General features: G+C 40.3%; 3 protein-coding genes across 20 annotated transcripts; 2 read left to right on the top strand and 1 right to left on the bottom strand.

Annotated features, from left to right (window-relative positions):
* The first annotated feature begins 22671 nt into the window (after positions 1-22671).
* On the top strand, positions 22672-39910 carry NFE2L3 (NFE2 like bZIP transcription factor 3). 4 transcript variants are annotated; one of them, XM_079302342.1, is made up of 4 exons: positions 22672-22791; positions 33837-33938; positions 34797-34880; positions 37156-39910. In XM_079302342.1, exons 1-4 carry the CDS (start codon positions 22783-22785, stop codon positions 38359-38361), a joined length of 1401 nt encoding a protein of 466 aa, XP_079158468.1. In that variant the 5' UTR covers positions 22672-22782; the 3' UTR covers positions 38362-39910. The 4 variants fall into 4 exon arrangements, with proteins under 4 accessions (XP_079158468.1, XP_079158470.1, XP_079158469.1 ...); XM_079302341.1 differs by lacking the exon at positions 22672-22791 and adding an exon at positions 25418-25504; XM_079302344.1 differs by lacking the exon at positions 34797-34880.
* A 4412-nt stretch (positions 39911-44322) lies between these two features.
* On the bottom strand, positions 44323-57600 carry HNRNPA2B1 (heterogeneous nuclear ribonucleoprotein A2/B1). 9 transcript variants are annotated; one of them, XR_013773664.1, is made up of 12 exons: positions 57364-57600; positions 52543-52653; positions 51631-51777; positions 50178-50388; positions 49784-49885; positions 49613-49693; positions 49031-49093; positions 48414-48533; positions 48044-48166; positions 46938-47020; positions 45490-45620; positions 44323-44668 (listed from the first exon to the last, which is right to left on the bottom strand). XR_013773664.1 is itself a non-coding variant. In XM_079301048.1 (11 exons), exons 1-10 carry the CDS (start codon positions 57391-57393, stop codon positions 46959-46961), a joined length of 1050 nt encoding a protein of 349 aa, XP_079157174.1. In that variant the 5' UTR covers positions 57394-57600; the 3' UTR covers positions 44323-44668; positions 46938-46958. The 9 variants fall into 9 exon arrangements, 7 of the variants coding, with proteins under 7 accessions (XP_079157174.1, XP_079157172.1, XP_079157171.1 ...); XR_013773665.1 differs by lacking the exon at positions 57364-57600 and adding an exon at positions 55947-56288; XM_079301048.1 differs by lacking the exon at positions 45490-45620.
* Positions 56339-67937, top strand: CBX3 (chromobox 3). 7 transcript variants are annotated; one of them, XM_079301051.1, is made up of 7 exons: positions 57668-57767; positions 59300-59350; positions 61113-61262; positions 63107-63249; positions 64170-64335; positions 65661-65755; positions 67295-67937. In XM_079301051.1, exons 3-7 carry the CDS (start codon positions 61221-61223, stop codon positions 67419-67421), a joined length of 573 nt encoding a protein of 190 aa, XP_079157177.1. In that variant the 5' UTR covers positions 57668-57767; positions 59300-59350; positions 61113-61220; the 3' UTR covers positions 67422-67937. The 7 variants fall into 7 exon arrangements, with proteins under 7 accessions (XP_079157183.1, XP_079157181.1, XP_079157180.1 ...); XM_079301053.1 differs by having other exon boundaries at positions 59852-61262; XM_079301055.1 differs by lacking the exons at positions 57668-57767; positions 61113-61262 and adding an exon at positions 56684-56889.
* Positions 67938-71182: the final 3245 nt, after the last annotated feature.

Below are 71182 nucleotides of genomic sequence, written 5' to 3'. Positions count from 1 at the left end.
TTTCAGTGGAAACAGGAGGTGAAACAACACATTTAAGGTTGGGTCCTGCCCCTGCTCATCTTGATGGATAACTAAATCCATCAATTAAACAGTGACTAGCCTTTTTACATAGATGGCCACACTGAGTGAGGAAGGTCCCTCACATGCCCATCCTGAACAGCTCTGTCCAAAAGCAAGAATGGGCATGGATAAAGTTGAACATTAAATGGGAGCTGGTTTCTGCCAAGGTGGATTTTAGACTTAAAAGAGTGATGCAGACACTGCCATAAAGATTCTCCTCTCCACCAACACAGTAATTGGCATTACAAAGCTGATGCCCTGGTCTGATCACTCTTACACAAAAAAGAAAAGCAAGCCAGAATCTCTATGAATGTCAGGTGCTACTAAAGTTGACCTGCTGTACCCAGCTCTGCCAAACATAGAAATCTGCCTAAAAGGCAACAGGAAACCCCACTGTAATAAAACACCTGCAGTGAGCAAGCACTGCCCGCTGCCTGCTGCCCCAACTCAGGGCTGTGCCAGCTGCTTCCCTCATCCCACCTCCCACATCCCCTTCTTCCAAGGGACCCTCTTAGCCTTAGCAACCCCATGCCAGTGATGGCCATGCTGAGGGAGTGCTTTCCAAGAGTTGGGTTGTGCCTCGCCCCACGGTGCTGCAGGGCTCCCCTGAATCCACAGGGAACAGCGTGGTGAGAAGGGAAGTGTCAATGATTGTGAAAATGGAGCGTGGATGTCACACTCTGATTTCATTGTTCCAAAGACACCATCTGCAGGTGTGTCCCCACTAGAGAGCCCATACCCACCTCATTTCCTGCTCCTGTGCCCCAACTGAAGAGTAAGAGAACTCATTTTCCTAATGAAAACCCTAAATCCTCCAAAATCCTCCAGACTCCTTTGGAAGTCCCATCATTTTAAGCAAGTCTGCTATGCTCACCACCAGGTCAAGGTGCTGGCCTAGAGGACAATGACTGCTGTGAGGTGACACACGTTTGCACAGCAGCAAAATCTCAGAGGTGACTCTGCACTGCAGGGACACAGTGGAGATGTAAATACTTTGTCTGGTGTCTTTCTGCCACACACAGGAGGCATCCTGGCAGATGTAGGCAGAGCTTTCCCACTGGCAGCCTTTCACAGGGCAGTTTTGCTACTCAGGCAGCTGGCTTACCTACACTCCTGCTGCCAGGTAAACACCTGGTTTTGTGAGGGCAAACTCCAGGAAAGCCAGGGGAATTACCTCATGATACAAGAGGGTAAAACAACACAACTGGTGTTTGGCTATTTTACCTGGTAGAACTTTGGTCACTGTAAGGTACATTAAATCAGAACCACAAAAATAGATGCACCTGGGTACTGGGTATTAACTTGCACCTCTCATTTCTTATCAGGAAAAAATAGCTTGAGGCTCTGCCAAGAAACAAACCAGTGCCCTTTAGGCAGTTCTCACCTCCCTCAGAAAAGTAGACAAACCTGCTTTGGGTGAAGCTAGGTATGCAACATAGCCCACAGCCACTGAAGCTAGAAGTAAGAAATTTCAATGTTTTTGGTGCCTCTGCCATACAGGAAGCAAAGCTTTGCATAACTATACTTAACCCAAGTGTTTCAGGGTTATTTTTGTTTCCAGAGTCAGACCCTGAGATAAGAAGCCGACGTGCTCTGAAGCATGTAAGTGCATTTTAATGGTTGATTAAAACCTACCAGCATTCTAGTGACACCAGCAACTAAATAATGCAACAATTCACAAAACATTAAAATGGCCCTGATTGTCAGGATGGGGGCAGGGGAGTGGGGAAGAGTACATTAAAAGATAGATTTTAATGTGTTCAAGGCACATACCTGGAAGAGAGGTAGCAGAAGTCACAAATTAAGTGGTTGCTAATAAAGAAAACAGAGAACCATCTTTTTAAGAATTGTTTCATTTTTCAAGAAGGATTGCAATAAGGGAACATAAAATGGAACAAATACATATTCCTTGCAACTCATTTGTCCTAGGGTTTCCCCACCTGGTATACAGCAATAAAGCTGTCAGAATTTAACTTCTTTTTGGAGCAACAGATTTTTCAGGGGTTATCCAAGGATACAGCCTACCTGAGGATCTTCTGAGTCTATTGGCACCAAGTGATGAGAATCATTATATCCAAATTCAATAATTTGGATATAATTATATATCCAAATATAATGGCATTGCCATCGGACTTGGAATTTCTGTCAACAAGTGAAAGATCCCCCATGAATAGGGGTATCACCCTCTGAATATGTCTCAGAAAGGTGGAATAGGGTGGGAAACTATAAAATGTTCAACCATCAGAATGCCAGAGCTCAGTAATATACAGACTACCATTTCTGCATCTGAAAGAAATACAAATGAGCTACTACTATTGCTGAGCTATCACTACTCTTCCTTCTGAGGCCTTAGAGAAATGGTAGTTTTACTAAAAACAAAGGAAAAATTAGGGAACTGGGAAAAAAGATTGATATGACAAGACAAGAAAAAATACTAAGCAAAATGTAGCAACTTTAGCAAAATCATTACAGTACCTTAGTAGCTAAGTGTGAAAGAATAAGATGAAACACAATGGACTGAGGGCGTTTTTTATTTCCTCACATCTACACATGTACTTATGACAAAAGAAGCAGAAAAAACTCCCTTTCTGAGCTGGCACCATTTTATATCCATTTTGCCAGGATCTGGATGACTCCACAGTTTTAGGAGAAGAAATAACTAGAGCAGAGTCTGAATGCAATGCAGTGATAGGTAGGATGCATAAAGGTAGCTAGTGACACATATAGATCACGTGTGGTAACAGTCCAGAGAGAAAAAGACAAAAGAAAAATTGTATACAAAATAAGGTAGAAACTGGTAAAAAGTGGGAATAAATGAGGCCCAAGGAGTAATTTCCAGTAAAAAATTCAAGAAATCTGTGATCTTGTTGTTGACAATTTACAAACAAAGAAGGTGAAAGACCTCAGATAAATTATTCATTATCCACCAAGCTTTAATTAGAACACACCCACATATGTGTGCAAGGGTTGAGAGAAGCTTTTTAGCTAATATAAGCAGTTTTAATCTGCATCCTGAAATGCTGTAGTGGATTGCCTCAAGACTTGTCTTGAACTGGAACTTTCTTAGGATGTTTATCTCAACAAACACTTTGAGGGTATCCCCATGTGTCAAAAACCGTGCAAAAATGAGAAGTGTTTCCCTAACAAAGGAATATGACATCCCATAGATTGCATTGCTAATTGCAGCTATGCATTTCTTGATGACTGATTGCAACATTAAAATAATTTACTACATCCACACCTTCAAAAAAGAAAAATAATTTAAAATCACACTTAAAGACTGCAATTCTTCAGAGCCTGACAGAAGAAATTGATGCTTTGGGATGCATTCAGATAGCACTGATTCAGTATCAGTGCATAAAATCCATCTGTCCATAGACTCTATAATACAGATTTATCATTCAAGTCCATCATTTTGAAGATCATAGTCAAAAGAAACACTACTAAATTAATTGATAGTCCTATCTGGCAGAAGAGTTACAACAGAGTTAAAACAGACATGGAGTCAAACAATTACTATGAGATTTGGTCCTCTGTTGTGTTAATGTTTGGTCTTTTTTTCTTCTTTTTTTTTTCACAGAGTGAGGACGTCTTTGAGACCAGCAATCTGATATTTCTCAGTATTATATCTGCATATGGACAACCACACGCACAAATATTAAAAAAAAAGGTGTTCAGCAGTGTTATTTACTTGATTAATTTAGGCAAGCAGAGTAGTTCCAATCAGACTCTTATTTGCTCTCAAAAAACATGGTCTAAATTCTTGTAGAAAAAAACACCAATAATTTTTTTTTTCTGGATAAACAATGGGATTATAAGACTTAAGCATCTGTCACACTTCTGTCACGATCAGGAGTGTGGATATGATGGATACTCATCAACAATCATAGATTAACCAGGACACAGTGTGTGTCACAGCCCAACTTCTGCCAGGGTGGGAGGTGCAGTGGCTCTGACCCAGGCAGGAGCAGGACAGAGAAGTCACAAGGAGGTATTTGGTGGTGGAGCTACACAGCCAAAGGTGGTTGTGGCAATGTTGTTCTTGTGCTTTCACTGTCTTAGTAAGCTCAGAAGTGCATTTGGGCTTGACCAGTTTCATACTCAAGTCATAAGGCTGCAGGTGAAAAGAAAGGATTTATGGCATTATTAAAGGAAATATCAATGAAAAGCCTCCTGCAGGAGTGACATGACACTTTGAGTAGCTTTGGAAAGGGACTTGTGTTTCCAAAATTTAAAAAATTTAAAAGCAAAATTAAATACGATTTTACCAAAGATTACCAAGGACAAATATTTCAGGCATGACAATCTCTGCACCTACAGGGCTGATTCAGTGAGGGGAGGCTGTGTCATGGTACAAGGAGAGTTAAAGAAAGATAAATTCTCCATGTAAGCAGGGCAGAGCAGGTCCACAACTCCATTTTCCCTCTGATCCAATTGTGTGCCTGCAGACCTTGCATTAAGAATAATCTATATACTTTTTTTTCCTTAAGAATGAGAATGATCCTCAAAATCTGTAGCCTAAGGCTCTGCTGCCTTTGTTATGTAAGTGAGCTTCCCCCACCTTTTACTGTATAAGCCACCAAAAAATGAAGATATATACATTTTTTTTCTTTCATTGCATACCCATATGTTTGTATAGTGATTACCTTTGCAGATAACAGATGCTCTTATTTTAGGGTTCTTAAACAGAAACCCAAAATTATCTTGTATCTACATTTTCCTGATACAGACAGATGTGAAAGGGGTTTTTTTTTTTAAAGTTACTGATGGAGAAAGTTTTTCTCTGCTTGCCTTCTACATTAACATTTTTTGAATAATTTATTCCCTTCTGGGTAACAGAAGCAGAGCATTTTCCTCTACCTGCTGATCACTTCTGAGCAAGATGGAAGATCTGATAGACCAAAACTCCTTTTAGGTCGGTATGACAAGGCATGATCCCTTAAATAATTCAATTCCTAATAACAAATAACAGCCCTTCAGGCACAACATTTATTGAAATAAACCATTGTTTCGTTTTGCCTTGTGGAGGAAGTGCAGAAACCACCTAAGAAGAAAAACCTAAGACTTTGATAGAAGATTTTGAAACATATGCATAATTTAAGGATTACAGTAATTGACATGCCTCCTATTCTTAGATTTCTTTTAAGTCAGGGGTGTATTTAGTAGATTTGGCTCTCAAATGATAATATGTGTGAATTAGCTATTCATTCCAGTATCTAGATCTTTGCAAATCATAACATATCTATGGAAAGTAATCTTCTTTCATTTTCTAATTGCTGAGCTCTAGGGGCTGGATGTTTTGTTTTGTTTTTGGGGGTTTTTTTGCTTCTGGATATTACACTGGCAGATATTAAATGGTGGTTTCAGTCTGTCTACCCAATACCAAATTACAGCTGAAATTTCAGAACTGAATTTGAAAATATTTTCTTCTTGGCTTGTATTCTGCTAGTTCTGCATTCCAGGACATGAAAATATCCCTTCAAAAGGGCATGGAAAGCAAGATCTCTGCCCTGAGAAGAAGATAATTTAATCCAAATATGGAGAATAAGAACAAAAAGATCAAGTGAAGACACGGTGGCAGATAGTGCTGGGGGGCACACTGAGTGAAATCCAAGGGAAAGGAAGACATCTGGAGTGAGATTTGAAAGCAAAGAAGGAATTATCTTAATGAAGGAGTGGCTGCTCCAAGTGCAAAGTGTGGCTTGAGAGTATGTGGGACCCAAGGAAAGCTTGAGAGCATTGAGTGAGGGCTGTTCCTCATGCCTATTAAACAGAGATTTGCTTTTTTGTAATTTACACCCATGTAATGTGATGGAAATATAATTATTTCTTCACGAATACATCTGTTCATCAAGTGATGAACAAGCAGTTTCATACATATGTACATATAAACACTCATGCCTACAGAACCTTTATGTCAAAGAAAGAAGATGACAAAGACAACATGCAAACCTACTACAGAGTTAAAGATACTTTCTGCACAGACCTGGCCAAAATTATGCCAGAGGGCAGCAGAGAGGAGCAGAGACAGCAGGGAGACTGCTAGACCTTGAACTACCTGAAAGACCTTTCCTTCCATGCAGAAATGTAGGCAATGAATAAGGCTGCCTTGGAAAGACAGAGAATTTATTTGAATCCAACATATAAAATAAAGAGAATCAAGGACAGGGTGAAGTACATGGTCCTCAGAGGGGCAAGAAAGAAAAGGAAGTAAGGTATGAAGCCTGTCATCCAGACCCTCATGTATATCAAGTTCAAACTGTCATGAGATTAATATGGGCTCTGACTATTTAATTTATGATGATTTAATTTATGCTGAAAAAATATTTTGATTCTGAATAGCACACAGTTTCAGGTTAAAAAAAAAAAAAAAAAAAAGATGTATACCTTGAAAGAAGGTCATCAGCTCTTCCATTTAAGAATGTATGATGATTTCAGCCCACTGGTGTTTACAAAACAAACGTGCTAACTTTCATACTAAGTCTGGTGCTTTGCTCAATTTTTTTGTATGCTCTAATTACACACACTTATCCCTGTCCTTAAAAATTCATGTTTTTCAGGTCACGTCCTCCATCACCTTCTTACCAGTAAAAATAACTTACTTCACTTAGCTTCTGTTAATAATCATTTCTCTATAAAAGTGCTATTTATTTGAACAAAGAAAACCTCACCATTTACTAACTAATAGTCCTGGCTAATATTGCAGCCAACAATTTTGTTAGACAATGGTATGCATTGCACTTTTATTTACCAGTACTGATCAAGAACTGCAGCAGTCAGAACAGCTCAGGAATTAAGAATATTGTAGAATTAGAAATCAGACCTAATGTTTTGGACTAGGCACTGTAGTGACCTAAATTCAGGAGCTAATCCCTGTCTCAAGTAGTTTGTACTATAGATTATACCAGGACAGAGACTGTGAAATGGGAGATTAAGACTCACCTTTGTGAAGTCACTTCTCTTCACAAATTACTCTTTTTGGAACACTGTCATCAAATAAGAGCTTTATTTATTTACAAACCTCCCAAAAGTATGTTAAACATTTGAGGGCAGAAACAGGCAGGATGCAGAAGAGAGACATTTTTTATTCTGACAGAATCAAGAGTTTGTACATGAACTGTCAATTTTTCTTTTGTGTGTGTGTGTTTCTTACAGGGTTTTTCGTGCACTTCTTAAAGCACAGAACACCGTGTCTTATCTCTTTGCAATGAAGATTGGCAGGTACTGCATGATACTGTCTTATAGGCACAGAGCATGATACCTCATGCCTATTCAAACATATTAACAACTTCTTCCAGAGTGCTTTATTTGAGAGACATTCAACTCCACAGCATTCTCTTTAATGCAAGAAAAAAGCTAAAAAATTACATTCATAGATCTTGTTCTGTAAACCTGTCTACCAAAGCCTTTTTTTTTACTGTCAGACCATTTAGGCATGAATTTATTTGCCTATTTGTAAATAAAAACAGAGCAACAGATATATTTCATTTGAAATTGTATCACATGGTTCTATAATTAATTTGGCTCAACTGCTCTATGATTCCATTTGTTCCTATTAATGTAGAAGCATGTCAGAGCTTACAGAAAGTTAATCACTGACACTAAGACATAGATGTTACACTGTGCAGTGCAGTGCATCATTTGCCTGCTTGTGCTGAATGTGATTTACTGTGCTAGGAGAAATTTGAATAATGCCCCAGATCCCTCATACCTTCAAGCACAGGTGTACATCAGTTTGAGATGAACTATAATGCATGAAATAATTTGTATGTGTTATCATTTGTATGAATTTGACCCATTCACCTTTTACAAGCTCCAAAGACAGAAAAGCCAGATGGGCAGGGATGCTGGATGGGATTTCCAGAGTGTGGACATGGACAGCAGAGGTTAAAATTCTGTTCCAAAAAGCCACACAGCTGCTGCTGAACTGTGGGGATGCCTGACTTGCCATCCATCCTGGATGTGCCTTCTGATCCTACTTCCAGAGGTGCCCAGGCAGCACAAGCTGGAGCTCCAGCTCTGCATCTGCAGCCAAAATCACCTAAGCCTGACCTACCTTGTCCATATACACATGTACATAACTACAAGGCTGAGCTAGAGCTGTTTGCTCCTTTTGCCTGCAGCCTAAATAACCTGGAGATTTCCCTTATTGGCCCATAGGGGTTCAAATTCTCATCTTTTATAGTATCAGACTCCTGGCTGGGCTGAGGGGTTTGTTCAGGCTTTCTTTGAGTGAAGCTGTGACACCAGGTAGAACAACAAACATTGGTAATGGATTTTCCATTGAATTAAAGTATGAACATGACCAATACCTACAAAACACAAAAATCCTCCTGTCCTGTTGATCACCTTTCCACCAGGTGACAGCACCTGAGTTCTCTGTATACTTGCAGTTCCTCTCTGCTCTTGTGGTGGTCATGAAGTTGCTCTCTGAGAGAAAGGAGATTAAACCTCTTTCTTATGGGGAAAAAGACCCTAAATTCATGGCTGTTCAGAGGGAATGTTTTAACTAAGCAGACTATTAAACAAAAGATAAACACCTTCACTGTGCTTTTATTGAAAGAAAAGGGGTGGGGGGGAGAAGGAAAAGGAGAAGGGAGACAAAAAGGCAATCTTTATGGTTTCCTTAAAAAGTATTAATTATGAGGATATACTGTATGGAGAAGATATCAGGCTCAGAGTGCTGAGTGGGTGGCAGTGGATGACATAGCTCTGAGACAGGCAGTCAAGAAGTGACATCCCTGTGTTCAGCAGGATTCCTTGGAGGAGGGGAGGATAAGCAACACCTCTAACCTGGAGAGGACCTTAGATTATGGTTTAAGTGAGCGAAAAAAGGGGGTTTCATCCCTGGGGCATGGGGACAAGAGCAGCTCTGGGGTTTAGACCCTGCTTGAGAAGAAGAGAGGAGACTCCTCAGCATTTTGGGACAGGGGTTTGCATTTTGGATTTCCTCCCATGTGCAGAGAAGGTTCTGTATAAACACTGTGCTCTGTCTAGCAGGGACTTTTGCCAGATTCCCGTGCTAAAGGCTGGCATAATCTAGGACTGCAACTCCCAGCAGTCTCTGAGTTACTTTTCCCCTCTGGCCGCTGGAGGAAAAGGAGAGGTTAAAGCACTCTGCTCTAGGTGCTGCCACCACCGATCCTCGCCAGCATATCTGGATGCAAAAACAGGAATTTCCTCCCCCCACTGCAACTTCCCCCATGCCTGACCACCAAAACCACAATTTTTCCTCTCACTCTATCAGTAAAAAGAAGTTATTACTGAAATTAAGAACATTTGTCCACAAAAGTTCCCTCCATTCTATCATGGTTTAGCCCCAGCCCCATACTAGGTACTATGGAGAAAATTAACTCCATCCCAGCCAAACCCAGTACATTTCCTTAAAGGGCAAGACCAGCACGGGCAATGTGATGGATTTTTTAAAAAATCTTGTCTGCAGAAAAAAACAACATCTGACATCCCCAGAGTAGCATCTTTGGATGTGTAAATATTGAATATACTGAAACAATGTGCAAGTGACGTGAGGGAATCATGAAGACTTTTGCTAGTTAATCACTTGGAGATCTCTGGCAGTGAAAAGCAGCAACACAAACATGCCCTATTTATTCTTGACAGCTGTTAGCAATTGCAAAGTCACAGAAAATGTTAAAGTCACAGAAGAGGTAATGAATACACAGAGATCTAATATGATTTCCTTTGAGGTTGCTTATGAAGCCAGCACTGTCCCATTTGACAGAGAGCAGCAGATGTTTAGAATACTTGTTGGTATACACAGATGTGGTTCTGCTTATCAGGTACACTAAAAATCTAGAAGGACCTGGTGCTCTCCACAGGGACTTAGTATGAAATATTTGCAAGTCCTTCATTGCTAATTTGAAGACATGAATTCAAAATGTCTGAGAATACAGTTATAATGATATGGCTAAAAAGAACAAAATCATGGCAACTTTAAAGCTGAATTATAGTAGAGGCTTAGCAAATATCTTTATTTCCCTAACAGAAAAGTTGCTCTTTTCTGCCTACTGGAAGATGTCATGTCTTTGTTAAATAGCAGATCTCATCAATCTATTCTCCAATAATCATAACTTCAATCACTGTCTCTGGAAGATGGGATGTGACTTGTCCCCTTGTAAAAATATGAATTAAAAATATTGGTTAATAGTGTAAGGGCTCATATTGCTATGAATTAATTCTTTTTCAAGGTACCAGATCCCACAGTGGTCAGCACAGAAGTGTCCTCTTGGTTTGAACTTACTTGGAGTTCTGCCACATTTCAGGATTCCCCACATTGTTGGGCCACTGATGAACTCTGCCATGGCCCTGGGGTCCCAGAGCTGTCCTCAGGGGGGTGCCTATGCCAAGAGCTGGGGGTGCCCAGGGCTTTCCTGCTCCCAAGCCAGGAAGGTCCTACCTGTAAGGTCCTGTCCTGCTGCCCCTGGGATGCTCCCATGCTGCTGGACCCCAGGAAGCATCCAGACCCCACAGACCCCACAGAGGCAATTACTGCATATCAGCTGTAAAATTTTATTGTTTTATTTGGTTTTATAAACAATAAAAATAATTACAGCTGGCAAAATAAATTGTGTTTTCCAGTGCATTACCCTGACCTTATGTGTGTGCGTGTCTGTGTGTGTGTGTGTCTGTGTTTGCTTGCTGATTTTTCTGAATTATAGTGATTAAAAAAATTTGCAGTAATTTCTGGCTACTTGTGCCAATTATTCTGTTTCTAGAAAATCCATGAAAATAAAAAAATAAGGATGCAGAAAGGAATCTGGCTTTATCCTAACAAAGTGCACAAAATTGAAGGAATCGAAGCAATGGGTGCCTCAGGATGCTCAGGCTCAGCAGTGATGATGTGGCTGGTGCCAGGAGAGGCTGGGGAGCTAGGGATTTGCTTCTTCTCTCCTTGTCCCAGAGCCTGCTAAGCCCAGGGATCTCCTAACCACTGTTTCTCATAAGACAGATCATGTGATATAAGGCACAATTAATAAAAGGACCAGACAACAGGCTACCCCAAGCAGCATATGAGGATATTGTGGAGACCTCCATGTGAAGATGTGGAAACCTAAGTGCAAAAAAATTTAAAAGGGAATTGGATGAATTGATATTCCTTCCAAATGCAGCCTCTGGTGAAGGAAGAACCTGTGCTGAACATTGCCAGCAGTGGAAGAGCTCAGCACAGGAAGGATCCTACCCTGATCCTCACACTCTGTCCATCAGTGCTGGGAACAAGTAGATGTAATGAGTGATCTTTAAAGGCTGCAGCAATCCCAACACTAAATATCAATTCCACACAAATAACAAGTCCACTAACAGCAGTGAGAATGTGGAAAGTGTCTTTCTTCTCTCCAGGCTCTGGAGTGAAACCTCCTTGCAGAAGTTGCTGCAGGAAGCTTCATGTAAAGGCAAGCACTGTGACACCCTGGTGACAGCCATGAGCAAAGGCTCTGAAATCCATCAGCCTTGGGAGTAATGCTGAAGATTTTCTCCTCTGTGACATATGTTTCCTCTACTACCAAAGAACTCTTTCTTTTCCTTTTGTGTGTGAATTTTCATAGGAATTGTAAGTTGTTTCTTAGACAGATGGAATGCTTGAGTCAGTCCTGTCATTTTCTTTTACAGGAAAACGGGATTTGTTGAGTTTTTCAGGAAGAGGGAGGAAGAATTTTGATAGCTCCTCCATAAGATCTGTATTGATGATTTAAAGGTTCAGAATGATACAATAATAAAATACAAGAATAACTACCCTTTGTAAGCCAAGAAGTGAATCCTGGCTCTAGTTGTGAGGACAGTTGCTTCGAATTTTTTTTATTGCATTACAGAAATCTGCATAATACCATATACAAAGGCAGTTTATAAATAGACATGTTTGGGTGAGTGTCTTTACTCCTCATTTGTCCAGGGCATATGGACTAGTGTGATGATAAACGCAGTACATGCACATTCAGGATCTCTGGTTAGGCTAAATGTTTGCCTGATTCAGCATAGCATGCTTTAATAATATAATTCAATTTTTCCTCATTTTTAATGTTATTTCAGCCCGTTAACATAATTTGGGGAGCTATTATAGTTGTTACAGCTGCTAGTTTTGCCCTTAATACTGATTTCACTTATGACCTCAGTCAGAACTAGATTTAAAGTTTGAGATGATGTAAGTGAATAAGGATTATTAGATTTATTCATACGGCAATTTAAATAAGAAACTGCCTGGCTTAGAATAAACGGTAAATGAAAAATGCATGTGATTTATAGACCTGTCCACTTTAAAGATTTATACACGGAGTGGGATGATTAAGTAAGAGACAGACCTGATTACATGAAATATGTAATTTTTGTAATGCAATATTGGAAGCAAGCTGCTAAACAGCGGCAGCATAACAATGATTGCCCCAACAGCTTTTATTACAATATTACTGTACAGCTGGTATGCAGTCATGTAAACACAAGCAGCAGGCTTATGACCATTTCTTTTCCTTGACAACTGGTGGATGTTGTTATGTTCCCATGAACAGCATCTTCCCCTCCCAGAGGCTGCAGTACCATCTCCTGGAAGCAGCCTGTGGGGCTGGAGCTGCCTCCAGGCTTTGCCTACCCCTCCCACCTAAGAGCACCATCTTCCTGTGTGACTCTGCTTTCCCAAAAACGTGTGCATGAGCTCTCCCAAGGCTGCAGGCCAAGATCACGATTCAACTCTTGATTAAACTCTTCTGTATCTGAAATAGGCAGAGATTTCTGAGGCTTGGCAGAAGCAATTGTGCCGGTCTGTCAGAACCTGAGGAGGTCCAGATGCATCACCACAGAAACAACAGGATTGGAAAAAATCCTCTCACTTTTCTACTACTTAACAGAAAGAAAAAGCTCTTTCTTTCTCTCCATCAAGCTTAAAAAGCAAAAAACTAAATGTATTTTCTTTCATGGTTTTAAGGGTGACAGAAGGTGCTGTAATTACTTAACCTACCACAATATAATGCAAACCGTGGACCTCCATTCAGCAATTCCAGCTGTTTTCCCCTTCAGCTGAGATCTTGGTGAATCCCTCAATCTCACCACTGCTGCAGTAAAAAGGCTTTCATGAATAACACCAGTGAGGTCTGAGCATTGCTACTGACTGTTGTGCCTCCTAAGGCATTGTCTCTGCACACAAGAATAAAAAAGCAATATTATCTGTGGTTATTGTGGCTTTTTTGTGTGTTTGCATATTTTCTCCACATGGAGAATTAAAGACTACATGGGAAAAATGGATACATTGTGTACAGAGCTATTAGGCTATGTCATTTTATATGAATTAAGACACTTTTTAGGAGAAAGCTTAATAAGTGTGTTTCAAACCAGGGGGTCTTCCATAACATAATTTGCAGAGAGCGAATTGACCCAGAAAATTTTAATCTAAATCCCAATCTGATTTGTATAAAGTAATTTAATTTCCTCTCTAGTAGTTATATGGATTTTATCAATTATACCAATTAAATTGTCAAGCAGATTTATTGACCAGTCATCTACAAGACACTTTCTTTGATGTACTATTCTGGTGTCATCAACTGGTCATGAATGTCTAGCCTTAGCATTTTGGTGTTATTATGTGCAGCTCAAAAGTGAAGATACTATTAAATGAGTGTTGTGAACCAAATATTGAAACGAGGATAGAAAGTTCTTTGTTTTGAATTGCAGAACAAAATTAAAGGTAATGGCAGATGCAATCCATTTAGATGCTTAGCCATCGTACATGGAAGTCACACATTTTATTTCTGACCTCTTAGCTGCACTTCAGTTAGAGATCTCATTGCTAATAGCTATTATCTAAATGTAATAATTCTTGGAAAAAAATGTATATCCAGTAAATTTCAAATATAAAAACTGAGGCATAAAATCAAAGCTTGGTTTTGAACTTGCCAACTCATGTTTTTCAGTATGTTGCATTTTTTCTATTGCCTGAGTTCTAGACAAAGGGCAAAACTTTGTTCCTATCCATCCTGAAATATTTTCTTCTTAAAATAATTTTTACTTTGTCAGAACAGATTACTAGAACCAGACATCTTGCTTCCATTGAGTGAGTTCAGTGCAACTTCTCTGTGACCTTTTCTAACTTACTTCTACAAGTTTACCAAATGAGAATACTACCAAAAAAGAGTCAAGAAGTTACAGATTTTTGTAGTCAAGGCAAAAACAGAATTTGTAGTTGCTGTGGAGCATATTCAAAAGTCTAAAGGCAAAAGTAAATACAAGCAATGAACTTGACACCCTCTGGAGTGCTTTGGTGCCTATTTGGTGACAAAACCAAGAAGTTTGCAAAAATCAATAGTATGAGATGGCAAACAGAACTGATATGTGAAAGATGCATATTTTTTGGAAAGAAAATAACTTGCTGAAGCATTGAAGAGCTACTAGGGCTATTCCAGAAACACTTGGCCACATGCCTAATCTCATTTTTTTTTGTTAAGCCTGACTGTGAATGGATACTTTAGCCAACAGCTCTGTATCACTCTAGTGAATGATGTCATGAAAGATATTTCATTATGGATATGAATGAAAAATAACAGCTATGTCAGTGCCAAGCTCAGCCTTGAGAAGTAACCTTCAGGGCAGCACTCCAGGGAAGGATCTCCACACACCTTAGGGAGGTATGCTAGATGTCCTCACCGTGAAAATGTGGGACTGGCCCCTTACAGACTACTGGCTGTCAGTCATATGCATTACTAGATTATGTGTTGTCAGGTTTAGTCAGCAAAATATGCTTGGTTGCTGGAAAGGTGCTATGAGCCCTTTGGTTTCTTCTGCTCGACACTTGTGACTCTCACTTCCTTAGAGGGCCTGCACAGCCTTGCTGATGCCAGCCTCAGTCAGGAAGCACCTGGCTTTCGTATCCTCTAAAAACAGCAGACCCTGTGCTCAACCTTATCAGAGATCAGCAGACCCTCCTTGCCCAATCCATCACTGATAAGCTGAAAATGGGACAAAGTTCAAGCTGCTGTATCCCTGCTCAGGCAGAGCACCTTGGCAACTATTTTCTGCTACAGAAATTTAATAGTTTGGGCTTGGTTTCTGGTCTTCAGTGCTTAATCTAGCTGTAATTATGCAGGACTGTGATTCAAGGAGACAGTGTGTCATTCCTTATTAGTATTTTAAATAATACATAAAAAGGCTTAATTTTAAATGTACATACTGGTATCATCTGAGCAACTCAAGGGGCAGGTGTGGTACAGAAGAAAGAATCATTAAATGAACTTGTTCATCAGGCAGGTCAGCATCTGACACCACGGGGAGAGGAAAACAAGGTCAGCAGCAAGGTCCTTGTAAGACCCTACTCCAGAAAAAGACTGATGGATCTCATTTGGTTCTGAACAAAGTGATGGGAAGGATATGAGTTGGCAGCAATTCCCATCTCCTTCTCTGCCAGCCCCTTTTGGCCACTCCCACTGGTGATGCTGCTTTGTGAGCTGTGCAGCCAGCAGCACCTCGGTGGCTTACCCAGCAGGTGGCTGTACTCCCTGCACCAACTCAGCAATCCGTGAGGGATGGATTCCTTTTACATTGCCTTCTGGGAAGAGCTGTGCCATTAGTGAATTTAAAAACATGTTTTACCAGGTGACCAAATAAAAGCTCTGTGTTTGAAATTATGTCAAGTTTTTATTAATGTTCCCTTTCTTTAAAGTATTTTAAAGAAGGCAAATTATTTTTATAATGCTTGAGGACATGGTGGTTCTAATTTGATTATGGGATTTAAAGTCAATTTCATAATTAAGATATTAATTCTATTTACTGCATTAATTTTATTTATTCTGTTCTATTAATTCTGTGAGTTCAATACAGACCATGATAGAAGAGTGTGGTTCAGCCAACATGGAATTTGCACATAAATGCAGGTAGCAGAATTTGTCACTAGCAAAACTTATCACTAAACCTATGTTCTCTGTTGGTTCTTCAAATACTATTGTTATTGTTACTGTTATCATCCCTGTTGGCATTTTAGCAACAGCAACAATATTAAAGGATTTAAATAAGATGCAGGACCCCAGCAGATAGAAGAGATTTCATTTTTTATTTAGGCATGCATAACTGGTGCCTTCCAACATGCTCCTCGCTTGGAGAATTGGTGCAAAAGATGTTTTGCAAAAGATTTTCAATCTGGCAATAATGAACTGTTTTGTGTAGGATGCCACAGGAGAACACAAGCAGGTGCCCAAAAGAGATCTATACTGATGCTGAAAATGTAATTTAAAAAATAAAATAATAAAAAAATATACGGGGTGGGGGAGAAACAACAGAAAAAAGAGATGCTCCTCAAATGGTGCCCAAGAAAACACAGTGTTAGCAATACCTTTGCTTGCAATCACCTTCCAAGAGAAAAGGCATTATGAGACACATCCAGCTTCAACATGCATTTGGTCTAACCAAGGTGAAAATGCACCCTTTACAAAGGTAGAAGCTGTTGTATAACATAGATAATATGACACTTTCTACCTTTTTCACTCTTTCTCTGAAAGCATCTCCAAGCCAAACAGGCTGTATACACTGCATTGTTGACACAAAGCAATCCAGTTGGAGAGAACTATAGAATCATACATATTTAAGATATCAAAAAGGAAAAGACAGCAGAAAGAGATTTAGGAATATTTAAATATTTTGAAGATAGAGTTGTAAGACATCTAAGCACTAATAGGCACTGAAGTGAGATTCAAAAATTGCTCAGGCAATTATCAATAGCATAAAGGCAGCTTGACTAAAAATACTCAGAGCTGAAATATTTTCTTCCAGGCACAACAAAACATTTTCTGACAAAACACTTTCTGAGGTGTGGATCCCTAAATCTTCGAAATCCTAAGAAAAAAATCTTTTGACCTCCTGTAGCCAAAGAGAAACTTCCATGTTCCTGTTGAGATCTCCAGTCTTACATAAACTCCTAAAATTGCTAAGCCTTTTAAGACTGAGGTAAACTGCATTTTTTACTTCTCTGAACTCTTTATGTTCCAGCAAATCCTCATGAGCCAAACATGTTTGGCATTTAGCCATGAACTCCGTTGCTAGCTGGATGCTATCTTTCCAAATGCTGTGGTTGCAAAATGCAATGCAATCTCCCCTTTCACCTTGCACTATCTTTCCTTTCCACCCTAAGTTACCACAGTCCCAGTGACAAATTGCTCCTGGCATGCAACTGCATCAATTAGGAAGAAGAAACCAAATATAAAAACATCTTGAAAGCACCAAGTGTTCTGTCTATACTGTTTTTCTCTACTTTGGTAGTTAGTGGCCAAAAGTAGAACAGTGCTTCAGGCTCTCAAGAGTTAAGGCATTGACTGCCTCCAAAAAGTCAGGTCCTCTTATCACACCATATATCCTTGGATTCCACAGATGCCACTACTATGGAAGTGACAGCTTCAGCTGAAAATGAAAAGGAAATGCAGTTTTTTCTACTGACAAGTGCTAACCAAGCTTAGTACATGATGACTTCTGTCCTCTTCCCAAACAAAGCCAGCATATTCCTGCCACATACATCAAATTATGTTATTTTCTGCATTTCAGTATATTTTGTTCTGTTCAAGATTTTTTAAAGAATGTCCTTCTTGTTTTCTTTTCACTCCACCTTCTTTTCCTTAGTTTTCAGGTAGTATCCCTAGTGGGTTTTTTTGTTGTTGGCTTTTGGCTTTCAGTGTTTGGTCCTTTTTTAAAATGTGAATCTATCATTTCTCACTTATCACTCTCTCCAGGAAGAAGGCAAGTGTTCCACCGGTTACAACTGTTATTTTCACTAGCCTTGTACTCCAAACGTGTTTCTGTACATGAGTGCTGTCTTCTCCTCTGGCACATGCCATTGAGACTGTGTTGGTAGGAGGAATTCCTGCTGAGCTGCAGCCTCAGCTGGTCCCCAGCTACTGTCTGAAGAAGGAATTAAGCATTAAGGCACAGATTCACAGAAAGCCCATCCATACAGGGCTGCCACCACCTCTTCAGGTATTGAGATCAATTGATGCAACAAAAAGGTGCCACAGAGGAACAAAGAGTGAATTTTCCAGAGCTAAGGCTACTGGGACAGGACAAATGGCCTGCCTTGTGGAAGACTGAAAGGGAGCTGGATCACATCCAGGCACACCTTAAAAAAGGCAATGTTGAATGTTGGATGTCTGCTATGTTTTGAACTGTATGTCAGCAAGGGAAAATGATACCTCCCATGGTTTTGAAAGGAATTGGCATTTATTTTATGTTCTCCAGATGGTATAGAGATAAAACACTAAGTAGGTGGATGGTATGGGTCAAAAGAGAAAACCAGGACCCATCCCTTCCTCTGGGAGACTGCTGTGCATAGGCAGAGTGCCAGCATGGGGGTCAGCCTGGGTAAGTGTTTGGAGAAGGAGAGTTGGCAGCTTGAATCTAGGGGATGGGTTGTGAAAAGAAAGTGAATTTCAGCTTCATACCACTTTTTAAAGTCACACACTTAACCAGCTAAATCTGTGAATGAGTGGCTCATTGCCCAAGGGACAAAGCTGTTTACTTTTTACTCTTTCAACACCTAGAAGTAAGGTCTTTCTGTGTCGAGGCATAAGAGATCTTCCACCTCTGAGGAGATAGACAGATAGATAGATAGACAGACAGATTTAGATTTTTATCTGCTTATATCCCTTGCAAGGAGGTATGGTGAGAAACAAGACATGAAAACGTGTATTAGACCTGCTTAGAAGGACTTCATGAGCCACCCTGCCACGATCTGTGTCCAGCTCTGTAAGTCATGGCCTCAGCAGCACTAATGCAGCTGTTTCAGAGCCCTTCCAAAGGATTTGTAGTAAGAGCACAGCAGGATACATGATCCAGCCTGGTATTTATACAGTGATTTCACTGGCATTGTATCTGTGCATATGCCATAAAGAAGAGCTGGTTTGAGTGTGTGAAAGTGATAAAAATGGGATGTGTAGAAAATGGGTTCCAGGTCCATGCTTTGTGCCATTTGGTTCAGAAAATGCCAGATCTGGCCACTGCAGATTCATTCACTTTTTTTCATTACTGCCCATACAAACACTGTAATAAATTTGTTTTTTGCAAAGCACACAGCAAAAATTTAACCAAAATTAACAAAGGGGGTTTTTTTTCTATTTGTTTTACAGCTGACAGTGTTAGGATTGGTAACTGAAGCCACTTATGCATAGATTTGTGAGAGAATAGTTAAATCCAGTACCAGTTAGAATCTCCTACAACACAAAAAGTATGAAAGTGAAACTAGAACAGGGGCATCTGTTAGGGAAGTAATAAAACTGTCGCTACTTGGTCACAGCCAGGGTGATAAACTTCATGTCATGGTGAGAAATCAGCTAGATAATAAAGTAGGAAAATTATTACAGTCTAAAGCTAGGCAACAAATTCTTGACATTTGTATGTTTGTGATTGACAGTACCTGCCTGCTGTTAACACTTGCATTAGCTGCCACAAGGAATTCTACTCCATCACTTGTATTCTGCTGCAAATGCTCTGATGGTAAAGAGCCTGTCCCTCCTTTTCAACACTGGTATGAAGCACACAGGAATGATGGGGACCAATGCACCAGTCTAGCAGAGCAGAATCAACATCAAGTAGTTGAGCAACATACTTATTAAAGCTAATGCTAATGCTTCCCTGGGAGAAGGTTATCTAAATAGGTTACTGTGATTAAAAGCATGTTTCACGAGAAGTAGGTTCATAAATTGAAAGAATCCAGAATTATGTATGAAATGTCATATAAACAAAATTAGCTATCAGAATTTAGCATAAGGAAAAAAAAAGCTATTATTTACTTGATTCACTGAATGTTAGACTGAATATATGAAACTACTGAAAGATTTCTCTGGAATTAATGGCTACAGATGCACTTAGGAGGCTGTAAACAGCTGGGATGTAATCACCTGCAGCTCCATACATGAACACAGGTACACTCTTTGTTCTCTAGGAATTCATAGCAGGAGACTTGTAAAACCATTGTGGCACTTACCTGGGCTATGTGTCCAGCTTTCCTGTATACAGAGACAAGTGTAGGGGACCACATGCCATAGGGATCAACTTCCATTTCCATTTGAGTAACTCAGGAGAAACACTGAAAAGTTATTGCATTGCAAACTGAGGTAAAGAAGGAGAAGGTAGGTTTCATTTTTATGTGCCCAGGCAGCCAGGAGGGCCAACCCTGTCCTGGGGGCATCAGGCACAGCATCACAGCCAGGCAAGGGAGGGGATTGTCCTGCTCTGCTCTCAGCTGGGGCAGCCTCACCTCCAGTGCTGGGGGCAGCTTTGGGTGACACTATTAAAGAGTGTCCAAAGGAGGGCCATGATGGTGAAGTGTCTGACCTTATGAGGAGGTCACTTGGCCTGTTCAGCCTGGACAAGAGGAGACTGAGGGGAGACCTCACTGTGGTCTTCAACATCCTCAGAAGGGGAAGCAGAGGAACAGACACCCATCTCTTCACTGTCGTGACCAGTGACAGGACTCAAGGAAATTATGTGAAGCTGAGTCAGGGGAGGTTTAGATTGGATACCCAGTAAAAGTTTTTCGCCCAGTGGGTGACTGGACACTGGAACAGGCTCCCCAGGGAAATGGTAACAGCACCAAGCCCGTCTGAGTTCAAGAAGTTTTTGGACAATGCTCTCAGGCACACGATGTGACTGTTGCAGTGACCTGTGCAGGGCCAGGAGCTGGACTCCTGATGGTCTCTTCCAACTCATCATTTTTTTTGATTCTATGATTTTTCACAAGCTCAGATCAAGCTTTTAGTCAGACATAGGGAAGCCTAATGTCTCTTTCCCCTGAGCTGCCAGAGCAGGCCAAACTTGTATAAATTGTCATATTTGCTGTGGTGCTGAATTTGACTAAGAGGTTAGGGGAGGTCTCTTGTTTAACAGGTCCATTCTAAAAGAGTGTTCATGCTATAACATTATCTATGTAATGGTCTTTGCATTGATTTCTCAGTAAACATGCACAGGAAGAATACTGACTTTGCAGATCAGGAGGAAGGGCTGTCTATCTAGACAGTGTCTGATGTGCAAAATAGTCACAGCATTGTTTGGGAGAAGGCACACGAGGGCTCTGTGACACCAATGTTTTCTCTGAGAGACAGTGTTAACTGAGCACACACTTATTCATCACTATTTCAGGGCAGGATTTTAAAGTTCTGAATACTGGGAGCCAGAGACCTGAACAGAATCCCTAAATCTGCCACCATGGAATCTCTTCTGAGTGAAGGTTATCTCCAGTTTAAGGCACCTGGGCCAGCCTGAGGTTTCAGTCCCTCTCTAGTAGCTTGTATGTGTTGCTGAGGGTCTTGAGCACCACGACTTAAAATTCAGTCCAGACAAAAACCTAGCAGCCAAAAGTAGTTCAGAACTTCTGTTAAACATTTTGAACACAGTTTGTTAAAAACCAAACGACTGAACAGGCCTGTTTCATGTATATCCTTGCAGTGGCCTACAGTGGCCACACAGAGGCTCTTGTCTCCCTTGGGGAGTGGGATGTGCAAAGTTCCTTCTCAGTCACTTGCAAGAAATTCTACAGGCTATATTCAATTTTTCTTATTATCAGAAGACTTGATCTACAAACATAAAAATTATGTGCAAAGTTTCTGACCATGCTGAACCCCCTCCCTCCCAAATAAAAGGTGTAACACCAATGCATAATGTGGAATGTAAGGACTTGTGGTGGCTGTCTTGGCTTTTATGCAGTGAATCATGATTGTAAATGTATTTGCCTTAACACATGTATCATTTATTTTTCCCACAGCAAAATCAATTTACTTCAAATTTACTTCTACTTTATAAGCCAGAGATCTCACTGTGGCATTACAAAAAAAAAAAAAAAAAAAAAAAAAAAGGCAATGGAAAACTGTATTTAGATTTTTTAAAAGAAAACTGTTACTTCGTCAGAATTCAAGAAAAAAATTTTGCAATAAAACGTTAGGAGTAATGTAATACACTCATAGTGTGGTATCACACACAAAAAAAAGGGAAATGTCATCTGTGATAACAGCGAAATTGAGAAACTGCACCCGTTACACACAGTTATCGCTGGAGAAGTGACACTTTCAGGGTCTGCCCGAACAGCCTAACGCTCTGCAAATGCCAAAACAAGTCTGAAACACTCAGATAAGTAGAAGTGATGAGAAGTGATATGAGCCCTTTTCAGGGGACAGAGAGAACACAACTGGAAAATACATCGCTAGCATGTGCGAGAGTAAGTTCGTAAGCGCTGAGCAGATGCGCCGAAGAAAACGCAGGTCGATAGGTGGGAAAGGCACTGAAGAGATGCATAAGCAGCAGGTTGATTGCTGTTAAAACTTGTATCTGCATCCTGTAGTTTTAGAGATTCTACTGACCGGGGGTTGTAGAGAATCTCTTAGCTTTTTTTTTTTTTTTTTTTTTTTTTTTTTTTTTAATTATTTCCTTCTGGCTGCTCCCCTGGTAACTCGTCTCCTGTATTTCCAGCTCGCTGCAGCGCCCGCACGCTGTTCCTGCCCCAGCACACAGGTGGGATCCGGGCCCGCGGTGCCGGGTGTCCCGTCCCGTCCCGTCCGCGGGCAGGGCCGGTGCGGCGGCGCTGAGAGGAGCGGGGCCGGCTCTGCGCTCCGCGTCCCCTGAGGGCCAGCGCCGGGCAGCCACGGGCACCGAGCCCCGGGCCCGCTCGGCCGGCCCCGCCCGGCCCGCCCGGGTGGAGCCGCGCCCCGCCCCGCCGCGGCTGCAGGATGAGGCGGCGGCGGCCGCGGCTGAGGCGGCTGACCCATGGCGGAGGTAAGGGCGGCGCGGGGAGAGCGGTCTGTGGTGTCCGTGGGGGACGAGCTCTGGGGACGCGAAGGGGGACACTTTTCTGAGAAAAGCACCGTCCCACATAGGGGAAAAAAAATAAGGGTCATGAGGGACACACACCTCGGCGGTGTGCCGGGCTGTCCCGCAGCCTCTGCCCGCGGAGCGAGCCGCACCGGAGCGGGGCCAGCTTCCAGAGCTGCCGGGCCCCAGCGCCGCCGTCACCTGCCGGGCAGGGCTGTAAGGCCGGGACGGACAGTTCTGCCTGGCATTTCCTCCGGCATCGCCTCTGTTTCTCCGTGTGGGCGCGCGGGCTGCTCAGGAGCATCAGGAGTGCAGCTTCTCCAGAGCGTTTCACACGGTGCACGCCGCACCGCAGGCGCGCCTCGTAGTGCGGTCCCTGCACTTGTCAGGAACATTTCGGGGTCTCAGTGCCAGGGCGGACCTTTATCCGCGCTCCGTGATCAGCGCGGTATTTTCGGAGCTCTCTCTGGCCATTTCTGTCCCTGTGTGCTCGCTCCTCATGCGGCCCGCGCTGCGCTTCTGTCGCCTTGAGCCGGCTCGGTGTGTCCTGCACTAATGTAGCTCCAGGATCAGCCAAGCCGCTCAGCCGCCGGCTCTTCCCGGTTCAATTCCTGTTGGGAATAGCGTTTCATTGTTTCCCGCGTAGTTTATGGTCTGGGACTTTTGTGGTGCGCTTCGTGGGTACAAAAAGTACGGGATTGCCAAGAGGTGGGCTTGTGACTGTGATGTTCAGTACATTTTGAAATACCGAGTTGGACTACCAACATTTTTCAAGTTGCTTTTGAACAATTGTGAATAGCTGGTTCTTACTGTGAATTAATGGACCGGCATCATCTGGTAATTGTTTAATTTGTCATGCATGGTAGATTTTATTTTTCTTTTAAAATTTTCTTTTAATTTATTTTTCTTTTTCCCTATTTCCCCATGCGTTAACTTGGTTATTTTTGTAAAGTAGTTGCAAAACTAGTTTCAACACCCTGACTGTAAGGGATAGTGGCGAGAAGTTGATTCATTTCTTTGCTAAATGTAGGTCTGGGCCTCTCTCTTTTGCACAATGCATTTAAGTGAAATAATGATTGGAGCAAGATAAGGCATTGTTCACTTTTTGAAATATAGTGTAAAGGGACATCTGTCTGGAAACCCCCTGTATCTTTCACTGGATGTCTTTTGAAACACACGGCAGGTCCAAAACATGAAACACAGATCAAAAAGTAGGTCTTTGTTTTTAAGGTGACCTTTGGTAGCTTTGACTGAGTCTACTAATGCTGTCAAAATGTTATTGTAATAGCATAATGGATTCCAGAGTAGTTCAGTTGATTTATAACCTTCAATTTGTAAAAATAGATTTGAGCTATTCTTAGCATTTCTCTTATCCACACTAGATCAGGGTGAGAAGTCTATGTAAACAGATGGAAGTATTTGTTTTTTTCTGTTTGGTATTGTGTGGCATCATGAAAAGTTTGAAGCTTAGCCATCCCTGGATTGATTTTATTCATTGGACTCCAGTCCCTGCTGAGAACATTGCTGGCAGCACAAGGCAAGCTGTTGATCCTCATCCTTTGAGATGTGGTACTTAGAACTACTCTTGAAGAGCACTGCACATGAAAATTAATTAAGTGGCCAAAGCATGTTGTTGGAGCAGGCTAAACTGCAGGGGTTTGCCTGTTTTTCTATCCTGTGCTGAGATGAGGTGCAGTGTTAGAACAACCTGAGCACTTTGGTTTTGACACCACATAAGGTAAAAAGCAATAAACATTTGCTTTGGATAACTGGAAAAACATGCATCGGTTCATGCAAGGAAATGGATTAATTTCTGTGGTGATTCAAGCTCTACCTCTTTGCAGAGCACCAAGACCAAGAGTTCAGGTTCCAGTGTGTATGTTTGCTAAGGAAACAGATAAAAAACATAAAAGTGAGCCAGGTCTTTTCTTTGGGGGGTTATTTCTCATGCTACTTTTTTTTTTTTTCCCAGATCCAACAGTGTTTGTGCTGCACCTAGTTTTTCTCTTCACAGTTTGCTGGAAAAAGATATTGCAGTCGTGCTTGGTTTGGTTTGTGGTTTTTTAAAGAAAGGGTTTATAATGGAAGCACCACATGTTCCTTAATATTCAGCTCCTGTTTGAATCTTGACATCCCCTATTGAAAACAGGGTGCCTAACATTTTTGTCCTACTGAAACTTAGTCACACAAGTAAGTCACATTGAGTAGGCCACATTGAATTACTCACACAGGTAAAGTTGGGCATATCTGCTTATTTTTCCCCAGGGTGCTTGTAAAGTGTTGTTGGATTGCTCAAAGAAGTAGTGTATTTTAAGGAAACTAAAACTGAAATTTAGAGGCACTATGTGGCTGTGTACATTTTAAATTTTTAAGCTCAGAAGGAGCAAAAAATAAAAAGGAGAGGCAGGGGAAAAACATGTATCTGACATTGGGTATAAGTCTTATATTGGTGGGGAAAAGTGACAAGCCATTCTACAGACACATAATTTGGGTTACATTCCATGCCCCACTCTGCCAACTGCATTTTCCTTAGGCTTCTCAATATAATACTGCCTCAACAAGACTTCTGAAAGTTCTTACACTAAGCCATAAGTCTGTAGGAAAGATGAATGAGATGCATTTTCCAAAGCACCCTAAAAACTGTGTGTGGGGAAACGGGAAGCCTCAGTGCTGCAAGGTGTGGCATCAGTCCTGTGTGTATGGTAATAGTACTTCCAAACAGAGAGTTTCAAGAAGCTTGTCACACAGCTGAAGGTCTTGCAAGGGTTCAGAACTGCTCTACTTGATTCAGTGATTTTCTTTTTGTTTTCTTTTTTGTATATCAGTATTTCTATGCATGTGTTTATGTATGTATGTAGACATTTGAAGAAAGAGTATTTAAAAACTTTAAAATTTAAAAATATTTTTACAGAATATGCATGGGAAAATATTTAGATTAGCATTTAGATTATGTGTAGCTCTTCAGCTTTTTCTCTGTGTTAGTCTTACAGTAAAAATGTTCATTCCAAATCACATGAACCCCAGGCACTGATGCTGCCCATGCCAGCAGAAGAGGCAGTGCCTGAATGAGAGCAGGAGTTGCTGTGCTGGATCATTGCATTCCATGTGAAACAAGCTCCAGCTCAGGTGGGACAGAGAAGGAAGGTTCTGCTCCCACACAAGCCAAGTAGGTTTGTTATATCTAAATGTATTGCATTCTTTCAGCAGATCTTTGAGGCCCTTCCCAAGAGCTGAATTCCTGCACTCGATTAAAGAACACCTGCTCTAATTAATAATTAACAGCACAACATTGCTGTTGTTTATGAATTACAAAATTTAAGGAAGAAGATACAGTGGATAATTTGTGTTGTTTGTACTGTTGTCTCTATGTTACTTTTTGGGAAGGGAAGTTTGTCAGGTTATGTAACACCTCATATAAGCACAGGTCTTTGAATGCTGTCAGAGGCAGAGTTTTGTGGTATTAAAGCACTGGAAGGGTGTAATCCATCCCAGACTTTGAGCCCATTTGAAGTATTTATATTGAGTGAGAATAATTTGAATTATGGCTTTTTTTTTTCTTGGTGAGTGTTAGATTTTGGTAAAGGGAAAGTTAAGTAGGAACCAGGTAGGCTTTTCTCCTAAGGCTTTCCTGTAGTCCGTTTGAGAGCTTCCCACTGAAGCTGCATGCCTAACTTATAGAACATATTTCAAATTACTTTCTTTTTTTCTTTTGAGTTCATTGAGAAATAGGACACAGCAGAATTGCTGTGGAGTTTCTGTCTGGAAATAGATCAATGGGCTGGGTCCCTGCTTGTGAACAGCCCTTACCTGTTAGCTAGAACTCACCTTAATGAGGTGGGGGAAAGGTTTCATGGTGTTTCAGAAAGAGGTGGCATAAGAGAAGAGCCTCAAATTTAGTCTTGAAGGATTTGAAAAAGCCTGGTCAAAGGAGTGTTCAGGAGGGTGTTAGAGGAAGTTGGAGTTGTGGTGTTGGGCTGACTTACACCAGCATTTTCCTGCTCTCTGGAGAGTGGCCAAAGTATTCCCAGTGCAGGGGGTGCATGAGAAGTGCATGTGAGATAGATGAGGGGAATATCAGGCATAAAGAAGGAAGAATTAGAGTGTGGTAAATATGGAAAATAGAAGAGGAATTACAGATGAGGGTCAAAGGGAAAGTAAAGACACTCAAATCCTGTGACTTATACAGTGCTCCCTGTTCAGAGCTGTGAGTTGTCAGGCATTTGGTGTTGCAAAGAGGCTGGTAGCTTGGAAAGCTGGAGTTGAACAAGTTGGATACCTGAGAAAGTATGTTTGCCCAGGAGGACTCAAAAGGAAGACATCTGGAAGTGAATTATGGAAAAAGTTTTATCTGAAAGGGTAATTTTGTCTTTATTCAGTAGAGACTACGTCGTAACAATGAGGATATACAACCAGTCTACGCTAAAGGTAGAACAGGAAGGGAGGGAGGTGTCTTACTGATGTCAAGTAGTTCACTGACCACAGAGGAAAGTATCTTGGAGCACCAGAGGCATAGAAAGAGGGTTTGTGTTTGTTTTGGTTTGTTTTTTGTTTTTTTTTTTTGTTTTTTTGGTGGGGGGGGGGGGTTGGTTTTTGTTTTTTTTGTTTTGTTTTGTTTTGCTTTGTTTTTTGGTTTTGGTTTTGGTTTTTTCTTTGTGGGGCATGTTTGGTTGGTTTTTTCTTTTTTTACTGTGCTTCATCTGGAAGAGTGACTGAATAAATTCAATTACCCTCATCACATTTACTCTCAGGGATATTGCATACTTTACTGATACCAAAATTGGCTAGAAAACAAACTTTCAAACACAATTTGAAGTATTAGAAAGCAGACATTCTTTATTCTTAGTATGCTGAACACACCCAGAGGATATCTCCTGTAATCGGGTGTATTGTGAAACTTTAAGGTTTTTATTCCATCAAGACCATGCATATTCATTACAGTGTACTTCCTAGCTAATACATAAACATCACTTTCCCTGGAACTAATTTGCATGCCTGTGCCTCTTACGACAAGCCCTTTTATGGTCCCGGGGGTTGTCTGAAGGGTCTCTGGTGGTCATACTCACAGAGTGCCCCCAGTGTGACAGATGACCTTGCCTTGAACTTGCCTTAGGGCATGCACTGTTGCTTCTTGTTACATGGCTTTGCCACAAAACCCACTATTCCTCATTATCTGTTTATCCACTGGTTCCAGCTGTATTAGCATCCTGTGTGTCTACTTCTGCATTCTTTTATCTATTTTGCTAGTTAGTCTTTAAGCTCTATTTAGCAACTTCGAGGGGAACTGAAGATTTCTATTCTCAATGTTGTCTGTCATTATAAGGAAATCAGTTTCTGGTGAAAAACATCTGCATATGACCAAATGGCTGGAATGTGCACCTGCTTGGTGTGTATGTTAGAACTGGTTTTAAAAGTTCATTTTGAAGAGGATATTGAGCTATTTTCAGTGTTTTAATTGAAATAAATGACAACACTATCAGTGTCTTCAACATGTACCTGTCTCTGCCTCCATCTGGGGAGTAGGTTGATGTTAATTTTGTGTTGGAACAGAGTACATACAGTGTGTGTGTTTTGTAATAGCTGTCCCCTGCTATCTGTGCATGTGGTTGGAGAGGTGCTGTCATCTCACTGCAGCACACAGGAGGGTTCTCACAGGGAGTGTTTGGTTGCAGCCCAGATGGCATTATTAGGATTTAGAGTATATATGTCATAAGTGTTTGACAGGAGCCACATTTGGGGTGACATCTATGAACCATGGTTTATTGTCATTTTTAAGCCCAGCCATATATAACATGGAAGTTATTTTGATGTTTGATGTTTCCATCCACCATTGCACCCTCCACACATCTTAAACCCTGACTGCATTCCAAAAAATAAAGTACTGTTCTGCTCTGGTGTTTTCAGGATATTTTAGGGTTTATTATGAATATATAAAAACAGCAGGAAATTTTTTTTTTTTCTATTAAATATATCAGTTTGTAAGATTACTGTCACATATTTAAAGTACCCAGGCAAAGAGCAAGATGACTAAAATTAGAGCTGAATTTTATCAGATACACATCATTGTATTTAATTATTGTTTTTAATCCTACCAAGTAGTAAAATGAAACTGCTGATTATGTTACTAGAAGCTGTTTTGCTTAACTTCTACTGATATTGTGCAAACTTACAGGATTGTTCCAATACAAACTGTTCTGTGGTTCTATTCTGGAAATGCTATTTAATTATTCAAAATGTGGCTGTGCCACATCATCTTTCCAGCTAATAACAAGGAAAGGGGCTAATTCTACAGATAAATGCAGTTAGTAATGGAGAAGGGACCAAAGTTTTGTAGAAAACCATTTCAAAGGTTAATGACATCAATGGAGCAGTTTAAAACTTAGCAACTAAAATAAAGAGAGCATAATGTAGAGTGATTAGAAGATAGCACATGAACAGGATACATGAGTAATCAGAAGAAGAAAAAAAAAAGTTATTTTGCAGATAATTGTGGTCATGTACTTTTGCTCCAGCACTGGGATATTTGTAGTGATGACTCTGAGTCTGACTGCACTGAAACAGCTTTCCAGGGGCACATACCCCCTGCCTCTCAGTGCTGTCTGTACATCCAGACAATCCACCCTGTCTGCTCTGCTCTCTTCCAGCAAGACCTTTCTGTTTCTCTAGAGCTTGTTCAACTCTTTCTGTGCACTTATAGCCCTGGGTTGTGTAGCTTTAGTCCTGTGTGCCAACTCCACACAGATCAATAGCTGAAAACAGATTGATGATGCTTCCTGCTGCTCCTTCAGAGAAATCTTTTTCACCCATCCAATACACTGCAGTAGACCTTTTGGTATTTTGGTGTCATTATAGGTTCTGCTTCCTGTACATTCTTTTAAGGACAGCAGATAAGACATGGGTGTAGGAAGCAAGGGGAGGAGATATGTGGAGGGATAGTTTGATGAATAGTACACTTAGTTCATGCTAAGATCAATACTGTGAGTTACTTAATTGAAAACTGAAGACTCTATTTTTAACATAGAGTAAGAAACTCTGGAAACCTGCCAGAGCAGGCAGCATGCTTCCAATTAAGTGTAGGTCAGGCCACCCACAAAATCATACTTTCTCTTGCTTCCACATTGATTCTTGGCCCTCCTTTAGTAGCAGATTTGACATAAACTTCTATTTTTCATATTCCAAAGACTGCCAAACTGAAGCCTGTAGCTGATCTGTGGTAAGCTGTACCATAGGGAAAGGGCAGGTGCATGGTTAGAGCCCAGCCCTCCACATACCAGGCTAGTGGATAATTTGGTAAATCATACTCAGTATCAGACTGTGTTCTTTAATGCCACTGGAACTGTTAAGTGGCAGAAGCAAGATGAAAATTTCAGATACTTGGGATTTTATTTTTTTATTATTATTTAATGATGAGAATTTTGGTGTAACTCTCTGGCTCTCTGTGCTTGCACAGAAGTCCTTCCAGATGCAAATTGAAGGTTGCCCTCAGGTAGGGTTGCAGTTTACCATTTGCAAACAGCCTAATGTTGGAGGCATGAACTTCCACACCCTCCAGTGGTAGAAATGGAAAGGCTGCTGCAGTAGATGGGTTTGGTGGTATTTTTAAGTTTTCCACAATCAGCAAAAATTTAAGTCTTTTTCTCTGTACAGAGACAATCACGTGCTGTCCCGATTTCTTGGTATTGCTGTAACTCAGTTACTGTTTCTTCTCTTCTCCTTGTTGTAAAATAAGGATGGGAAGGACAGAAACACTGAATGTGGCAGCACAGTGCTGAGTAAATAGTGCCTACCTATCCATCTTGTCATTAGATTAATATCCAGACTCTGTAATAAAGCTTTTGCTATTAGATGTACATCCAGTATGTAGAATTAAGGTATCTTTAATGAAATGCCTTATTCAAAAACATAGTGTAGCTGTTTCTGGGAAGACACCCCTCCTATTGTCCCCATAGCAGTAGTTCAGCAGTACTGTTCAGTCATTCTTTATCACTGAGGAAAACTAACAAGCTGGTGTGAAGTGTAATAAAGAGCATAAACCTTTATCAGCATTATCCAGGGAAGTTTTGTGAAAAGCCAAAGCACAAAAATGAAGGCGAAAAGGCTCTGGTTGATTGCTGTATAGAGGATTTTGCTGAAATGATCTCATAGGTGAAAATTTGTGATGTGAATAGATACATGTGCTGTATCTATACCACCACTCCTGTGAAACCCTGGCTACAGGGCCAGGATCCTTCAGCAAGTGCTCTGGTAGTGGTGAAAGCAGTTTTTTCAAAGGATGGGAAACTTACTGAAGTAATAATCACTGTGAGCAGCCATGAGTATATTTTAATATAATCTGCCAGAGGAAGAAGTGGTGTTAGTAAGACTAATCTTCAGTGCAGCATTATTAACTCACTCAGATGACACATTCCCTTTGGTTACAGGGAATGGGCATGACTGCAAATGTGAGAGCCTGCTTCCCTCCCTTCCCCACTGGCACCTCTGCTAGTTCACATCAGCAGGAGCTCTGTCCAAAGATCAGAGGGAGATTCTGACCTCCATTCTGTGCTTAATGCCTATATTTAAGAGTCCTTTAGATAAAATGGTTTGTGATCCTGTAGTGCAGCTGGTGGCTCCCAGCCTGGAAGCTGTGGATACCATGACACCATCTATGGCTGAGTAGAGAAAATAGTTTGCTGTGGTTTTCTTTTTTTCTTAAAAGATGTATTAAAATGATTGCAGACTGCAGATAAATTCCAAAATTTGTAGTTGGAAATATTCTCTATTTTCTTGGGGAAAATAATACAAGACTGTTTTCACAAATTTCTGTGAGCTTCAGGAACATTTAGCTTCCCTTCAGAAAGGAGATGTCCCATCAGGTACATCAGGAATTTAGTTGTCCTCACAGTGGTTTGGGGAAAGACCATCTCCATTTTAGGCTTTAGCAGACCAGCATCATCTGCAGTCAGATTTCCACTTGAAGGAAGTTGAACTGTGAGAATTTTGGGCTCTTCCCAAAGCTACCCCAAGCTTTTCTTTTCCCTGTCAGGGGAATAGGTTTATACCCCTGGAAATTTTAAAAGGAACAGTCAAGCTGTGACTCACATATCTTCTGCATACAAACCCAGTGCTTGCAGTTGGTTTTCTGAGGCATCACGTTATAGATAACCACATTTCTAACTATTTCCTGCATTTGCCTCTTCTGCAGCCAGTAGAGTAATGAATTTGCTGTGTTATCCATGAGCTGAATGCTCTGCCACAGCAGCAGCTTTCCAGGCCACTTGGCTCCAGAGGAGCTGCTTGAGGTCTTTAATAGAACACTTTTGATGATCATGAATTTCATTAATTAGAATATTAACGGGTCACATTAATTCAACAAGTATTAGCTTGGTTTCTCTGTAGTATCAAAGCATAGCCCTGATCTTGCAAGCACATAAGTATGGGACTAACTTCATGCCTGTGATCTGCTCCATTTGACTTATTTAAGTGTTTGCAAGTAGCTACTTACCATGTTCTCAGTGTCTTGTATAGTAAATGCCCTCTCCTGTTTAACTACATAGAGAAGACTGTTGGTTAGGAGGTTTGTTTTGTTGTTATTGCTGTTTTGTGTGTGTGTATGTCTGGTTTTAGGCAAGTATATTTGTTTTCTCATATTTGGCAGTAAAAATCATGTGGTCATTTCCACATGCAGCTGACAAATACATAATGTATTGGAATGTAATTTCTAATGAGTAGAAACTCTGTGAAGCATCATTGAAGGAAACTCTTCACTCTTACATCAGAGTGAGAGATGAATGCCCTGTATATCTACTTATTTTTACAAATGGCTGTTTATAAACCTAAAGTTATCTTCCAATCTTGAAAAGAAAGTACAGAAAAAATGAAAGCCAACAAACAAAATTAGTTTAAAATAAAATCAGTTTTCATATTTAAATAGAATATACAAAATGGAAAATAATACTCATTTATTTTAAGGTTATATTTAATTTTACTTCAGAGTCCTATTTTAAAACTTTTTATATTTACTTTTTAATGTGTTTTACATGAAGAAACAATTTTAAATCTTTTATATGCTTTGATGACTATTACAGCTGTAAGTTTTATGTAGTTTATGTTTTCATAACAAACCTGTAAAGTAAATTGTTTGCTGAGATTTTTGGAACTTAGCATAAAGGCTACATTTAGCTCATTATGTTTGCTGCTTTTGAAAACTTGTCTTCTCTGCTCCTGCCACAGCATTTTGCTGGGAATACCTGGAACTAGTGCAGTGTGGCCACTTGGTTTCCTGGCTGCCATTCCACTGCATTTCACATTTTAATAACACAGACTTGCCCTGTAAAAGCTGAAATACCAAAGTATTTTAAAATATAAATAGGAATTAAGACTGATTACTTTCTACTCTAGCAATGCTCCAACCCTATATAATAAACAGTGAAGAAGTCTAATTATACGAATATAAATAAAATAAAATTTGAAAATTGCTTCTGAGGCCCTTAAATTTGAACAATCTCATCACTAGAGATTGAAAAACTCCATCATTTGGATAATTAAAAATGGGTTATGTCTACATGAAAGTGATGGGAAACAGAGTTGCTATTACAATATAGATAAGCAAGGGATTTTGCTAACTGGCCATGTATAATTGCTTTTTTTAAGATTCCATCATTGAGTATCTGTCTGGCTTGGGTATGTTGTTGTGAAATGACCTCCAAAAGACACTGATAGTCCAAACTTTTAGTGAAATCACAGCATAGTTCTTTGTCTGGCTTAGAAGAATTTGTTTCCAGTGTCCATTTCTACTGGTTGAGTAGATGGGTTCAGTGCCTGGGCACCAAAACAGGAGGTGGTGGCTGCCCCCTGAACTGACACTGATCTTATTCTGCACTCACTTCATCCACACAACCTGTTCAGTGCATATTTTTATTTGGAAATTGGAAGTTTTATTGGAATGCTATCACTGGAGGGAAAAAAATGCATTTTAAAGATTATTTTTGACAGCATGCTGTGTAATAGAACCGTTTTATTTGTGTCTTCAGGATGTTGACCTGAAAACATGTCAGGGTGCTTTGGATGACTGCTGTCCACCTCAAGGAGAGGACCAGCTGCAACTGCAAGAAGAGCAGAAAGACATAAATCAAGTAAGTGATGAAAAAAAGGGGAGAAGGAAAAACTGATTAGGAAAGCAGGAAAGGATATGGATCTTATCACCAAGATAAAGAGTAGTGAAAGGTTTTGAAAGAAATAATTTATTTCCTCTTTTTATTTGAAGTATTCCTTGCCAGGGCAAGAAAGGAATACTCACTTCACACAATACTTTATGAATGATGCCCTTTTACACTGTTTTGAAAATTGCATCCTTCCCTCAATCCCCCACTATTTTTTCAGTAGTCAGAATATTCACAAGTTTACAGAAAACACTTGCAACTAATCATTTTTAATTTGGGTTTATTTTCTCTCTTGTGAAGGTGTTGTGCTTGTGGGCAAGGGTGTTTTTGCCTACAAACACCAGAGGCATGGATCCTCAATTATACTGCTCTCACCATTTATGTAAAGCTTGATGCTCAGGTGTAGAATTACATTTGGGACAGTGGACTCTTCAGTTTTGTTCTCTCTAAGAGCAACAATGAAAGGGACACTCAGTTTTCTCGAGACCTTGTGAGAGCTGAGAACGTCTAATCCAGTGTCTCGCCAGCCTCTCTGTTTGCCACTCCCCCGAGGGCTTGGCTTTGAGAAAATACCTGATTTTTCCACACTGTTGGGGAGGTGCAGCTTCAGAGGAAAGCCCAGTTCTGCTGTTGTGGGCAGAGTAGGGATGCTCAGGCCGTGGAGCTATTCTGCTCATTCCAGCAACGTTTCATCTCCCATCAGGATGAAGACTTGGTGATGGGGTCAGCAGCAGTATTGCTCTGTGCTCTGTTTCCTCTCAGACTTTGATTTTTACTTCCTTTTGTGTAAAATAACTGCTTTACACCGTGTTTCTCTTTCTTTTGTTACAGAGCAACAGCAACCATGTAGATTCCCTTCTTTCCTTGGAGGGCTATTTACAGCTTCTGCCATCACAGGTGGAAAACATGCTAGAGGTAATTGAGAAAATACAGGCATTGCCAATAGATTGGAGTACAGTTAGCAATTACTCTGTTTTATCAAATAACCACAGCTTACCCCACCCACTCTGGGAATATATTAGCAAATCAATGTAGTAAAACTTACCTGAGACTTCTAAAGATGCTACTATCCACCTCTCACAGCACGTCTCATTGGCTGTACTTGAAAAATTTTGCCCAGCAATTTGTGTGGTGTAAGAGCTGTGTCTTTACTGTGATCTGGTGTTCAAAGTTGGATGGAGCCATTGGACAACTCAATTAGTTCAACTAATAGTTGTCTTTGTGAAACCTAATACCAGTTTGTATTTATGCAGCAGCTCGCAGTGTGTTTCTCTAGAGCAACACTGATTTATTACACAGTAGCAGCTATTGGGCATTTGTGGTGAAAGATTACATTTGTCACAAACATTGGGTCAAGTGCTTACAGAGTTACTACTTTCACTGCAAATCGGGTCAGTCAGCATTAGCAGTGAACCCATTTAGAGTTTTGGGGTTTTGTTTGTTTTTTTTAAATATTGTGGCCCTCTGATACTGTATTTCACTTTCTGTGTGCCCATCTTCACAAAACAGTTGCTTTCTTAATTAAGTCTCCCTCTTCTCCCACAGCTCATGGCTGCAGCCATTGACCATGAAGCTACTCTCTACATTCCTTTTTTGCAATACTTCAAGGGTTTCTTACGCACACTTCCCATCATTGGATCCTCTTCTGGGCTCATGAGTGTTTTCCATGTAACTTCATGCTTATCTGGTTTTGGGAATCTCTAGCTTCTAGCCCATAAACTAGCCTCCTTTTCAGGTCTGGAAATGGATTGCATACTAAGTAGAAGTTCATCAGTTTAGTTTTCTCCATTCTCAGAATTTGAAAATAATTTGGCTGTAGCCTTTATGCAGCTGTTACAATACACAGTAACATACTGCATATTTTATTTAATATTATTAATGCACTGCCATCTTGTGACAATCCAACTGCTGAATATGGATTGATTGTTTCTGCCAATTATCAAGTCTTTACAGTGAATGGGATTTTTTGACAGCTGACTTAGTAAGAATCGTTCTTTTCAAGGGATTAGTTGAAAATAGCATCTCTATCTCCCAGACTGCAAATGTCTAGTACAAGGTAACTCCCTAGGAGAAATAAGGCAAGACCTTTCTCTGTTACCTGAGCTTCCAGTGAGAATAATAGAGAACTTCAGATGTTGTTGCCCTTATGGTACATCATTGCTGCCCTGTAGAAAGTGTTTTTTACGTAGTCTGTTCACTAAATGGCAATGAGAAAGTCCTGTCCTGAAACACAGTAAGGACACTCAACTATGGAGGAGTCCTGTACACCTCCTACTTGATGTATGTACATAATCTTGGACAGTGGCTCTGTTTCTAAGACCCAGCAACTATAACTCAGCTCCACAAAAAGTGGGCTTTAGTGCTACTACAGCATTGCCAGTCCAGTTGTTTGAACATCAGGGCCGAGGCATCATATGTCAGCTTTGGTTTTGCAAAAAAACTCCCGAGTAGTAGTTTAAAGTCCAGACATCCACAAAAGAAGTGATTTGGTGGGGAGGATGTTACCTCTAAACTGATCAGTAAAACTGCTCAGCTGAGTTTTGGATGCAGTAGACCTCAGTTAAATGGAACTAAACCAAATGTGGCACCTCACAGCCCTGTAAACTTCTTAAACTCGGAAGGAAGCAGTGAGACTGCAATAGTGCAGCCTTAATGCTCCTGTCTTCCACTCCTCTTTTCTTCACTGCTGTCCTTACTGGTTAACTTCTGCAGAGGAGCTATCTATCTTCTTGAAAAGGTTTGTTTTCTAAGTTTAGCACCTTGAACCAGCTCACCCTTGAATCATCAATACCACTACCAGGGAAGGGTCATGACCACTCCTCCTGGAAGGACTTTTTTCTTAGACCAGATCAGACAGATAAGCCATAGTTTGTACACTTGGCAATAGTCCCACTTTTATTTCTCAACCCTCATCAGTCCCACACTGTCCTTTGCAGTCCTCCCATTCCTTCAGTCACTTCTGCACCCTTCTTGTTTCCTTCTGCCATATGCCAATAAAGATTATGCTTTGTACAGATGGGAAACAGCATTCCAAATAGCTAGAAGAGTTTAACATAAAAACATTGGCTTTAATAGAATCAAGTAGTTGAATATTGAAAACCAAATTGATTGTGACTGTAGGCGAGGGATGTAGAAGCATTCAGTTTATGAAAGATCCCATTTCCCCCCCCCCCCCCACTTCATCTTTTAGGTGAACTTACTGGAAGATTCACAAGTTGCTGCTTCTAGTAGAGGCCAAGACCCACCATCCTCACTCCACAATATAAATTTGACCCAGACACTTCAGAACAGTTTCAGTCCTCCTGATGCCATCCTACTAAGAACAGACTACCCCACTCAATTAAATTCAAAACCAAGACACTTACAAAGGCAAGAGATTTTCCCTCAAACAAGCTCCGAAATCACAAATCCAGAATCACTATTTAATGGGTCAAATTTGATAGGGCTGTTTTCAGCTGCTGACCTTAAAAATCTACCAGCCCATGAAGATAATTTTGATGAAATTAAGCTCATGTCTTTGGCTTTGGAGGAAGGCTTTAGTCCTACAGAAGTTTCTCAGCTCTTTGAAGAGCCCAGTTCAAATTCGGGACTATCTTTGAATTTAAATCACAGCACCACCTCTTACTCAGTCTGCTGTCAAGATTCTGTTGGGTACAGCAGTGATGTTAAATCTGCTCCTTCACATGGCTTAGGAGTTGTTGGTGGCCACTGCCAAGAAAACATTAAGCACAGCCATGTGGAATATCCAGGTGATGCAGAGTGTTCTACAGAGGCCACGCTTCAGCAGTTTCTTCATAATCACCCTTACAATCAACTGCCAAGTCAAGCAGCATTCACTCCAGAGCATTATCAACAGATGTGGATGAAGAAATCAAACGAAGTAAGGGACAGGTGCCACAATTCCACTGCTACACACCAGAGCAGAGATGAGCGTTGTGCAAAAGCTCTGAGAATACCATTTTCAGTCGATGAAATTGTGAGCATGTCCGTCGACTCTTTCAACACCATGCTGGCAAGGAACCAGCTGACAGCAGCTCAGGTATCGCTTCTGCGTGACATCAGACGAAGAGGAAAAAACAAGGTAGCTGCCCAGAAATGCCGTAAACGCAAACTGAATGCAATTCTCAACTTGGAAGAAGATGTGTGTAATCTCCAAACGCAAAAGGAGAGCCTTAAAAAGGAGCATTCCCAGTGTAGCAAATCAATCAATCAGATAAAGCAAAAATTAAACAACTTATACCATGACATTTTTAGTAGACTGAGGGATGACCAGGGTAGACCCGTTAACCCATGCCAGTATGTCATTAATTGCAGTAGCAATGGTAGTGTTTTCATAATACCCAAGCATTTGGCCACATCTGAACAAGAGAACAGAAAAGAGCAGAAACAAAAGTAAGACGACTAAAGATCACCTAATCACATTTATTTTGCCTGAAAGGATGATAAGAATACTTGTGTGAGGACTAGAGGTCAGTGATTACAGCAGTTCAAAAGAAACAACTACACTTAAGGAGAAACACTCTTGTGTTCAAGGGTCTGGCAAACCCAGCCAACTGTGATCTGTTAGAAGGTCCATGAGCTGAGGCCTGAATGAGGAAATCTGTTTAGTTATAGTTAAAGGAGCTAGACCATCAATGTAGTATAGTTTCATAGCCCTACACTAAAACTGGGAATTTAGTTACTGGTAATGGGACAGAGGGGAGAGCATCAGTGAGGGATAAAGGTCAACTTTAGATCAATGTTACATATGCAAGAAAATGTTTTAGTTTTGAATACTTGATTCTTTATACAGAGAATGACCTTATTTATTCTCTAGCACTGAAAGAAAAATAATAGTTCTAGTGCATCTTCAACTTCACTGTAGATTTACATAGGCTCAAGAGATAACTATGTGCTTTGCATTTATTCAGAATGACTCTGCTTTTCCTAGTTTTCCTTTGAGAAGAGAAGCCCAGGAAGCTACTGCATTTTTCCTCACTACTTTCACCATCCTAAGTCCAAGCAAAGATAATCTGCCACTTAAGTTTACAACTCATACACTCAGTGTGCAAGCAGATACTGAAAGAGTGTCTGATTCAGTACTGTTTCACCTTCATCTTCTGCAACTGAATCATTCTCAGCTTTCTTCCACAAAAATGACCAGTGGTGAAGGAGTTCCTGTTCTGTTTCCTAGTGACTGATATTTACTTATGTACCTTCTCTTTTCCTACCATCTTGAAACCTTCCTCAAGAACTACTTGAGTTTTTCACTGTGGCTTTTTAGCCAGTATTTTTAAGTGTCTTTAATGTTCGAGATTTAATTTTTTAAAATATACATTTTATCTTTAAATTGAACCAAATTACTATTTATCTATGTTTATGAGGTTACACTTTGATAGTGCTCCAAATGAAGAGCTTTTCAGCTTAACATTTATTTGTGCTGTTAAAAAAGAGAAGTTTTATTCACTCACATACTTGAAGCATCCTATCCTTTACTGTTATACTGAAAAAAGTCTGCAAAAGAGATGGTCTAAAAGGCCTGTAATGAATAAGGAAGGAACGTTGAGGTATATTGTGAAAATAACTACTAATATTAATGTCTAGATAACAAAAAGTACTTCATTTTATAACTAAAATACATAAAGCTGGTATTTTAAAAGTTCTCATTGGTCATGGCATGGTGACAATGTAGCAAATTTACATTCATGTTAAAAAATCACTAGTACCAAACATTTAACAACTACAAACTACACATACAAGCTTAACTGCCCAATTATACCTACTGCCACTAGCACAGAAGTCACAGTGGCTGCTTGCACTTTGTGTAACAAACCTGATACTATCAAGTGGTGTTTTCTAAAAAGGGAGCCCTAAGATGGTGCCAAATGCACAGAATTATAGAGGTCAGCCTGTTTGAACAATTTTCTCAGTATTTTCTATTAAAAGATTTCTTTGAATATATGTGTGTATGTGTTATTTGTTTCACTACAGCCTCAAATTGGTATGTGTAAATTTGTAGCAGAAAAGTCATTACTGAGGCCATGCAATTTCTTGCTGCTGCTTAAATAGTGTGAGACACATCTATCCAAACTGGTATTCACATGGGATTTGTCTACTGGCTAGATCACAAACTTGAACCAAAACATGTAAGAGGTATCAGATACATAATGACAAACTGTGAACTTTATATAGGGCAAAAAAAGGATATATTCACGTCAGCATGATCATAATTGATTAAAGTTCATGCTTTTACCCTTTGCAGGATGAGGTCTCTAAACCTACTTCACACTGCCCACGTGCATAAATTCTGATAGCTACTAGATTAGACTCACAACAGAGAAACCCAGAAAGCCCAGTATTTCTGTTTTAGAGCCTCATGTGGGAAAGAAAAAGAAAGGCAAAACTTCTTAGTGCCCACTCCTTCAGCAGCAGTGGCAGGTAAGCTTTGTGGGGTTTTTTTCAGGCCAACTGCTAATGGAGTATTGCATATACCCAGCTGGGAAACAGCTACAGTTACACTTTGGCACATGTGAAAAATAAAGCGCAGTGTAACCCTTTCAGAACACAATCCCAATGGAAAGCAGCTTACTCCAACTGCTCCATGTAAGACATCAGCCCCAATCCTGTTCCATTACCTGTAAATTTTGCAGATTGCAAAGGATTATGAACTGCCCTCAGCTAATTCAGTTATTATTGCCCAGTATCTATTTCTTTATTAAGTTGATGTATGAACCTCAGTTTCCTCAGAACCCAACAAGCAACTCTACGCCTACAAAACCTGAGCTGAAATACTAGTCCTGGGGAGACTGTAACAGTACTGCTAAGCGTGTTACATCTGGATGTAGGTTTATTTCAAACCATGAGCTACCTGCCCACAGGACAAAATCCTAAGAATTCAGACCAATGTCCTGTTTTGAATTGGAGCAGACACTCATATTTCACCTAAAAGCTGCTCAAGTGTCTTCCCTTTCAACTAGCCTGTTGCTGATCTCTTTTAAACGTGCCTGTTTAAAGACAAATGCCACACACACAAATCCACACCAAACAAAAATCCCCAAACATCGCCTGGTCATGGCCATGCTTTATAGTTTAACATCCTCAAATGATGAGTGCTTAGGCTAGACAGCCATAAGCTTTAAAGTAAGTTGTATTTGCAACCTCTATACTAAAATAGACACTGGAGTTGACCTTCTCAGGTGTTCCCATTTTTGATGGCAGCAACGTACTGTGGAGCATTACCTGCTGGCTGCTCCAAGATTCACATGCTCTGGAGGAACACCCACCAGCAGCAAATGCAAGGCGAATACTCCATCCAACTGCAACTCCCATTGCAGGTTCTTTGACCTGTAAGGCTGAATACACTCCTGTAGAGGGATCCTGTGAACAAGCACTCCCAGAACAGACAATATTCTGCTGAAACACAATACACACTTTGAACAACCACTAAGTACTGCACTGAAGTGCAGCTCTTAAATTCATGGTTCAGGTTTTATTCAATAGATCTGGCTTTTTACAATGCCAAATTTTACAAGCTTAAGATGTTCCTGCTCAAGAGCTTACAATCTAGTTTTAGATGGGGAAACCAGAAGGACAAACTTCAAGGAAAGAAAGGACAAAGCACTTCCTTGAGTATCAATTTGCCAATCTTTGTCCCAAAACACACATTAGTTCATCCTCTGTGAGTCAGTACAGTTCTAAGAATCTTGAGGACAGAGGTGGCAGAGACCTATAAATGAGACAAGACACTCAACACCAGGGTGTAGTAAAAAACTTTATTAAGTAAACCAGATAGAAGATGTAACGAGGTAAAGTCTGTTTACTGTAGTGTACCTCATAAAGTACTGCAACTTGAAACCTGCTGCACAGCTACTATTCCATGTAGTCCATCAGCCACCCCTTTTCACCAAAATGAACCAAACAAAGGGGGAAGAGAAGAGTGCTAGTAATAGCAATTTTCTAGGCCTTTCCCCCAGTCACCCTTTTTTGTACAGTGAAGAAACATGGGAGGTCACACAAGCTAGTTTGTGACTACGAGGTGCCCAAACTCTGTTGACCTAGTATGTTCATAGCACTCTGTCAGGCAAGTCATACAGCTATTTATACACTGGTAATTTTATTGCAATAAACAAACCAGTTCTTTCTCCATTAACTGGAGTAACTCCTGACAAAACTTCTATGCAACACAAATCAAAAGCAGCTGCAAAGCAAAACATGACTGTTAAAAGGGACAGTACTTCTAGCAAAATGGATCATTATTACCCAGGCAAACCCTTCCATATAACACTTCCTATACATTCCTGGACACACTGAAAACATAGCTGAAGAGAAACAGCCATCTTTCTTAGGTGGAAAAGAAGTAATAGCACTACTGTGCAGTTTCACTTGCATCACACAGTTTCAAAAACCAACCGAAATACTAAACCTACAGGGAATGTACAGCCCCCGTATGTTCCCAGCAAATTATCCTCTACCAATGAGGTCAAGCTGCCAAAACAAACTCAGCTGACAACCGTTTTAAAATTCAAATCCATTTCTGGGACTTGGGTTTTCTTCCCCAGAAGTGATAAGATTCCATCACCAAGAGATCAAGCACATCCATCACCAAACTAAAAGACTACAGTCTTTCCTACACGTAACAAAGTCCTGTTCATTTACAGTTTTTACAGCAATTGTTCACGTTTTCTTCAATGTTTTTTAGCACCTACAGCACAACAGAAATGAATAAAATTCAACTTCCATTGTAAATAACACAGAGTCTGAGTGGCCAGAACCCTACTACTGACCCCTTTTCACCATCACTTTATAAATACAAGTCATACCCATTTTTTGTGTGTTCCTTGGCTCACACACCAGTTATCAACAAGTTATGTTGTTTTTCTTTCTTCCCTCCGTTCGCTGCACAAAGTGTTTGCTGGGGGAAAGCTGGACCTAGTACTAACAACCTGATCCTCAGCTGTTAGTACCTGGAAACACTGTAATGTTACACTTACACGAAGACAAAGTCTGTAGTGAAAAAATCCCACTTGATAGAAAGAAAGAATCCATTGTCTACAAACTGACGACCAGTAAGCAACCACATAACACTGCTTTTATTTGAAGCTGCTAACTTTCAGTATCAGGTTGATTTGAAACTGTGACTTCTCCTACCACATTCATTAGTAAACATTTGTTGACTGTCACGTGCCTTAAATTTTAAGACCAAACCAAGAAAAGTCAGGAAAGTTCAATAGCAGGACATCAGGAACTTAAATACACCAGGTTTTCAAGATTTTAAATATCCAGAGTAACTTCCTTCTTGCACAGTGCTGTCCCCCTACACGCTCCCTTCCCCCACTGCCAACAGATCAAAATGAGAACATCCTCATTATGGAAAACATACTCAATTCAAGTGAATTTGAAACCATGTTGCTAAACTACTGAAATAGTACTTGAAACAGAAAAATAATTACAGCCCTTTGAAGTGGATTTGTTAGTTTTTTTTAAATGGTGTATGAATGTGGACTTGGCAACTGTAAAGAAAAAACTTCCATCAACTACATCTAAGTTATAGGAAAGAAGGCAAATTGCTTATGATCTGGTCATTCTGTTGGAAAGAAGAAAGTAAAGCAGGATTTGTGCGTCTTCGTTTTCTGCTTCCGTTGCAGCCTGCTGGTTACCTATGCAAATATTTCAAAGTTTAACTTAAGAAACAGAAAAAAAATTGTATGTGAATCTTTAAACAATAATATAAAGGTTAAAGACACAATGATTCTGCCAAAGGATATAAATTTCAAGTTTTGAATAAACCATGCATGAAGATAAGTGGTTAAAACAGTATAACCTCAAGACACCTTCCCTTAAATACACTCTCAACTGAAGTTTTCCCAAGCTCACACTTAGTGTTTGTTTTAGTGGTTTTGTTTGGTTTGGCATTTTTTGCTTTGGCATTTTTCTTCCAGATGCAGCTATGGGCAATACAGTTTTGTACAGCAGGAACTCTACGTTCTAGTCAGTCTGTCTGTCGTCACACTAAAAGCTCTTTAAAAGTGAAAAGGATAAAGCCCTTGTCCTATTGCAATCTGATTAACTGACTTAGGTCATAGTTTCATTAACCAGAAAGTATGAGGTAATATAAAACACAGCCAAAAAAAAAAGCTACTTTTAAGCACTTGTGTCCACCAGCACAGATATCAGCACTTTAAATTTGCAGCACTGTTTCTCCCAAAAGAGAACAGATGCCCAGGTCAGAGAAACAAGTTCCATGAACACACTTGTCAAACTGATTCTGTTTTGAATTCACCTCAAAATGGAATGTTTCAAATCATGAAAGGGTCTAAACATAAACATTATTTAATGTTAGATACACACTAAGTTTTTATTAAGCATTACACTAGAACTATTTTGGTATAAAAATACTTTATTTTAAAGCTATGAAAGTTATAAATATATGTAGTTAAACTTTCTACTCACAGAATGTTTGCTATTTTAACATTAGTGATTTGTTTCTCCTAACGAATCTGAAATTTATTCGAAAGGTTTACAAGACATTTTTACTATAATTTAAAAAACCCATCATTACAGGGAGCTGTACTAATTGTGATGTTTTATCAGTATTCATTTAACCTCTAGATTTTTAATGAAGGCAGCAAAAACAACTATTTTCTGATGATACAGAATTTCTTATTTCTTGAAGCGTTTCTGTGGTTGACCACTTCTTCATTAGTTACCTGCAGCATGGCACCTTCCTGCCAAAGAAAAAAAAAGTGTATCTGAAGATGTTTATCACATATGTCTAAACCAAATTACCAATAGGGGAACTTCAGCCATTTTTAAAAAATAGTATAAGCAGTTCACTGGTGTGTCTAACACAAAAGGAACAGGACTTTTGTTAGCTGAGTCCACGTTCTTCAATAGGTAGCCTTTTAGAGGCAATGAACTTTGAAATTAAGGCATTTTTGGTTGCCTTTGTTTTGGATAGGTTTTGTTGATTTTTATTTTAAAACCAAATCTAGTAGAGTATGCCACCCTTACTCTGGCTCATTCATTACTTGATAAATTTCCATCAATTTGAGGTGCAAACATTCAATGCAGTGAGAGTAAGGCTGAATAAATTTGGCACTAAGGTTTGTTAGCTGCAAGAACTATAAAAAATGGTGGAAACCTCAACATTCTAGCCAAATTCCAATTTACATAAATACATTGTACGCTTATGAAATACCACCTGTAGTTTCATTTGAAGGTTTCACTTCCCCTCCTAAAGAACTGCTTATGCAGTTGTTAAAAGAATGGACGACACATTCCTTCACAGAGGCAGATGTATTCTGTGGTGCAACTTTCCTTACACGTAAACAGGCTACAGTTACTTGGGAACCTTCAGGATGAAATGTGTTATATAGAATAGATTACAGCAGACAAGACACGTAACAACATAGTTCATTTCCAACAGCACAGAACTACCTTCATTGCATTACCTTGCAACCACCATAATGCATAGACTCCCAAGAAAAAAGAAAATGTTGCAGGATGCAAAAATAAAGTTGTATGATTTAATTAACTTGTGACCTACCATTTTAACTACCAACACCAGGGATGGAACCCTTGCAAAGCTTTACTAATGGACACTTGCAGGTCTCATTTGTTCAACTGTAGCAGTGTACAGTGGCAGCAGTCTATGCTTGTCCAGGGTTCATATCATAGCTAGATTCCAGTAGGAAAAAAATATGTTAAGTAGCTGAAATTAACAGATTTTTTTGTAAAATAATTTAATAATACAAGAAAACAGGATTCACAAATTTCTTTTCAATTTGTAATTGTTAATTCATTACTATGTTAAACTACATAATGATAATCACTATACTGAAAGAATACTGTCATACATTATTAGTTTCTTGGTTTTGAAACATTAAGAAAGAAAAAGTAAATAAGATCTTACCTAAAGAAGTTTAACTGAAGCTTAGAACTATTTTGCTCTACACCCTCAGCCTTCGTTGCCATCCTTATAAACAATCTACCGTAGTTAAAGCTTTGCAGAGATACAGCACAGCTTTTTAAGACTGGCTGAACTTTTAGTGACGTTTTCAAGAGTTCTCTTGTACTAGACCTGCGTCCCTGGAAGAGTACCTTGCTGGGGGATTTTCCTTTCCTTGCCATTGAAGAAGCAGCATCTAAAAAATCTAGAAAGGTGTTTCTCCTTGCAGAGATACCCCTTAAGTTACCTAGATATTTTAAACCTGGTAATTTACAGACAACATACTTTTTCTCACCAGCATTAAATTTTACACGTACAACAATAGCTTTTTATTATTTGTGGGACCTTATACTACCCACTCCTTGCCTTATTTTACAGTATTAAAAAAAAAATCTAAAATTACACAATATTTCCTTTAGAATTATTTTATTAAAATCATAAATGTACAACAGCTTCTTAACTCTACACACGCACTTAAATTTTTAAAAGGAAAACGTTATGTCTCATTACACCATGATCCTGGCTAAAAGCTTTTCAAAACTTTGAGAAAAATCTTAAAAAAGGTTTCACATGTCACCTGAAACTTACAAATTTAACATTATCAAAGGAATGCTTCTACACTTACAAAGACCACTAGAAAGAAACAACAATTAAAAAGCTAAGAAACTGTCTCAAAGGCATTTTTACAATCCTTCCTCCACAGTAAGGTAATGTTATTAAATAATCCAAATCCATTCACAAAATGGCTCTCTGCATCTGCTCTGGTGTCTTCTGCCATATCACTGCATATTTATGCATGACTGAGATAAGTGTTTCCTTAACATTGTTATTTCGATAACCTGAAGCTGTTCTGTTACCTCTGGGCTCTCATCCTCTCCTATTTATACAGTGAAGCCTGTTTCAACAGAAGTAAAGAGTAAAAAAATAGGTTATGAAATTATTCATCTAACCATTTTTTAAAGGAAAGATAATAGCCTAAAAAGCTTTTAACTCCTGCAGCTACTCTCAAGAATCACTGCAATTTTAACATTTAAAAACATACTTACCCATGGCATGCTTGAAGAAACTCAGTAACGGCTCCTCCCTCCATAGCCACCACTTCCTCCACTGCCCCCGGGACCATAGTTTCCTGCAGATGTAGGATAAGGAACAGAATGGTTCCATCAGTACATTTTTTAATCTAGGAAAGTTTTTGACTGAAACAATTAATCAAAGCTTGACTGAATGAAAAGTAACATCTGCTTTACTTCCAGTGACAGCATATGCAACAAAGACTTCTAACATTTCACTGTCTACCTCTAAAGAACCTCCAAAGACTGCCACAGGAAGCAACTACATGCTAAAATCTTAAGATTCAACAGTGCCACATGTAATTTGATGCACTGTGCTGTCTTGAGCCTGTGAGGGCTGAATTTGCTTGCAGGCTAAACCTTAGAAGAAAGGGATTCATGTTTCTGTTTCCATTTCACAAACCTTGTATTCCAAATTAAGTAACACTTAGACAACAAAAAGCAGAAAGCATCAGAAAAAAAGATGAAGAAGATAAAAAAATCACAGCAAATATGATTAAATAGGAAATTGAGTACCTAGACTCTACAAAAGTATTGTGAGCTGACAGCAAAGAAAAAAAAAAAAGAAGCTTTAAACTCAAAATTGCAAAACACTGTGGGAAAAGTTAGTTCATTTTACCTGTTTCAAAATAAATAGTTTTCCCCGAAACAAGCTTTATAATCCCAAGATGAAACACTGAAGCCAACTTGCAAAAAGAACATAGGCACTGCAGCCTATCTATTGCAGAAGTTACCCAATTTCTACATATCCCTTGGAATCATAAAGAATGACCTGGGTTGGAAGGGACCTTTTGAGGTCATCTTGACCCAACCCCTCTGCCATGGGCAGGGTTATGTGTCACTAGACCAGGATGCTCAAAGCCCCATCTAATCCTGCCTTGAACACAGCCAGCAATGGGGCACTCACACCACCTTTGAGCAACCTGTTCCTGCCTCATCACTCTCACAGGAATTTTTTCTTCTAATCACAGTCTACAATTTTTTTAGTTCAAAACAGTTAACCCCATGTCTTCTATTTCCCCCAAATTCCTAGAAGCCCACCCACTCCAGCTGCAAGGAAATATACAAGACATATACAGTACCTCCACCATATGGTCCCCCCATGTTCCTGCTGCCACCAAAATTTCCACTTTTCATCGGACCGTAATTTGAAGGTTGTTGGTTGTAGTTGCCAAAATCATTATAGTTTCCACTTCCATAATTGCCTGCATTATCAACACAAAAGTGGAGAAATACCTAGATGAGCTAAAATGGATACAACCCTCAAAGATACCCCATTATAACAATCCTAAGTACAAAAATCACACATGTATTCCAGCGATATGTGCACCCAACATTGTTTTCATTCTATTTCATACTACTTGAAAAACTTAAAACACCCCTCCCTCCAGCCTCAAAAGAATTGCAATAATTTGTAACAAATGCTTTTACATTTTTAAGCCCAAATGTTACCTCCTCCATAGTTGTCATAACCACCTCCATAGCCCCCACCCTGGTTTCCATATCCAGGTCCTCCTCCACCATAGCCTCCTCTTCCTCCTCCATAACCAGGACTGCCACCAAAGTTGCCACCTGTGATTACATAATCCTTTTTTATTAACTTTTAATACAGAATGCACTCTAGTTATACACTAAGATATTTTTCTGTTTAGAAAAAGAGAAAGAAAAAGGTAGTTTTGTAAAGAAATTTCTATGAACAGTATTTTTTTAAAGCACCTACCAACTCCCACCCCGCTAAGTGAGCTATGACCAAATCCCACCAATCACACTGCCTAAAGACCTCAACTGAAAGGTTTAATTAAATCTTCCTTTCCAGGAAATTTAAAACTCACTCTTATCTTAAAGGAAAAGAATGGTTGTCCAAGAAATGACCATACAATTTGTCATATGGAAATCAGACGTAAGCCAACAACCATGTACACTTTTTAAAGCCAACAAAATGGCTCAGGTAATTCAGGTAAGTTTTAAATATAAGGATATAAAATATGGAAGTATTTCCTAATGAGAGAAAAAAACAAACAAACAAACAAACAAACAAAAAAACATCACCACCATAACAGCAAACTAACCTCCAGGTCCTCCTCCATATCCATTATATCCATCACCAAATCCACGGCCACTTCCATATCCATCTACCGGGAGAAAAAACCATAAAGGATTTCAATTCACCTGTAGTGAACCAGTCAAATTCTCAAAGCCTTAAGACCCTAAGTACTAAATCTGAGAAATTATCAATTAAGAACATGTACAATTAACTTCAGAAAAGTGTAAGTGAAACATCCAATCACCATTCTACATTTTTCCTTTTCTTGCATTTGTACAGTACCCAGTTTTAAAAGGTCAGGCAAATGCTGCATAGAACCAGATAAATCTCTGACCTTCTTAGCAAGAAATTAAGTTTAGGTTACTTTTGGCTTTCAGTAAAAGCTACAAAAAACCCCAAACCAACCAAAAAAACACAACCAAAACAAAAACAACAACAAAAAAAACAAAACACAGTTTCACTTGCAAATTACTTTTCCCAAAATTTCTCTCAACTGCTACAGCTGCATTTAAGCTAAACTGCATCACAGCATAGAAAGTTATCCAAAACCAGAAAGACAGTATTAATGAGGTAAAAAATGTAAATGCTATAAACATGCCTGTCTTACCAGCTCCCCCTCTGAAATTGCTGCCAGGTCCTGGACCAAAGTTGCCGCCACCTCCACGAGCATCACCAAAACCAAAGTTCCCTGTATCAGTTTAATGATTACAAACTAGTGAGATTGTGGAAAGTGAACACCAAAATCAATCACAAACCATTAACCATTACTTGTACATACCTCCTCTCCCACTCCTAGAATTTTGAACCTCCTGCATTTCCTGTCTAGAGAGAGCTTTCCTTACTTCTGCATTATGGCCATTGATGGTGTGGTACTTCTGCACTGTAACCATATGAAATAAGAGGCTATCAGCATTTAACTGGCAACAAGTCAGAGTATCAGACTTCCAATCCAAACACATTCTGAATAATATAAAAAATAGAGAATACCATATGACTTTTAAACAAGGATGTCAGTACTTATTTGAAATACATGTTCCCATACAACTCAGCAATCTATGATGTAAACAGATAAACAGGCACATAACTAATCCCACTATCTCTAAGTTCAGCTTTACACAACCACCAAGGGTGCAAGAATTAATACTATCCAAGAAAAGAGTGAAATTACTTACATACAATTTTATCCACAGGATCATGGTCATCAAATGTAACAAATCCAAACCCTCTCTTTTTACCAGACTGTCTGTCAGTAATGATTTCAATAGTGTCAATTTTTCCATATTCCTCGAAGTAGTCACGAAGGTGGTGCTCTTCAGTGTCCTCTTTAATACCACCAACAAATAATTTTTTCACAGTAACATGAGCACCAGGTTTTCCAGATTCCTGTTTTTAATTAGCACAAAGAAAAACAATTTCACAAAGCACTATTTTACCAGGATTTCAGGAACAGAATTGAGATAAACCCGGATTTTTGAAGCACTAAGGTACAGCCCTTTTATGAGGCATGACCTTGCAAGCTCATTCAGAAGGCTTTTGAGAGAAAAGTAACAGTTTACTTGAAGGTTTTTTCCTCCCCTCTTTATGTCAAAGTCTTAAAAGTACTGAACAACTATACTGATCAACTGTTTGAAAGAACTGCAAGTATTGAATATTTAAAGTTAGAGCATGATTTTTGTAATTGTTCAAATGAAGATCCATCAGCTTCTTCTGTCCAATTCCCTGACAGCAGTGAACCTACACTCCACTCGTATGAAGGTCCTTTAACCTTGGCAAATTCACAACTATGCATTTTAACACCACACATGCTGCTGTAATTACCTTTTTCCAAATGCTAACCAACCCTGCATTCTGCAGGGAATTGAAAGAAAATTGGGATAGCTAACAGGGGTACCAGTGATTACAATTTCCATTTCCCCATACACCTTTGGGACAGCTCATTCAAATGCAGTTCATTAGTCCAAATATATTGAACACCTCAGTCTAACCTTAATCTGGTAAACACTCCCATGAGCTCCCACGTGGTGAACAGAACTTGCCTTATAATCCCCCCCTTGCTCCTCAATACCTCTGTGTCACAGTAACCTGGCTTACAGGTTCACCTTGTTCCTCTATGCATAACCCTAGTTGTGGAATTCAAGAATGCCTGGAGCTAAAATCAGCACAAGTCCACAGATGATTCTATGCAACACCGCTGGAAAAGGTTCCCCACTATATTCTCTGTTTTAATGTACCTTTTAGAAATACCCCAAAAAAAGATCTTGGAATAGTCAGAAAAACTGACAGGAGTTTATCAAATTGAGGCTTGTAATAGAAGCTATTCCAGAGAAGAGTTACATTGGAATTTGCATAATTACAGGTATTCAAAATAACATGTTTGCTACAAGAGTTTTCAGACCCCAGGTGTGTCCCTTGCAGACATAGTTCCACAGCTAAAATAACGTAATAATTGACTGTAATAATCCACATTTATATAGGAGACAAAAAGTGTGGGAAATAGTGCCCCAACTATGGGCTTTTAACAAGATAATTTAAACCCACACAATTTCAAACAAGAACTAAGCCTGTCTGACCCAAACAGGTATTTTTTGAAGCATGAGAAGCATTTGCTTTCAAAGCCATACTTACCTCTCTAGCCACAGCTCTCTTAGGCTCAACCACCCTTCCATCAATCGTGTGAGGTCTTGCAGCCATAGCTGCATCGACTTCAGCCATAGAAGAGAACGTTACAAAACCAAACCCCCTTGATCTTTTGCTTGCGGGATCCCTCATTACCTGAAACCAATAAAGACATTTTAACTATGTATATCGGTCTCATGTTAAGCTTTTTACTAACAGTATTTAAAGTAAGTGTGTAAGCCTAGTTTACATTTTCCTTGATTTGATTTCAAAAATACAACTATTGTAAAATACCACACTCTGTTGATTTAATTCTTTTAAGCTTTATGAAGACCACAGACTTTAAATCTGTGTCATGATTTACAATTCCCAAGACAATTTTATCCCTGTTGATATTTAAAAGACACATACAAACACTGTGCTTACGGACATGGTTTAGTGATGAACTTGTCAGTGCTGGATTAACAGTCAATGACCTAAATGGCTTCTTCCAACCTTAATAACTCTATGAAAACATCACAGAGAAAAACCACCATCCTCCTCCAGCTTTACTGAGGCTGCTTATTGCTTACGACAATAGGAGCATTCTGCCAAATGTTACCAACCACACAGATGTACTAGTGCTCTGTGTAAGCACTTCCTAATGCACTTCAGCCAATGACAGCAAAGTTGAGCTGCTGAAATCAGTGGTTAGAGATAATCTGAGGGAATTTTACAGAAAACAGATTATGAATGCTCCCTAACTCTTATCAAGTCTGCAAGAGAAAAATGCATACGTTGCTAAAATGGACTGAATTGTGTATAAACCAACCAACTCTACCACTAAAATCTGATTTTCCATCTTCTCTAAGCCATCCAGAAACCAACTCCCATTTAAAATTCCTACACATTCCATGCCATTGCTATGTATGCTAGACTTACCACACAGTCTGTTAGCTTTCCCCATTGCTCATAGTAACTCCTCAAGCTTTCTTCTGTGGTTTCAAAGCTTAAGCCGCCAATAAACAGTTTGCGGAACTGCTCCTTTTCCCTCTGCCACAGAAAAAAGAGATTACATTAATACAATCTAAAACACCTTTTCTGCATTAGCAAATCAGACACTAACCAAGATTTTCCTAAGTGTCAAAGATTTTCAGTAAGACTTATTTTCAAAATAAGACCTGGCTCTTCTAGAGGTTCTTCCGCTATTAAGGAAATTAAGCAATTGATTCAATTCTGCAAGTCCACTTTGAAAATACGAATTTTTTTTAATTCTTATTCTTGTCTCTCCATCTAGATATCAAAAACAAGGGACCACAGTTGAAAACTTTCAGAATATTCCTCTCAAAGACCTCTATTAGATGCTTTTTAAAGAAAATGAGAACTTTGGAATTTGTTTTTATTATAGAAAATATGAATTAATTTATATTGTCTAATTCTATCCCAGGTAACATTCATTTCTAAAAACCATTTTGGCTAAATTATTTTACATTAATAATACAGTACTATTCATCCAAGGCATTATAAATAAAAATAAATTAAATACATTCAAACATGTTCTATAAGAGGTTAACAACTCATATTTTTCCCATAATTACTAAAACAAAGTCAAGCATCTGTAAAATTAATCTGGGATCCCACACCACTGGAATCAGCAACAAACCTAAACACCCTCAAGAGAAGCAGTATTAAACTAATGCCGTTTAAAGTAAAATGGGAATAATACATATTCACATCCACTAATATCATACTTTTGGTATGACTTTTATTTCCTTGCAGAAAAATTATCACTGCACTTGTTAAGCATCTTAGGAAATGACAAGTGCATAACAAAAAACCCCAACAAAGAACACGACCAGTAACAAGGTATTGCACTTTTCTGTATTTTGTGGTAAAGTAAAGCAGAAAGGACAACCTTCCAACTTCTACCAGTTGGAAACACTTAGACAATAACTTTTACTACAAATCAGGCCTTGTAATTGCCAGTTTCTACATCTAGAAATATCATTAGATCAGTTCATACAGGTGAAAATTGGACGCCAAACAGTTTTTAGAATGCACTAAGAAGTTCCCTTTCACAGTTTTGTAATTCCAGAATGTTCTTTTGAAGAGAACTGTTCTGCTCAAGAGAACTGATTAACCAACTTTAAAAATCAAGAAAACCTGCTTGGGTGTTGTTTTTCTACAACTCAAGCATAGCAGCAATTGACAAAAGAAACTGACAAAGTGTAACTGACAAACGCAATATGATTTAACTGTGCAATGGGCATTAAGATAAATTTTAAAAGAAAACTAGGGAAACAATGAGACTAAGAAAACAAGCAAAATACTTCCGTGCACATATGCTTTCAGAAGTATTAAGCCAATTTGCATGTTAACAAACACGACCAAGGCAGGCCTGGATTGAGATGCATATTAACACAAGACAGTTACTGAAGGCAGTAACAAACCAGGTTTTATTTTCAAAATACATCTCCATTATTAGCAGCTTGACATACTGCAGTCTGACAAGAAGTCAACTTTCTGTCCTCCTTCTCCCAAACACATACTCTATTTAAGACTAATCAGTTCAAGTTTCTCTTAAAAATATTTGGAATCTGCTGTTGGAGCTAGTTTTTTTTTCTTCTAGAAACACAAAGAAAGTTACTATTGTCTCCTTCTTGCACAGACAGGCAAAATAAGACAAGTGTTCAAAAGCAGCAAACGGATGTTTTTGCCATGCATTTAATAATGGTCATTATTATAAAAATATGAGAATCAAAACTTATTAAGCAGGTAGAGTATTTCCAGTTAAGTGTTATGTTTACCCTAAAAACAGCTATAAACCTGTAAACAGAACACAGGGGAAGAATGGAATTTATCAGCTGCAACAATGATAACAATACACTACACGTAACTGACAGACACTGAACAGAATAGTAATGAGTTTTACAGATGTATTTACGGTCATGCCCTACCAAGAACAGCATCTAGGCACCACACGTCAGAGAACAGCAGTAATGAAATTCATTAGCAGTTTTTTAAACTGTGCGGAAACAGCACACACGTGCTGCTCCACTAGCAGACACACAGCCTCTCGATGCAGAAAGCCGATTTTCAAGCAGCTCTGCTGAGCCTAACACTAACCTCCCACCAGAGCCCAGAGAGTTCTGCCCATGTGAAGTTTGTGCTGAAGGTATAAAATGTGCAATGACTATCGTCATGCCAGTAGCTCTTAGAATCCTGAGGAAAATACTCTTTCGATAAAGACATAGACACCTCATTCCTACGAAAAGCCACAATATAAAAGCTGGATGTAACACCTGTTTCAAAATTTCTACAGTACGCCCCGCGGCAGGAACCAAGTGCCAGGGGAAATTTTTACAACTTCTGTAGGATAGCCATCCGTGTTTATTTTAAACTTTCCTTCACAGGCTTAAAGCAACTCGAAAAGACAGGAAAACGCACAGCCATTCACTGAAAAATTAAACATCAGTGCAAGGAAATACAGCAGTAACATGCGCGCACACACAACCCACGCTGACTGCGGAATTAAGAATTCGGGTAAAGAAAATGTTTAACGGAGACAAGCGAGGGGGATCCCTGAACTCCAGGGCTCTGCAATCCCCGGCGGCAGCTCGCCCGCCGCCTGTGGCGGGTGCACGCAGCGGCCGGGCCGGCTCCGCCATGTGGCGGCAGCGGGAACGCCGCGGCCCCGCGCCGGGCGGGGAAAATGGCGCCCGGGAGCAGCCGCCGCCTCCAGGGAGAGCGCCGCACATTGCTTCTAGCGTGCACCGACACACACGGTACTAAGACCTCCCAGGCGCGCCTTGTCGCTCCGGTGCATACCAGACGAGTACAGCTGGCCCGCGCCCTGCCCGCTCTGCAGGAGCGATCCCCATCGCCCTTGGCAGCCGCGAGTCTCGGCCCGGCCGCCATTTTACCCCTCCCCCTCGCCAGCGCCATTACCCGCAGCGCCGCCTCGGCCGCCCCGCGCCTGGCGGGGCCAAGACGGCCCCCGGCCCGCGGAGCTCCGACTCCCCCTCCTCCGACGACACCTCAGCAGCAGCGCAGCTAATAGTCATGGCCACGGGCTCAAGAAACGCGCTGTCCGCCATGCACGGTTACCGCAGCTTCCGCCGCCTCGCCCGGCTGCGCGCCAGCCCCAGTCGCCGCTTCCAGAACCTTCCTCTGCGCAAAGATATCCAGCATCCGCCCCGCGTTGCGACCCGGCAGCAGCGTCCGGACTTGCGCGGACGACTCAAGCTTGCTTGTAATTCCCAGCCCCGAAAAAATTCACTCTGACTGCACAAGCAAACGCGTCTCCCTCCTTAAAAGCAAACTCTAAATCTTCCCATTCCACATACCATGTTCTTCATGGTTTACGTATTCCTGCTCGAGAGTACCGTACAACCGGCCGGTAATGGCTGCCTGAGCTGTTACGTAATTTAAAATTCACCTCCGTGTAGTGTTAGCGCCCTCCTACTCCAGCCCGGGCTCGCTTCCGAGGTTTAACTAATTAATTAAAAAAAAAAAAAAAAAAAAAGGCCAGGATCTGGAGCCTAAATATCTCCAAAGGGGCTGCAGTTCTGAATAACGCCCCTATGTGTTTTTATCGTGTAATGAAAAGTCATCGACTCCGTTAGTAATGGCCGTCTCCGAAATGAGCCGAAGGAGCAGTCGTCGTCGAGCTTATCCGCTTCGACAGCCGCCGGAAAAAGCCGAACCAGGAATGGAAGCCCATTCGGCTCGCTTCGGTAATTTCCGGAATCTGCCGCAGCAAGCGAAAATGGCGCTCGGCGCCAGCTCGGCAATTTCCGGACAGAAAGACGCAGCAAGTCATCGACTACTTCAGCCAGCTCGTCAGTTTCCGACAACCGACAGGCTCACGAGACGCGCCCGAGCGCAGCCGAAGCGGCCTGGAACGCTGCTGGCACTGTGTCACTTGTGTTTGTTTTGTTTGTTTTGTTTGTTTTTCACGGAAATTGACTAAAGGCCTCGAAGGCTCAAACCTCGGCGTTAATATTAATTGGGGACCGCCGCGCATCGCCCCCCCGAAACCTCGCCCTGGCCCCGTTCCCCCTCCCGGGCAGGAGGAAGTGAGAACTACACAGATTTTGGCACAAGCGCGGCACATCGCGGAGTCCCGGCGAAGGGAGGCGGACTTTGCCGCAGCCCGCTCCGCTCTATCCCGCACCGCCGGCATCGGGCGTGCCGCCCGCTCCGCCGCTCTGTTCTCCTCCCCTCTTTCATCCCCTTCCTCCCTCCCTTTTTCTCTCTCCGGCGGCCCTGCACGCACCGCGACAAAGGGTGAGTGCTGCCGCCCCGCGCGCCAAAGAAATGGCGCTGGAGCGGCTCCTTTCTTCCCGCCCCCTCGGCTCCCCCTCCCTTTCAGCTTCACCGCGGATCTCCCGCCCGCAGCGAAGCCTCCCCAGCCCATTCTCCCGACCCCTTTTCCTACTTATGAATGAGTTCTCGGGCCCCAGAGCCCCGCTGCTTTCCGACCCCGCTTCCCTCCCCCCACCCCTCGCTCACGCCAGGGCCTCCCCGCCGCAACGCGGGAAATGGCCGCGCTCTAAGGAGCGCCCCTCCAAACGAGCTTCAAACCCACCCCGGCGCTCCTCGCCCGCCCTCCCCGCGCCCGGGGCCCGCCCGGCCGCTCCGGCCGAGGGCCTCGCTCCGCGGCAGCGGGCAGCACCGGCCCGGCGCGCATTCGCAGCGGCGGCCATGATGGCGGCGGAGGCTCCCCAGCTCCGCCAACCCCGTCCGCCACCGCAGGCTTACCCAGTCGCTCTCCCTGTCGCCGCGAGGCATCTTCCTTCTTTTGGACGCCTGGCGCGGTCCTGCGCTCGCCCCGCGTTGGAGAGACGTCTTGGCCCCCCTCCTGTGCCGGCGGCGACGACGGTCGGAGGTTGTAGCAGCTCGCGCGTAGGCGGCGGCGGCGTCGTGCGCTCTGCCCCGTCACAGCCGCCGGCGCGCAGTGCTCGCCCAGCCCAGCCCAGCCCCGCCAGCCACCGCCGCGCCGCTCCCCGCCCTCCGCCTCCCGCCCGCCCTCTCTCTCTCCCTCCCTGCCCCCACCCCCCGCCTCAGCCCCCCGCGGATGTCGCTGTTGCTGCCTCCGCCGCTCAGTGCGCGCAGGGCGGGAGCCAGGAGGAGACGGGAGACCCAAGCGGCTGGGCACCATTGAAGTCTGTATCCTTCTCTCTCTCTCTCTCCCTCTTTTCTCTCGCTGCAGCCGCCTCCTTTCACCCCACTCACCCTCGAGTCCCCTTCCCTGACTCCCCTTTCCTCTGCGGCTCGCTGCGGACCGCCGCGGGGAGATGCGGAGCGCAGCCCGCCCGCCTCCCCCTACCGCCGCTTCTTCCCCACCCCCGCTTCCTTGGCGGTGGCGGGCGGCGGGCGAAGCGGAGCTGCCGGGGGATCGAGGCCTCGACACCCGCACGGGGAGGGGGGGAGGGAGGCCCTCGGACCCGCGGGCGCTGTCGCCCCGGGGAAGGAGAGCAGCGCCGGGGGCGGGGGCAGCGTCTCCCGCGCGGCAGACAAAGCCGGCCCGCCGGCGGGCCCTGCGAGTGCCCGGCCCGGGGGAGACGTGAAGGGGCGGGGGGAAGACGGCGCGGAAGGGGCCCTGTCAGCGGCGGCGGAAGCGGCCCGGGGCCTGCGTCCCCGTTAGCTCGCCCGGGGCGGCCCCGCCGGCCTCGTGTGCGCCCGCCGCAGGCCCGAGGCGCAGCCGCCCCCAGCAGGCCTCCGCAGGCTGCCTCTGTTTGCTGGTGGGGGGACTGTTACGGGGTTTCGGGTTTGGCTTTTTTTTTTTTACCCCTTTCGGCTGTCGGTCAAGCGGGGGGGACACAAGGCAAGACCTTCCTTCGGCACTGGCGCCCCGGCCCCGGCCCTTCTCCCACCTCGCCTAGCCCGCCGCCCATGGCACTGCCAAAATCCGCCTCCTGTGTCAGGGGAGGATTGGGCGGGATTGCTGAATCCGGGAGGCTTTCTGGCCTTAAAGGACTTTCCTGCGTTACCCAGGCATATGGGGAATTCTAGCAGTTCTATAGCTCGCTGCGGGGCGGGGACAATACATGCCTATGGAGCTGGTCGGTATTAGAAATGACATGGAAAAGGGGATGGATTGTGTTCAACGTAATTTGCGTAGGTTAAATATGTAGTATGTACATCTTAGCTGAGTTAATACTGTTCTAGGACCTTTATTCTTGCAAACTTGAGAATCAGAAGGCAACGTTATAGTTGCATTAAGATAAATATTTGCTGTTTATAAAAATTCGTTAGTGTATAAGAATAGTGGGTGATTCATTACACCTCAAATATGTATCTGTTCTCCGTCAGATTTGCCATTAATATACCTTAGGTATATCTTCAACTGCTAGAATCTGAACTCTTGTTCTATTTCGTTTAAGGAAATAAGCATCCTTGATGGTCCTCCCCCTTTTCCCTAGAAATATGTCTGTGCTTTTGAAGGCCTTGGGAAAAAATCGTTTTTCAACCCTATATACCACCTTATCAGTATCATTTATCCTGGCTAGCCTAATGGTGCATTACTGGGTTATGCCGGACAAAGTAGTAACCTACTTTTTGTTCTGGATTTAATCCGTGTAAGAGATGTTGTATGCAATGAATACATGGGGGTTGGAACAAGGACCATGCTTGTCTTGGGATGCCTTTCTTTGAGTAATGCAAACTTCCTTTTAATTGTCATGCATTTTTCTAGTAAAAGCTCTGCAAGTCTGCAATAAAAATGGCCTCCAATAAAACTACATTGGTAAGTTCATGCACACCTAAAGTATATAAGGATTTAATCAACATATTTTTCTTCAAACTTATAACTTGGCATCTCCATTTAAAAGATACATCCACATCTCCCCTCCCCAGCATTATTCTGACCAAAATTTCAGATCCAGAAAGTAAGGCTACTAGAAAGGACATTGTCTTTGGTTTTAATAAATCTGCCATTTCTAAAGAGAAACTTGTTGGGAAAAAGTGTGAAAGGACTCTGCACTATTTCATCTATCCTACAATAGAAAACACCAAGGATTTTTTTAGCCTCCTTTCAGCATACCATGTAATTCATCATACATGTAAAAAATAAAAGTCAAAATCATGCAGTCATTTAATTTCTCCCACTCTATTTGGAGAAAACTATTTGCCTAAAAAAAGGCAGTCTTTACAGATTAAAAGTAACATTATTGAGAAATGATGTGGCATAATTAAGGTGCCTTTTGAAATGATTTTTAACAAATAACAGTTTCTTTGAATTTCATAGGAGCAGAGATTATCAGATGTCAACCCCTCCTGGACCATTTTAATGATGCATTCATGGATCTCAAGTCCTCTAAAGCTTTGCTTGACATTAAAATATGGACTCCTAAGGGCAGTTGGTTGCTGGTTACAATTCAACTAATAATGATACATAGTTTCCTCAAGGACAGACCTGTAGAAGTATAATGTGAGATATATCTGAGGTTGAGATGGGGAAGTAAGCAAAAAATATACATGCAAAATTCAAAACTTCAATAGCAGAACAGCGGGTTTATAATATACTCAAAAGGCCTGTTCTTAAATTTACAGAAATAATTATTCAGCTCAAAATATATTCAAAACTTGTGACTCCTGGCTTAGAAGTGCAATGGAGTGCTTCCTCTGTGTTGTACTGTTTTAAAATATTTCACCAAGGTGAATGTCTAAACTTTCTGTTAGTAATTGATTGTCCACTTATCCTAATTTGAAGAAGGAGTTAGCCAGCCTGGGGAAGGGTGCTTTTTAGAAAGGAAAAAATCTTACAAATGCAGTATTTTTAATCTTTTGATGTTAAGAATTTTGCTGCACAGGTCAGGAAAATCAGTTATGGTTCCCATGGGAACCATAACTAATTCTGCTTCGTTATGTATTTGCATGCAAAACCTAAATATGCTAAGGGGTAGGGTAGCTCTAGAGCTGCAATTCCAATTTTCTTACATCTTGTATGTTAAAATGCTACACCACAGTGTCACATCAGTGTTTTAATCTTGCCCCTGAGAGAAAGAGTGATTATCCACAGATCTGCATGTCGTATCTGGTGTCATATGACTTATGAATGCAGATAGAGAAATGAGCTCTACCTAAGCCTTCAGCAGTCAAATGCCCAAGTTACAGCTTACAACGTGCAACCCTAGAGAGCTTCAAGGGTGAAGTGGACATTTAGAATGCTTTAAGTTCAGTCAGGTGTCAAAATTCACTCGTGGGCTGAGATTTGCATGGGCTTGTATAATCCTAGAATGTACAGGTTTTTTAACATGTTCAGTATTTCTGCAGGCTCTGCAATCAAGTGTTATTTTAATAGGCACAAGAGTTTGAAGAGCAGTGCTGATGCACAAGACCTAATAAATCTCTATAATATTTAAAAAAGAAGCAGCATACTCTTAATTTTGCTATTTCTTACTGCACTTCAAGAAAAAAAAAATACAGACCCCCATGACATTCATTTTCCTTTGTGGAAGATACTTAAGTCTTAGAAAATAAAAACCCAAATTGTTGCTTTGATACAGAAATCCAAAACATTGATCTTTAAGTGACAAGAATTAGTGAAGCCGAAAAGAGTACCAGAAAACAGTCTTCCATTGAATCAAAGAATTTTAGTCCAACGGAGAATACAGATGGAGATGTTCCCCACTTGTAGCCTGCTTGCCTCATCACCAGTAATTATAATGTTATTACTATGGTATAATGAGTCTGTCTTTTTCTGTGTTGTCGTTTTTCCCTCTGCTACTTTTATTGTTTGTTTATTTTCCTCATATCTACCCCTTTCTATTTCACACTTCCATTTTTTGAAAGAAGCTGCCCTCATAGAAGCCTTGGACATCTTCATGTTGTATTTCCCTTCAATATCAGTCTTGCATTCTTTTTCCTGTGAAGGCAAAAATAGCCAATATGCTTAAGTTAACACTTTTCAGACATGAATGCTGTGGTCAAAATACACCTGGGATATGCAGGCACTTAAAATCTAATTGGAAGTACATGCTCTGTTCTCTCTTGTATGCTCTCAAGTCAAAACAATTGCCATGTGAGATATATATATACAGAATCTTGCTGTTTGAATGAGAAAATAGAAACTTTTTCTCCTCTTTGTTGTTTGAACCTTCAATTTATGGGTTGCTAACCATAAACAGTAAAGTATTTCGTGAAAGGAGGGAAAATTAATTATGAAAAATAAGAGGTACAAAGACAGGGCTTTGGCAAGAGAATCATCTTCCAGTCTTCACTAAAAGAAGACAGTTTTTGTTCTAACATACATTTTTTTTTTTTTTACCTTTCACCACATCAAGACAAAATTCAACTAAATCTAAAAGTTTGAAAATTTCAAAATTTCAGTGTTGTCCAACTAACCCACTTTAGAGAGGACTAGAGAAAGGCTATCAAGCAAATAGATGTGCTTTGTGATATTTGCTTGTCTGTGTTTCCTTGTAGAGGAAGTGCTTTAGTGAGGAATTAGTTCTGTCGACTTTGATTTAGGGTGCTGCATAACTATGTTTAAGGAGCTTAATACTTAGTTTATGACTGCCACTTGACAATTTCCTTATTAAGTGCAGTCCAAAATGGCAAACACACTGCTATTGGTCTGCTAGTCCTCCAGAAATGTGATACAACATGATAGGCTTGTTCAATTTTTTTTAAGATTACAAACAAGGAAAATCTGAAATGTGTCCTTCTACTGCTATTTAATTGTGCCTTATTAAACTGGGAATGCCTTGAGGATGATGTGGATGTAAAATTTGTTTTAAGAACTTAAAAAATATTACCTGAACTATCAAATGTAAACTTTTAAACAAAAAGTTTTATAAGTTAGCAAAATTCCACTTATGTGTTAAGTGCTGTACTTAAGTGTAGCAGTCTTAAATTTATGCACCTTTGTGACATCTCTTGTAAGTTACATGGGTGCATGGCTAAGAACAAGAAGGAACTGTAGTAGTGGAATTCTTCTAGCATGTGTCCTGTTCAATAGTTGCGGGTTATTGTTGAGTATTTTGCTTTTTGTAGTAATACATTGTAATCTTTCACTTTCCTGCCATCAGTTTCTCCTTGGTTTTTTTTGGTTTTTTTTTTTTTTTGGAAAAGGTAGAAACCGCCTTTTTTCAGTACCATCCCTTTTCTATTTTATGCATTTTCACAGTTCCCTTATTACTTCTCTTTACTTCTGCCTTGCCCTTTGCCTTTTCACAGGCATAGAGTTAACTTCTAGAAGCTTCCTGATGTTTTGAGCATGTAGCACTGAGAAATAAATTTTTAAGGGGATTATAGTCACTGAGTATGTGGACAAAAAAAATTTTTACCTTTTTAAAAACTGATGTTGGGTATCTCATTAAGCACCTGAAAAAACCCCAAAAGAATAACATGTCTTGCTCAGGTTACCTGACCACATGCACTAACATGAAAGGAGTCTGAGCTTCTGGCTTTAGTTTTAATAAGCCAGTGAAATAATTGTAAAGTAAAAAAAAAAAAAAAAAAAAAAAAAGAATAATGTCATTCTGAATTTCTTTTGTAGCACAAAATGGGAAAGAAACAGAATGGCAAAGGTAAAAAAGTTGAAGAGGCAGAGCCTGAAGAATTTGTTGTGGAGAAAGTCCTGGACAGACGTGTTGTAAATGGAAAGGTGGAATACTACTTGAAGTGGAAAGGATTTACAGAGTAAGGCGTTTCCTTTTTTTTTTTCTTTTTGTGATAGAATGTTAAACACCACTGCTTTGAAACAGTTGTGCAAAGAGGAGATTGGGTGATGGGCATCCACTTTAAAGAACCTTGAGAGAAGGACATCCATAAATGCATAGTCAAGTGGGACAGTCTAGTATGAAAATAAAATAGAAGATAATGTAGTTCATTGTTCACACTGTATAAAATATTTGAGGACTTTTACCAAGTTCTTTGTGGTTGTTCTTTTACTACTCGATAGAGCTTGTGTCCATAGCTGTCAAGGTAAGATACAAGATAGACTGACAGTTACCATACATGTAGCAGAATGAATGGTACCTCTGAGTAACCGATGGTGCAGGAATGTAAACTGCAGGCAGCTCTGAAGCAGATAGTTTGCTTATTGCTAATTTTCCTGAACTGTTCTCAAATCAACTGGATTTGCCTGTGGAATGGCTGCCTTCATTAGGCATACTTGAAAGGAATTTTTGAGTATCTTTCCCAGGACTTACCTATGTACGTGAAAACTTTACAGTAGACTTCAGAAGCTGATTGTTTAAGAAGGAATGTAATTGTGCCTCCTTCCAGTGGCACTCTGTGGCAGCTTGCTTTACCAGTTAAAACAAGATTATGCACCTTGAATTTCTGCATAAATTGTTATGCATGCAGTGATATTATTGTTGCATACCTCCCAAAGTGAGTGCATTGCAACACGATGTGCTCTGGCAACCTGAAATGTGTGCATAAACACAAAGTACAATGTGTTTAGTATTTGAGGGTCTGATTTGAACTCGTAATAATATGTTACTGTAAAGGAAAATAATTTGTAGGTATAAGTTGCTTGTTTTAGGGGGAACCATGGGGCTAGTTTTGCATTTTTCTTCTTTACCCAGTTTTACATAAATGCATGTATGTTTCAGTGCTGACAACACATGGGAACCGGAAGAGAACTTAGATTGTCCAGAGCTAATTGAAGCCTTTCTGAACTCTCAGAAAGCTGGTAAAGAAAAAACCGATGGTGCCAAAAGAAAATCTTTGTCAGATAGTGAATCTGATGATAGTAAATCAAAGAAAAAGCGGGATTCTGTAAGTATATGTTCACTGGTTAAGCTTTTGTTTCCCTGCATCTCTCCCCCTCCTCTCCATCCCCCAAAAATCATATTGTGACTTGGATAATGAGACTGAACACTGATTTAAAATGGTAAAAACTTCATAGCATCTGTATCTGTGGTTTGAAAAGGGTATACATTCATTGCAGTTAATGAGACTGTCCAAATGGTTAATAAAGGGTGATTGACTGACATGATGATTAAAAGTTTTTACATTGTCTCATAACACTTACTGAATAATCGAAAGTAAGACTGGTCAAGAGTTATTAATTAATGGTATTAAGTGATAGGTTTATATTAGAGCAAAAGATCCATTATTGGAACAAAGATCAAGTTCTCATTTGCTGCCATATTTAGTATATGATTTTGAATAGGTGAGTGGCAAGATGGCAAAATATGAAAACCAAGCAGTTACTTAGACATGATGGTGTAGAAGGAGTAGAAAGGGTGAGTCAAAAAAGCTTACCTTTCCTGAGAGGCCTGGATTTTTCCTTCAGTTTAAATGAGTAAACAACTAGACACATTTAGTGCTAATAAGTACAGAATGATGCACACTGTTTAATAATAATGCAAAATGTTGAATAGTTCACATTTGCTTCTGTAAACTTTTAGACTAGCAGTTTGAAACCACTGACACTGCCAGTCATTTTCATGTACTGAAGAGAGCAGGCAGTTGGACATGTGGTTACTGTCAGAAAGGTTGGATGGCATCAGAAATAATAGTTCATGAATAATAAAAAGAATGTTTTGCTTTTGTGTAGAGTCAGTTGTTTGGCTTCATCTGGTACGATAGTGGCCACTGTCTCTAAAAGGATATTGTGCACCTATAAAGAAGCTAATACAGGAAATAGTTGTGATATTTTTTGTCACCAGTGTGATGTCAGTGAGCCAAGAAGAGTTGAGGTGTTCCTCAAGGATGCAGTTTCATTGTTGGTTTAGCCAACCCAAGCCTGCTGTTTTTTCCACTTCCAGACATGCACTTTTACTTTGCTGCTTTTGTTATTTTTACTGACCATGCTTGATTGTTTTCCTACTGCAACAATTTTAGACCATTTGTTTTGTCTGTCATATTTTCAGAAATAAATGCTGGAAACATGGATATAAAACCCTTTATTAGTACCCTACCTCTAAATGACTTGGCCTGAAGATTGATCATGAAAAAATAATATGTAATTATAGATTTGACTGGGTTTTAAGGCTATTTTTTTTTGTTCTGATGCACAAATACACATATACATTTATGTCTCTAATACCAAAATAGAATTTTGTCTCAAACTAGATAACCATCTTCTAACTTACTAGGTTGATAAACCAAGAGGGTTTGCAAGGGGTCTTGATCCTGAGCGGATAATTGGGGCTACGGATAGCAGTGGAGAGCTCATGTTCCTCATGAAATGGTAAGTCTTACATCCACAATTCTTGTCCATAAAGGAAGGGCAGGCAGCTGCACTTAGGCTAAAGAGACAACTTCATTGTAGGAGTAAGGCACAGAAACTGGTGGTCTCCTTATTTAACCTTGTATTCTTAGAAAAGCAAGCCTTCTAAATTAAGTTAGGACTTAATCCCTCTTCCTTCAAATCTCAAAATACCTTTCATTTCTGTTTGTTCAGTTTTACTTTGAAAGGTAATTTCTGATAAAATAGGAGAAATTAACATTTGTATGGAAAAACTGGATCTAGGTAATGCTCTTGCAGAGGGAATGGCAGGCAGAAATCCAGCTTTATAAGTTTCAATAAGCAGAAGCCAGCTGCTGTATAGCCAGCTGTTTAACCAAGTGTAGTGCCAGCTGTTCTGCATGCATCAAAGTGAAATTGGAAGCAACTAGGGGAGAAAGCAGAGGTGGAGATGAAAAATAAACAATGTGGAGAGGGTTGACAATATGGACTAGTAAGAGTACAGAATGATGTGGAGAGTTTGTGGTGTTGGGAGGGTAGGTGTGGACCAGCTTCTTTAGTTACAGTATTGGCAGAAGGATTTCTTGCTTTGTGAACAAATGGGATAAAATTAGTGCTTCTTCCCAGTGTTGAGAAATGAAGAGATTGAATTAACATTTGTTGAGAGTCAGATTTCTTAAGGTGATGGGATAAGAAGAAGGATTGCTTTCCACAGCCTTTGAGAAGGGCAGATTTTCAGAATGGTGTCAAATTGAGTGATCTCCTGAGATGTGATTTGTCTTGGGATGTGCCTAGACTGCTGAACATTAGTGCTGTGGGACACTGTCTGCCTTTTGCCTTGTCAAATTCTCTGTAAATTTTATGTGAAACTTAGGAAAGGTTGCAAAGCAAAGATCATGAGTGTTTATATTTCTGTAGTGATAACTGGAAAAATCAAACACAAAGGATCTTTTTCGTTTGTTCAGTTGCAGGTGATTAATTTTTCATAATTGGTCTTAGGTAACAAACATAGATATGAGCTTGTATGCACAAAGCTGACTTTTAAAGGCAGCATACACTTTTAAATGGAATCTGAAGCATGTCAGACTGGCAAGCTTGGTTTGTTACCCCAAGACAGCATCAAGAATAACTGTATGAAATACAGGAAGTTACTTCCATAAACAGTAAATGTAATTTGCATCTAAGTACCAGTTCTTAAGATTGGTCCTATTGACTTTTAAGTTTTACTTTGAAGCTTTGATTAGTCTTTAAAAGACAAAATCAATCAAGTTTTACTTTTTTCATTATGTACTGCAGAATGTGACTTTATAACTGATTCCCTTAGAATGGCATTTTCCTTTCAAACAGAAAAAACATGGGAAAAACAATGGAGCTATCAACCTCATCATTACCATTAGCATGGAAAGTCTTGGCAGCTTAAGTGAAAGTATACTGGAAACTGATTTCTAGCTGACATTCTTTTCATAGGACTTATCAAGAGATGCTGAATGTTTGAAAATACTGATTATTAATTTGCTTAAATCCTGCTCTCTTCTACATCAGGAAAGACTCTGATGAGGCAGATCTGGTGCTGGCCAAAGAAGCTAATGTGAAGTGTCCTCAGATCGTAATCGCTTTTTATGAAGAACGGCTAACTTGGCATTCATGCCCAGAAGACGAAGCACAATAATTGTTTGCATTGCTTTTTTTATATATAAGAATATTAAAACCCGAAATTTGATTTATTAGCAATGTGAGAGGCATACATTCTAACAAGTTTCAAATTTGATATTTTTTTGAAGTAGTATGTTTTGCATCAACAGCAAGTAAATAAAAGCTTTCTGCAACTTGTTTCATTTATCACAAGAGAGCATTTGATACTACTACTTCCTCCATATTAGGTAAAAGCTTTTATAAAACATCAATGAACTTCCATAGTTACTACAGAATCATAATGAATGTCTAAACAAACACAGATGTTTTGTAGTCTTCTATACTATTGATGTGCATGTATCTTCTTTACCCAAACCTAGCCCTTTAAACCTGTAGGGTCATTCTTTTTAGTATTTGGGATCACTTGGTCTCACAAAGACCAGGTGAAAACTAACTTTGTAGTAATTTGAATGTTATCAGACTGTATATTGTTTACTTTATTGTAAATACTGGTGAGCAGTGGTCAATAAAATAGTTTTATATTCTTCCTTTATACTGATAGGCTGTGACTCTTTTGAAGCGGGGTATTTCTCAACTTTTGATATGTTAAACTCAATTTGTAATATATTTAACTGTAAGTTGTTTTCTTAGGGGTAGGTTATTATTAATATTACCCCATTGCTACTCTTACCCAATACCAGACAAGTACCAGGCGTTGATTATTAGTTGGGGGTTTTTGTGAATACTGCCTGAGACATGGGGGTTTTTCAGTCAGGAAGGGCCTGTAAAATTAATGTGCTTTGAGTACTCCTGGAAGTCACAGATGGCAACCACACGACCTAGGTACAGCAGTTGGTCACAAGGCCAAGTAGCCTTTGCAGATATAATAGGAAATATTGGGCATGTATTGATGGTATTAGCCCTTGCTTTAAGTTCAGGTCTTAATAAGAAGCTATAGTGTACTCTAGGGCTGGTTCAGACAGAATTATTCTTCAGGCCATCACCTGAAGAATACTTACATAGCTCAGCTTTTAAAGTGAAATATTTAAATGAAGATACTTAAGTCATATACTTGGAACAAAAGACTTCGTTTATATTTCACGTTGAATTTTAAGATTAGTCCTATAATCAGCTGCTTGGAGAATACCTTCATAAGGGCAGAAGTAAAGGGTGGGGAACTCAGGAAGAGTAAAGTTGCCATTCATCTTTTCACTTGCTTTTATCTATACACCATCTTTTCTTTGTGTTTTGACTACCTTTGTATAGTTTGCCTTGAGCTGTGCTTAATATGTCAATGGCCAAGATTATTTCAGAATTATCCTTAATTTAGAGTTTTGACTAAAAAATATGATCCTGTAGTACACTGTCAGTATCAATAGACTGACAGAATGGTTTGGGTTGAAAGGGACCTTGAAGATTATCCAGTTCCAACCCGCCTGCCATAGGGAGGGACACCTTTCACTAGACCAGGTTGCTCAGAGCCCCATCCAGCCTGGCCTTGAACACTTCCAGGGATAGTTTGTCAGCAACTTCTCTGGCCAACCTGTTCCAGTGCCTCACCATCCTCAGAGTAAAAAATGTCTTCCTGTAATATCTAACCTACTATTCCTATAATATCAAATCCTGCTCTCAGTTTGAAGCCATTTTCCCTCATCCTGTCACTACATGCCTTTGTAATTCCTCTCCAGCCTTGTGAGCCTCCTTTGGGTCCTGGAAGGTTCTCTAAGGTCTCACTGGAGCCTTCTCCAGGCTTAACAATCCCAACTTTCTCAGCCTGTCATCACAGGAGAGGTCCCACAGCCCTCTGATCATCTTTGAGGACCTTCTCAAAGGTGAGACAGTTGGGATTGCCTGGGTATGTTATTTCAGAAGATTAAAATAAGATGGATATTCCTGGAAACCCTCATGTAGTGTGCATAGCCTGAGGAGTGAAGGAAGGAATGCAGTTTCTTTTTTATGTTATTTTGATACCATTTCATCAATCATTACTATAATTATTTGTCCTTTCAATAGTTTCAAAAGCCATTTATATTGTGAAACAAAGCCTGTCACCATAGAACACCTCCTTATATATACTTAAAGAGCAGTGGCTAAACTTGCTACGTGAAAAATCCAATATCCCTGTTAACATGGGGCTCCCTTGCACCAGATAATAATTTCAGCACCTAGCTAACCTTTCTTGCCTGTTTCTTAGACAAATCACCCCGACTTTATCACATGTTTAAGCCTTCTACAAAGTTATGGCTTAAGTTTTGGGAGGCCTGTAACAGGATATTTATACACCTAGTATATAGGATTCTGAAATCCTTGGTTTTTTATCTAGGAGCTTGATAAACATATGGGCTAAAGAGGAATTCCAAAGCAGCTTGTGTTCTGCGAGTTTCTTCAGCATGGAGTGCTTTGTAAAGAATCTTAAAACCATTACTGTACAAGGTGCATTTTACTACCTGAAACTTTGTAGTTTCTGTAACACATTTCAAGTGTGGTTATCAAGTCTGTGTGAAGTTGCTGATTTGAATCGACACAGGTTGAACAGTTGTTTTTAATTGCTGGTTACTGTTGGTGGTAGATAAAGATTTTTGTTGAGAGGTTGGTTCTCCTCAATTTGTAACCCTGAAATACAGATTTGTAACTAGATACAGGTTTTTACATTATATTTGGTTCTTCTTTCTGACTTAATAAAAATACATTGTATTCACTTTTGAACAACTGCAGCTTATTAGACAGTTCTTTAGATTGCTGATTTTTTTATGTTATGATGGTAAATATGCTGACTGGTATTTGTTTCCTTTTTTTTCTCCTCACTTTGTGTCCAACTGAGTTTTGCTAGTAATGAAATGCAACACTTAAAAGGTACACGTTGTGTAAAGTTATGCTGAATGTGCTGCATACATAGGCAAAAAGTTAACAAATGTTATTAATTTAAAATTAACTGATTAAATAAATGAGATATCTTCTGTAGTTAGTTGAGTTGTGCAGAGGTTTCTCGTCATTGTCTCCTTTCTTATACCAAACCAAATGGGTTTCAGGCTGTCATTTTGTGATTGCTACGAATTAATGCTGCTGTCCTGAAAAAAACCCCACACAGACCATAAAAATTCCAGTTGTGCTTGCTCCAGTGCTTCTCACTGAAGAAAATACTCAGGTTAAATGTAAGTGGGTAGTGCTAGGTTATGTAAAATTGAGATCATGATCAGTTATGACAGCATCCTCTTATAGACTCTACTCTTTGTTAGGAAAGAAAAAAACTCATACTTTGTTGATTAGTATTGTATTAATTGCTAATTAATCAGAGTAATTGCTGTTAAATTGAATAAAACAAATACAGTACCTGCAAAAATCCTATTAGCATTGCAAGTGATTTTTATCAGTCCAACACAAATGGATTCTGCATGTTTTGTGCTAATTTTTCGAGATTTATGGTGCAGTTCTCCTTAAAACTGTGTGACAGTTTCTTAGCAGTAGATTATTTTGCATTTTGGACTCAACATATGTTGTCGTAAGAAATGTACCTAGAACTACATTTTTCTTTTAACTGCAAATTATCTTACTTGTTCACCTGAATTGGGCTCTTGCTGCATAAAAGATTGTATTCCTTTCCTATTTTCTCCAATATTCTCAGCATTCTCCTTGCCATTGGTGTCCTCTTTCTGTTTAATATGTCTTCTCAAAATTCCACCTTTTATTCAACTCTTCAATTTAGCTGCTTGTGTTAAGACATATCTACTCTGCTGTCAGAGGCTTCTAAACTTGGGCTAGTAGCCAAGCCAGATGTCCCCAGGTTTGTTTCTGAGGTGC

This window comes from Erithacus rubecula (assembly GCF_903797595.1).
Source record: "Erithacus rubecula genome assembly, chromosome: 3".
NCBI lineage: Eukaryota > Metazoa > Chordata > Aves > Passeriformes > Muscicapidae > Erithacus > Erithacus rubecula.
This window is presented reverse-complemented; position numbering and strand designations above follow the sequence as displayed.

Coding starts and splice junctions, on each gene's coding strand:
- NFE2L3 (XM_079302341.1), top strand. CDS start 25,433: ATGAATGAGATGCATTTTCCAAAGCACCCTAAAAACTGTGTGTGGGGA. Junction 33,939..34,796: donor AGCAGAAAGACATAAATCAA/GTAAGTGATGAA, acceptor CTTTTGTTACAG/AGCAACAGCAACCATGTAGA. Junction 34,881..37,155: donor AGGTGGAAAACATGCTAGAG/GTAATTGAGAAA, acceptor TTCATCTTTTAG/GTGAACTTACTGGAAGATTC.
- HNRNPA2B1 (XM_079301046.1), bottom strand. CDS start 57,393: ATGCCTCGCGGCGACAGGGAGAGCGACTGG. Junction 49,094..49,603: donor AGGGGGAGCTGGTAAGACAG/GCATGTTTATAG, acceptor TTCTCCCGGTAG/ATGGATATGGAAGTGGCCGT. Junction 48,534..49,030: donor ATATGGAGGAGGACCTGGAG/GTTAGTTTGCTG, acceptor ATGTAATCACAG/GTGGCAACTTTGGTGGCAGT.
- CBX3 (XM_079301052.1), top strand. CDS start 61,221: ATGGAGATGTTCCCCACTTGTAGCCTGCTTGCCTCATCACCA. Junction 64,336..65,660: donor CAAAGAAAAAGCGGGATTCT/GTAAGTATATGT, acceptor CTAACTTACTAG/GTTGATAAACCAAGAGGGTT. Junction 65,756..67,294: donor CTCATGTTCCTCATGAAATG/GTAAGTCTTACA, acceptor CTTCTACATCAG/GAAAGACTCTGATGAGGCAG.